Raw genomic sequence first — 72089 nt, forward strand, 5'->3', positions numbered from 1 at the left:
AGACGACATCTTGAAATTGATGGAACAACGACGACTGATCAAATCTAATGAAACAGAATATAGACACCTGCAGAGAAGAATAAAAAAGGAGATCAAATTAGCCAAAGAAAAATGGATGAGAGAAAGGTGCGACGAAATGGAGGATGTGATATCTAGGCACGACTTATTTAATGTACACAAAAAACTAAAAGAAATAAGTAACATATTTAAAAAACGAGTTCCCTCTGTGCTCGTTGACAATAATAACAAAATTATTGTAAATGAGCACGAAATAAGAAAAGAATGGCAACTGTGTATATCAGAGTTGTTTGAAGATGATAGGAATAATATTGCCGAATTCTACAAAAACTGTACTGACGGCCCAGAAATTATGAAATGCGAAGTAGAACACGCTATAAATAGTGCTAAAATTAGAAAAGCTTGTGGTCCAGATGATACGCCAACTGAGTTGCTGAAACTAATAGAGGATGATAACATAAAAGTAGTAGTAAGACTTTTTAATTCGATATATAACACCGGAGTGATTCCCACAGATTGGCTCAAATCCATCTTTGTCGCAATACCTAAAAAACACAATGCGAGAAAATGCTCAGAACATCGATTAATTAGCCTAATGAGCCACACTCTTAAGATTTTCCTAAGAATACTTCACAACAGAATTAGACGCAAATGCGAAGAAGATCTCGAAGATACCCAATTTGGCTTTAGAAATGCTATGGGTACCAGGGAGGCACTTTTTAGCACTAAAAATATCGGAATAGATGACAAAGATATTCGTGTCATTAAAAATTTGTACTGGAATCAAACTGCTACGGTCAAAATTGGAGATAACTACACTAGTGTTGCCCAAATGCAAGACCAAGACGAGACTTAGACAGTCTTGGTCTTGGTCTTGCGCCAGAACACCTGGTCTTGGTCTTGGTCTTGGTATTGCGCTCCCGGTCTTGGTCTTGGTCTTGGTCTTGCAGCAAGAGTCTTGCAAGTCTCGCAGTTGCGCATTAGTCTTTTGCATATCTTAGAACAACGTAACAGAGAGGTACATTTTAAGCTTGAATATCATAGCCATAGTCAAGACTAGCCCAATTAATAAATATCTAAATAACTGACACTGGGTGGGGTTTGAACCCACGATTTAAGTGCTACCTGCATATATTCTAACTAGCTAATAGCTAAATTTAAAACTACCTCTTAAAACCCACAAAATTTCATTTGCATATCTCAACCGGTTTTAGAGCAATAAATAAATCGTCAGTTTGTAAGAAAAATTTAAACACCCGATAAGTAAACGTTTATGAAGCAAACTGTCATTACTTTTTCGTGCAGAGTTACCCATTAAAGTTTGCCATACTTATTTAAAAACATCCTGTATTAATGAATAACTTTTTTATTATCCAATATAAGAGAATGAATAAAAAATCATAATGCTAAGAAAATATGAGGCTATAGGCTATAGTTGGGTTTTAATTTCAGTATGCTATTGCATGCTTGAATAATGCTAGAGTATTCCACAGAGTGAGAAAAACCACAGTTTGATTGGTAAACCCGGTATACAAAGCAAAGAATAAGGCAACATAATATTAAAAATAAATTACTTAAATCGGACAACAGGTTTGGGAAAATTTGAGACATTAAAAATGACCCGTTGAGGTGGCGCGTTAATTTCTTGGAGAAGTGTTATCGTTAAAATAATATCCGTCATTGTGTGTACCTGTACTTTTGTCTGGTATCATTATCTTATGATACTTTTAAATAATAGCCGCGCTCTTTCGGCAAATTTTTGTTTAGCCGAGTGACCTCATAGTAGCACAGTCAACATAACCAATACATAGTGGTCTTATTATATGTATATGTATAAATAAGTATTATACCGATACACCATTTCTGGTGTCTGGATTCCTAGAAAACTAATAATGAAAAAAATTAATTTCTTATACAGGGTGTCCCAGACTAAATTAGCCACGCTATATCTCTTAAACGAATAGAGATTTTCGAATGGGACAAAAAGTGGTCTATTCTACTTGTAATAGACTGTAATATGGCGTACAAAAAAATCATCCCCTAAATATCCATCCCTTAGTTACAACCCCTAACTTTAATTTTTTTAATAGCACCCTGTACATTTTCTTATAGTTTTGGATGTGGTCTTTTATCGTCTATTCAACACATTTTTTGAAAATAAAATCGGTTCGTAAATAACCAAGAAACTATCAGTTTATTTTTGTTAATTGTGTGTCCCAGACTAATTTATCCAGGCTATATTTCTTAAACGAATAGAGATTTTCGAATGGGACAAAAACTGATCTATTCCATTTGTAATGCACTTTCATATGGCGTAGAAAAAATTCATCCACTAAATATTCATCCCTAACTTACAGGGTGCAATTTAAAAAATAAAGTTAGGGGTTGTAACTAAGGGATGAATATTTAGGGGATAATTTTTTTTCTACGCCATATTAAGGTGTATTACAAATGTAATAGACCAAATGTAATAGATCAGTTTTTGTCCCATTCGAAACTCTCTATTCGTTTAAGAAATATAGCCTGGATAAATTAGTCTGGGACACATAATTAACAAAACTAAACTGATATTTTCTTGGTTATTTACGAACCGATTTTATTTTAAAAAAATGTGTTGAATAGACGATAGAAGACCACATCCAAAACTATAAAAAAATATACAGGGTGCTATTAAAAAAATTAAAGTTAGGGGTTGTAACTAAGGGATAAATATTTGGGGGATGATTTTTTTCTACGCCATGTTAAAGTATATTATAAGTACAATAGATCAGTTTTTGTCACATTCGAAAATCTCTATTCGTTTAAGAGATATAGCGTGGCTAAATTAGTCTGGGACACCCTGTATATTATTTATTAAGTATTATTTTCTATTAGCTAAGGTGACACATTTTTTTAAATTTTTATACGATATTCGATGTTACTGTAGGCCTCGCAACGCATGCAGGAATGTTATGTTATGATTAGAAGAAGACTATTCTCAAAACCTGGACAATTAATTTCAGAGTGAAGAAGTCGGCGCTGGGAAAGGATCTGCGTACAAAGTATTTTATTTTTACATTATAATAATGACCTCTGAGTACATGTCAAATGTGTCAAGTGTTTTTTTAGTGGATATTTTCATTCGCTATGTATGTTTATGGTATTGTTCGTAATTCGTAATGCGCATAAATCCAATTTTCAAAATTTTTTTTACAATTATTTTTTGTTTCCCATAGAGTACCTATCTAAGAATATATCCGAAATTATATACTCCCTAAAACGACCCTCAGTTCTAACTGCAAGACGCAAGGGTCTCGCAGGCTTAGTCTTGTTCTTGCTCAATCAAGTTTTGCACGGTAAGTCTTGGTCTTGATCTTGCTAAAATTAGGTGGTCTTGGTCTTGGTCTTGGTCTTGCGAAAACGCAAGAACAAGACCAAGACTGCAAGACCAAGACCGATTTTGGGCAACACTAAACTACACCGATGAAATCTTCATACAACGAGGAGTCAGACAAGGTTGCATTTTGTCACCAACATTGTTTAATGTTTATTCGGACCAGTTATTTAAAACTGCACTTGAGAGACAGCCATATGGAATAAAAATCAACGGAGAACTACTTAATTTGATAAGATATGCAGACGATACAGTAATTCTGTCAGATAATATTGAAGGTCTCCAAATTCTGCTTGATCGTATTCACGAGGTAGGAGAAGAAATGGGCATTAAAATAAACTCAAACAAAACCAAATTTTTAGTGTTTAGTCGTGACCCACATCCCGATGCAAAGCTTCAATTAAACGGAGTCCAAGTTGAGAAAGTTCGCAAAATAACATATTTGGGAACTGTGATAATGGACCAACTAGATCCAGACATAGAAATAAAACGTAGAATAGCAATGACTAAAACTACTTTTACGAAAATGAAGTCATTTCTTTGCAATAATCATCTCAGTTTAGAACTAAGACAAAGAATAGTCAAGTGCTATGTTTGGTCCGTACTTTTGTATAGTGTAGAAGTATGGACGCTAAAAGTATCGATTATGAACAGAATTGAAGCATTGGAAATGTGGATTCATAGACGGATGCTGAAGATACCCTGGACAGCAAGAGAAACTAATGAAGAAGTACTAAGGAAGGTCAACAAAGATAGAGAACTGCTAAAGACTGTTAAACATCGAAAAATGTCTGATCTGGGACATATAGTGAGGGGAAGTCGATATAAAATATTACAATTGATCCTTAAAAACAAAATAGAGGGCCGTAGAGGTGTAGGAAGAAAACAAGTTTCTTGGTTAAAAAACATTCGTGAATGGACTCAGATATCAAATGCAGGACAACTATTCCATATTGCAGAAGATCGAGAAGCCTTCGCAATGGTGATCGCCAACGTCGTATAATTCTGATATGGCACGTGAAGAAGAATATACTTGTTAGCAGGCCCTATTTCTGTTGGTTCTTCATCAGAAAATAAATTCGAATTTTCATCTTCGTCTTTCGAACTAGAAGAACACGTTACTAGCTTGCTTACTGCAGAAGGGATGAAAAATAATTCTAGGCCTAGACCTGGGTTGGTCAGGATAGAAATTAGGATCTTTATCTACATCGACAAAAAATTTAGATGAATAGTTTTCGTAATCACTAAATCACTCCCAACGGTCGTCACTCCCAACGGGAAACTATGTAATGTAATGTTAATTTATCCGTTTATATTTTATATCAATACTTTACACCTTTACTAGTTTTTATTTTTTTTACTTCACAATATATTATTATGTTTTCCATGTTTTGTGTTATTTTGCCGGTTATTAGCGCGCTCATCACTGAATGCCATTATGCTTTTAATTATAAATTATTGTACTTTCAAAATAAACATTATTAAATCCAGTACTTACTGATGTGTCACTTACTGTCACTTGCTGTTGTGTTTAGGAAATTTTAATTTCCGACTTATCATCGACTTATATCGTATGCTTTAAATGATGACGCACGGGTAAAGATTCCCGGACTCAACTGTATGTTGTGTTTATAATATGATCTGTAAGTTTCATTGATTCAAAGTGGTTATTTTTGAAAAAAATTGGTTTCAAAGTAAAACTTTTAAAAATTTTAATTTTGAAAAAATGCTTTTTTCAAAATAACTTAAAAATTGTTAGAGATACCAAAAATCTTAAACAATAAAAAAAGTCGGCTTTACTTTTCTGAATATATTAATATTATTGTATTTTTTTGTTTTTCTATAAGATAAAAATTGGCTAAGATTGGGTGTTTCTAAATTTGTATACACTCATGATAAGTGACTCGTTCAAGCCTTTTAACTACAGCTCTTTAAAAAATAAGGACTTTGAACCGATGAAACTTACATATCATATGACCAATACATATGCGAGTAAATAACTTGTGAAGTGGTAACAACTAAGTTCATTTGAAATGCTAATTAAGGGGTGATTTTCCCGATTTCTTGCCAAAAAAAGGGACCAACTTTATTTTGAGCGTAATTTTTTTATTTTTGATGCTAAAATTTTTTTTTAAAAACAAAAATAAGCATGTTTTGTACACTTTAAAAAAGTTAAAATGAGTTTTCCCCAAAAAAGTGCTTCGTTTTTTGGTTATGGCATGTTAAAATATTCGATTTGGAATTTGACGAATATGAACCTATTTTTCATTAGCTATAACTCTGCTTCTACTAGGTATAGTGACCTAATATATACACCATGTTTTTCACTTCTTTATGTGCTATACGCTGTGAGCTCGTACGTAGAGGGGATATTTTCAAATTCGCGAGCGCCAGTAGTGGCAAATCTGTAAACGTTTACCGGAAATTTGACATAAATGTCAAAGTGATTAATTTAAAATTAAAATTAAAAACATTAATTATATAAAATATTAGTTGGTCAAAGCTGTGGTATATATTTTTACCTTAAATATACTTACGTTTTAAATATTGAATATAAGTTTTTTTAATGTTCCGAAATATGTAATTATAATTTAATCTAAAAATCTTAGCGCCATCTACACGATAATTGTGAAAGTATCCGAAGTAAGAAATTCATATTTTATCAATAAAACGTCAAAATGATTAGCAAAATCTTAAAAAAATCGATTACAATTTAATTATTTTTTGGGTTGTAAATGTTAAGCGATAACAATTAAATAATAAATTTAAAAATTACCGGTGAAAGTTGAATTAGTAATCCGCTAGGAGCGCCACTAGCGAAGCTCAGAGCGTATATTTTTGATAATAATTTTTTTTACCAATACTTACTTTTTGAGTTATTTGCGAAAACCCGTTTGAAAACATGGTTATTTTGTAGAAAAATTAATATATTCAATCGAAAATAACTCGAAAAGTATTAACTTGGTGAAAAAACTTTATAGAACAAAAGTTGCTTAGAATTGGTCATTTTATCCATTTCTGGACGTATTTCGAACATATATTTTCCGGTGCCGCCCAAAATCTCGACAGCCAAAATCCCGACGGCCAAAACACCGACACGCCAGAATCCCGACAGGCCAAAATCCCGACATGCAACAATCCTCGCATAAGTAAAAATTCCGACTTTTGTTTAATAGTTTTAATACAAAATACTTTTGTTTAGTAACAAAAAATAAAAAACAGATGGCCATAAACAAAAAACAAGAAATAAATGTAATTATATGTTAAAAAGAAACTTATCAAACCTGTCGGGATTCTGGCCTGTCGGGATTTTGGCCTGTCGGGATTCTGGCGTGTCGGGATATTGGCCGTCGGGATTGTGACTGTCGGGATTTTGGCTGTCGGGATTTTGGGGTAGACCCATATTTTTCACCCCCAAAAGGGGGTGAAACTCACCCCTAGGGCAATAGCACACATCGGCACAATATCACTTTTTTTCTTTGACTTGTTAGCTATGTGTATTTGGGATACGGACGTTTCGCCCCCGCCGTTTCGTCCCCAGCCGTTTCGCCCCCGAACCGTTTCGCCCCCGACCGTTTCGCCCCCGCCGTTTCGTCCCCAGCCGTTTCGCCCCCGACCGTTTCGCCCCCGACCGTTTCGCCCCCGCCGTTTCGTCCCCAGCCGTTTCGCCCCCGAACCGTTTCGCCCCCGGGATTTTGCCTTACATTTTTAAACTAGTTGCATTGAGTTATAAATACAATGTTAGTAATACATATACCTATTGATCATTTTTTTTTGTTTGTTTTACTGTAACTACCTTTAACTTATAGTTAAATAAAACTAACGGTTCGATTTATATACGATATTTATTTGTACTTCATTTTACATGTCGGTAAAGTTAGCAGCACCATTTCAAAGACCGAATTCCGACTAAGACTATAATTTATTGCTAATTTATTGCTAATTTATTACCGAAAGAAAAAAATTTATTGCTGTAGCCGTTTCCAAGAAACAGTGGGTGCTGCTAGCTTTACGGTAAAAGCTATATCTTGGCAAGGAAAAAGGGTACAGGGCCAATCTTGGCGACATATTTTATTACTAATTATTTTTAATAATTCTGTCAAAATTCCGTCCTGTCAATTCTATAAATATTCTGGACGCTACCGGAGATGCCCCTGGAACGAAAAAATAAACAAGAACCAAAAGTGGTCTACGAAAACACCATGGTTTACACTTGAGGTTAAAAGAAATGTCACCAAAAAAAAAGAAAACTTTCCTAAAATATAGGTCAGAAAAAACGAATGAATCATATGAAGACTATAGCGTAAGAACTGAAACTCATCAATTGGTAAGAAAAACAATAACAGATTACTGGGAAAGATTCACAAAAAGACTAGATGATGGATTTCTCTGGACAACAGAAACAAGTAAGGCTCTTTATAAGACAACAAAGAAGCGAAATGAAAGAACTAGTTGAAATAGAATACATAAAAGAGGATACATGGGTGGCCTTCCTGACAGAAATGTTTAAAAAAGAAAACGAAAAATCTTTACCAGAAACGATAAATATAATCAATTACCGAATTAACTCTTAAAATATGGTGGTGTACAACAACTGCAACTTCTTATTCATAAAATAATCACCACGAACAGAATACCAGATGAATGGAGAAGAACGATCATGCTGAGGTTCTTCAAGAAAGGAAATAAGAAAGACCCCAATAATTATCGAGCAATAAATCTTTTAAATACAACACTCAAATTGACAACAAGAATTATAGCGACAAAGATAAACGAACGAATGACTCTGCAAGAGGAACAGCAAGGAATTCGGACAGGAAGATCATGATGCTAGGATGCAGTTTTTGTAATGACAAATCAAAGAAAAGTCGCTGGAATATAATAAATCAGCATATATGTGACTGATAGATTTGGAGAAAGCGTTTGATAGAGCGAGAATTCGGAACGCGACACATTTATTATATGAAAAGGGAATATCACTGGATTTAGTAAAAACCATTGAAAATAAAGTATATGAAGATAACATGGCGATCGTAAGATGTAAATGAAAACTATCGCAACCTATCAAGTATGAAACTGGCATTGGACAACGAGATTCGCTGAGCTCATTAATATTTAATCTGATAATGGATGAAATCATAAAGAAAGTTAAAAAAGAAGAGGATATAGAATGGGAGGAAAGTAAATAAAGATAATATGCTACGCCTACGACGCCATAATAACAGCCGAAAATGAAGATGACCTACAAAGATTAATTAAAGAATTCGAAGACACACGGCGCTCATATACAACATGGTGATCTCAACAGAGAAAACTAAATCGATAGTGATATTATCAGCGGAACCGAGACAATGTAAACTGGTCGTAAATATCAAAATAATAGAACAAGCGATGGAAACGGAATACATGGGAATAAAACTGTCAAGCTACGGAAAAGTGAAAGAATAAATACAAAAACAAGTGAACATGGCAAATACAGCGGCAGGATGTCCCAACAACACAATCTGGAGAAACAAATGCCAAATGCCTCACAACAGAGAAACAAAAACCAGGATATATAAATCACCAACAAGACCGATAATGACGTACACAGCGGAAACAATAGTAGATACTGCAAAAACACAAAAACTGCTGGAAACAGCAGAAATGAAAGTCTTACGAAAAATAACAAACCACACTCTAAAAGACAGAGTAAGAAGTGAAGAAATGCGGGCGAGATGTGGTATAGAAGAAATAAACATATGGATCAAAAGAAGGAAAATATAACGGGATCAACACATAGGAAGAATGACAGAAAATAGAATAGTACGAATAGCAAGAGACAAATCGCCAAATGGAACAAGATCATTGGACGGCCGAGAAAAAAATGGTCAGACAACGTTAATTGAGGCTAAAAACCGAAGTAAAACAGAGCCTATTTATAAAGTAGTAAGAAGAAGAAGAAGAAGAAGAAGAAGAAGAAGAAGAAGAAGAAGAAGAAGAAGAAGAAGAAGAAGAAGAACATTCCGTCTGTTCCTTGCGCTTTATTGTTTTTTAGTTTCTTTACTATTTGAAGTATTTCATGGCTCGGATTTTCAATTTGCTGCTCCGCCGTATTATATTGTCTCGTTTTGATCATTTTCGTTGTGTGCATTAGGTTTTACTCGAAGTATTCTTTCATTATAATTTTTTGTTTCTCTGTTAGTAGTTCTCCGTCCTTGTCTTTAAATATCGCCAATTTTTGTCTAAGTGACTGTATGTATGCTTTCTTTTATTCTTTTGAAGGATTTTCTGCTTTCGTGTCTGTTGTTAAGCTCTAGGATTTCCTGTACTTGTTTTTTCAAAGCCTCGTTATAAATTTCTCTGACATTTCTTGTCTTTCTTTGAAGTTGGTTAAGACTAGACTGCAGTTCTAAATTCATTATCATACCATTCCACGTTTCTTTGCCTTTTGGCTTTTACGACAGTTTCTTCTGAAGATTCCATTCTTATTGTTTTTATTAATTGTCTACTACAAGTCTACATTCCTCCTCTGCAGTATCTTCCCCTCTGATTCCGTTGAGTATTATTTAGAGAGCATTTTGGTATTCTTGTCTTTATTTCTTCTTTATTCTTGTTTTATAGGTCGATTATCAAAACTGAAATAAACAGCTGAGCTTAATAAATCAGTAATAAATCAAACCAATTTATTGTATAATATCTACGGAAATATTTCACAAAAGTATTATTTTGATGACAAGGCACATTCAATGTAATTTGCTTATGTAATTAAGATCCCATGAACGTGGGAGTCTAATTATTTAGTTTTAGTTAACGGCAGTCCGTGAATCATAATGTGATCATTAAAATTTTATTTTTAAAAACGCTGATTTGACGTTTGGGCATTTAGTGATTAAAAATCGATATTTACTATAAAATAGCATTGGACGAGGTAGACTATACGTATTAAAAAATACCATTTTTTTACAGTAAAGTTTTTTTTTTGAGTTCAGTACACACATGCTTCTTTCATTGTTAATTTATTGTCATCGTTCTATGCCTTTTATCAATTCCCCTCCTTCCGAGAAACAATCGGTACCTTGTAGCAAGTATGAAGCTAAATTTTTTTGTTTTTTTTGGAAAAGGGTAGAGCAATAAATTGCATTATTCACGTTTCTACTGACTGCACCAATTATTAATAGAAACCCTGTATCAACTGTTCTTAATGACTAAATACATCATTTTTGCACAATGGAACGTTGTATAATACAGTATCGGTAGTCAGCGAAACCTGAGAATACGTTAATACTACTGAGTTAGTAATCACCTTCTCTTCAAGTGCCATCTTCGTTCCGAAGGTTGGCGATCATCAGGGCTATACGTATTTTCGAAACTGCTGACCGAAACAATTCGTTGTTGCTACGCTACAGCTATACCATTCCCGTAGATTCTTTAGCCAGGAGTTTCGTCTTCTTCCTATGGACCTTTTTCCTGCTATCTTCCCCTGCATAATTATTCGACGCAGTTCGTATCTTTCGCTTCTTGTAATGTGTCCCAAATATTGCAGTTTTCGTTTTTTGATCGTAAATATGACTTCCTTTTCTTTATTCATTCTTCTCAAGACCTCGACGTTTGTGACTCTCTCCGTCCATGATATTCTCAAGATTCTGCGATATATCCACAGTTCAAATGCCTCCAATTTTTGATATCAATCTTTTTTAGCGTCCATGACTCTATTCCGTAGAACAGCACAGAAATTACGTAACATCTCATCAGGCGAAGTTTCATTTCAAGGCTCAAATCTCTTCCACAGAACACTCTCTTCATTTTAGTGAATATGGATCTGGCTTTTTCTATTCTTATTTTGATTTCTGCTGAGCTATCGTTGTCTTCATTTACAAAAGTGCCTAAATATTTGTATTTGCTAACTCGATCGATAATTTCATTGTGTAAATATAGATTTTGGACATTTCTTGTTGATTTCGATATTACCATAAATTTAGTTTTCTTTATGTTCAAAGATAGTCCATATTCTTCGCTGCAGTCTGCTATCTTATTCACCAATGTCTGTAGCTCTTCAAGTGTTTCTGCGATCAGAACGGTGTCGTCGGCAAATCTCAGATTGTTTAATCTAACACCATTTATTTTAATACCTATGGATTGCTCAGAGAGTGTTCTATTCATTACGTCTTCGGAATAGAGATTAAACAGGGTTGGTGACAGTATACACCCTTGTCTCACACCTCGCTTTATTTCAATTTCTTCAGTAGTATTATTCTCTACTCTCACTACTGCTTTCTGATTGTAGTACATATTTGCTATTAGTCGGATGTCTCGTTTATCTAAATTCTTTTCTGCCAGGAGTCTGATTAGATGATCATGCCGCACTTTATCAAAGGCCTTGTTATAATCTATGAAACACATGAATACATCTTGATTTATGTCAAGACATCTTTGAGACATAACGTTCAGTGCAAACAACGCCTCTCTTGTTCCGAGTCCATTTCGGAATCCAAACTGGGTATCATTGATGTCCATTTCCAGTTTTCTGTGTACTCTAGTGTGTATAATTTTAAGGATTATTTTCAGTACACGGCTCATCAAACTGATTATACGGTAATCACTACATTGTTTGGCATTAATCTTTTTTGGTATAATAACAAAGGTGGATAAAAGCCATTCTTGTGGTATTTTTCCTGATGTATCACCAATAGTAATCACCAATCATCTATAATAAAAGCACTGAGTATATAGCGGGGCTCAATGAAGAATCTAAACCCCTACTTAAAAGATATGAAGAGCTATATGAAGAAGACCCTTTCTCGGAAGAAACAATAGAGGCTGGGGAGGAAATGTTACATGCGATATCCGCCAACAGAACGGAAAGGTGGTGCAAGCTGGTCACGAGTCTGGACATGAAACAAAACAGTAGACGTATCTGGAAGCTGATTCGGAATCTTGGCAACGATCCCGCTGCTCCGGCAGTCAACATGACAGCAGTCACACCCGATCAGAAAGCCCATCGTCTTCTAATGAACGGTAAGACGACATCCAGAAAGAACAAGGTGAGAGCTCAACGGAATATCGACGAAGAAAGAGATGTTCTAGGTGCTTCTTTTTGTCTAGGGGAGATAAGAGACGCGATCTACCAAATGAAAGATAATAAAGCGGCTGGCCTGGACGATATCCGAACGGAACAAATAAAGAACTTTGGACTAAAAACCGTAGAGTGGCTCGTAAAAATGATGAATTGCTGCATCCGTACATTACAAATCCCCAAAATCTGGAGGAAAGCTAGAGTGGTAGCCCTCTTAAAACCAGGGAAGGATCCGGCGGATACAAAGAGTTTTAGACCTGTCTCTCTTTTGTGTCACCTTTTCAAGGCATTTGACAGAATGATACTGAACCGGATCGCTGAATATGTGGAGACTAAAATTATTCCAGAACAAGCAGGATTCAGACCCGAAAAGTGCTGCTGCAGTCAAATTCTTAATCTCACCCAACATATTGAAGATGGTTTTGAACGGAAAGAAATAACACACGTAGCGTTCATAGACCTAACTGCCGCCTATGACACAGTTAACCATCAACGGCTACTCGCAAAACTCTATGAAACTACAAAGGATTTCCAACTAACAAGGTTACTGAAATGTCTCCTCCAGAATAGACGCTTCTACGTAACGCTCCAGTCCAAGAACAGTCGGTGGAGGGACCAAAAAAATGGGCTACCACAGGGAAGTGTCCTTCTTTCCTTGTATTCTTTACAACATATACACCAACGACCAACCCATACACCAACAAACAAGGCAATTTATTTACGCTGATGATACAGCTGTGGCAGCTCAGGGAAGAACCTTCAATGAAGTCGAAGTGAAACTGACAGATGCCCTGGGAGACTTAGCTCTATACTACGATGAAAACCATCTGAAACCCAATCCTACAAAAAACCAGGTATGTGCTTTCCACCTTAGAAACAAGCATGCCCGAAGGCCGCTGGAGGTGGAATGGCGTGGTCAGATGCTGGAAGACAACGAGACGCCAAAATACCTTGGCGTACGTCTGGATAGAACTCTGTCTTACCGATACCACTGTCAAGATGTCAATAAGAAAGTAAGCGCCAGAATAATATCATCCGCAAGCTAACTAATACAAAATGGGGAGCACAACCACACTTTCTTCGCACTTCTGCCTTAGCATTATGTTTTTCGGCCGCGGAGTTTGGAGCACCAGTATGGGCAAACTCTGCTCACGCAAATAACGTCGACGTGGTTCTAAATGAAACGGTTCGTATAATATCAGGTTGCCTGAAACCGACACATATCGAAGAGGTATACCCCATAGCTGGGATTGCTCCACCACCTATCAGGAGGAAGGTCACGTCAGAGGTAGAACGAAAAAAGCAGGAGACGGACCGAAGACACCCCTTATATGACCACCAAACTCAGCCAAGTAGACTAAGATCTCGGAAAAGCTTCCTGAAAACATCAAGATCCATCCAAGAAAAGCCAGAAACGCACCGAATACACCTATGGCAAGCGTCAGCTACCGCGACACATTTTCCTCCCTCAGAGGAAATGGCTGCTGGACACAATTTACTGTATCCGACTTGGAAAGCGCTAAACAGATTAAGAACCGGCGTTTCACGATGTGCTAGTAACCTGAAAAAATGGGGATACCAGGAGGACGATACCTGCGACTGTGGCTTCAGACCAGCTGGCATCTACTATCATGCACAGAGATGAGAGAGACCTGCACATAAGAAGACTTAATTTTAGCAAATGACAGGGCCATCTATGTGGCCAACCATTGGAAATACAGAATTTAAAGTTGTTGGTGTTTCGGACACGGAAAGTAAGTAAGTATCTATAATGAAAATATTTGTCATTATTTTTATTAGTTGTCATTAGTATTAACTTACATATACAGTGAGCACGTAACGGTTGGAATAAATTCATTTTTTCATGAATGGGCAATTTCGAAAATATATCCCGAAACAACTCAATTTTTATTTTTAATTTAAAACTTTTTGGCATATACATCATACTAGTGACGTCACCCATCTGGGTGTGATGACGCCATCGATGATTTTTTTAAATAAGAGTAGGGGTAGTGTTTATGCCCTCTTTCATTTTTGCCTTTTTTATGACGTGGCAACGTGGTGGTTTTATACCAATATATGCACATATCATCATACGAAAGGGGAGAGTCGCCTAGAGACAGTCGGCAAAGGCACATTCGCAAAGGTTTTTATCAAAACTTTTGGACAGTTCAAGTATAACGGACTTATCTTATATTTTAACTGTTTAATGTTAGTGTCTTAGGGCAAATAAAGTCAAATATCTTTTCACACGTTTTGATCACTTAACCAGCATATTTTACGAGTTATTTATCGCGTTATCTCAGTCAAATTCAAACGGGTATTCGATCCGTTCCCAGGTAGTGTGGTAGCTCATTTGAAAGGTAATTCAATTCTCTATTCAGTAATGTAAACATTTACATAATTATTTATACAGGGTGTCCAAAAAATTTTTTTAAATTCAACTTATTGACATAAGAAGAATGTGTGTAATTTATTTAATTCAAAATACATTTTACTGCTATCAGAAAACAGGAAAAACTGTTTATTTGACAAATACATATTGTTTTTTTTGCCTAAATTCAATATTAAAGCAGCCACCCACCTGCCTCTTGACAGTTTGAACATTTAATTTAAGCAAAAACCAACGATTATTTTTCAAATTAACATTTTTTCTGTTTTATGAGAGCAGTAAAATGTATTTTGAATTAAATAAATTGCATACATTCTTCTTTTTATGTCAATAAATTTAATTTAATTTTTTTTGGTCAACCTGTGTAAATCGTTATGTTAACGTTTATATTACTGAATAGATAATTGAATTACCTTTTAAATGAGCTATCACACGACTCCTATTCTCGTTTAAAAAATCATCGATGACGTCATCACGCCTAGATGGGTGACGTCACTAGTATGATGTATATGCCAAAAAGTCGTAATTTAAAAATAAAAATTGACCTGTTTCGGGATTTTTTTCAAAAGTCGTCCATTCTCGAGAAAATGAATGTATTCCAACCTTTGCGTGCTCACTGTATAATATACTATACTATATAGGGTGAGGCAGATAACTGGCCTATTAGAAATATCTCGAGAACTAAAGGCAACAGAATCATGAAAATTGGAATAAAGGGGTTTTGAAGGATGATCTATTAAATGAAAATATTTTCATCTCTTTGCAAGTTCCGGTTATACCGGAAGTTGCTTATAACTTCTTTTTTTAAAATGGGACACCCTGTATATTTATACATTTTTGGATTCTCTTCGATGTCTTCTTTCTTAAAATATAAGGTTTTGTAATATTATACAGGGTATTTTAAAAGATAATTACGTTTTTTTATTAATTTCGTAGCAACATTCACACCCTGTAGAATTGTAGTAGTTTGACATCTAAAACTCTACTTACGTTCAAATGATTTTTAATATACTCTACTATTGTTAAGAATCATTAGTATAGCTAAATTTTTAATTTTAGTATACAGGGTTGGTCGAAACTCGGAATGAGTATTTTCTGATTTTTCTTAAATGGAACACCCTGTATTTTAGTATTGTAATGAAATGATATTTTATGGTACTTTTTTATTTCTTAAGCATTCCCTATACCTTACTGCTTTAATTTGTGAGTTATTGGTGATTCAAGCTAAACATTAATTGCAACAAAAAATACGTAAAATTTTATTAGGTTGGCCGTGAAAGTACTCAATCCCAAATAATTTTTCAGAAATAAATACATATTAATCCAGACTGGTCCTTAAAATTACCAATAATGGTTTAGCTATCGAAATACCTACTTAGTTAAGATTGTTGGTGCGATTAACAATTAAGCACAAATTAAAGCAGTTAGGTATAGGGAATGCTTAAGAAATAAAAAAGTACCATAAAATATCATTTCATTACAATACTAAAATACAGGGTGTTCCATTTAAGAAAAATCAGAAAATACTCATTCCGAGTTTCGACCAACCCTGTATACTAAAATTAAAAATTTAGCTATACTAATGATTCTTAACAATAGTAGAGTATATTAGAAATCATTTGAACGTAAGTAGAGTTTTAGATGTCAAACTACTACAATTCTACAGGGTGTGAATATTGCTACGAAATTAATAAAAAAACGTAATTATCTTTTAAAATACCCTGTATAATATTACAAAACTTTATATTTTAAGAAAGAAGACATCGAAGAGAATCCAAAAATGTAAAAATATACAGGGTGTCCCATTTAAAAAAACGAAGTTATAAGCAACTTCCGGTATAACCGGAAGTTGCAAAGAGATGAAAATATTTTCATTTAAAAGATCATCCTTCAAAACCCCCTTATTCCAATTTTCATGATTCTGTTGCCTTTAGTTCTCGAGATATTTCTAATAGGCCAGTTATCTGCCTCACCCTGTATAATACTATTATGTAAACAGTAAACACTTGCAACAATAAATTGTTTCTTGGCATAAAACTTCAGAAATAAATTAATAATTGATTCCTCGCATTTCACTTTTCAAGCTTTGTAGTTTTTGACCGATATCTCGACTTTTGAGTGAGTTTTTCGCTAGGGTGAGGATTAATAGGGTACTTTTACCAATAATATATGCCACTAAGACGGGCCCTATAATATTAGATATGCCTATGATTGTTAAATTTACCATAAAGTTAGCATCTATTGATTCTTGGAAACGGATACAGCAATAAATTTTTTCTTTCCGTAATAAATTAGCAATTAATTCCTTGTGGTTGAATTTTCTAGTTTCATCATTTTTTCGGGGGTAATTTTTGCCCTAGGGGATGATGGGGTAGTTTTTCGGGATTGCTTAATATACCAATCAAGAGCAATTAATTAGCAATAAAATATGCCGTTAAAATGGGCCCCGTACTATTTTTGATTGCTGAGATACGAGTATAGGTTGGGTGCTGCTAGCTTTACGACTGTTTCTCGGAAATGGCTACAGCAATAAATTTTTCTTTCGGTAATAAATTAGCAATAAATTATAGTTTTAGTCGGAATTCGGTACAAAATGGTGCTGCTGACTTTACCGACATTTTATTTACACGAGTTTATAGAACCGAATTCAAGTTTTTAACTGGTCCCAAAATAACACCGCAGGCTGTTAAATAGTTAATACAAGTTACTCTGGAACTTTCGATCGCATCTCTAGTACTCTATAGTAGCTTCGATGGTAGAATACTGCTGTCAGCATATTTCATGTAGTCGGATGCGTCATTCGTTCTCGACTTTCGAAAACTAATTTTGCCTTACTTACAATATGCGGATAAAGCAAGGATTAAGGCCGGCCGTTGTATGAAAGAGAGGTCCCCAACTGGCGGTACAACAGAGAGAAAAGATTCTTTCCCGAGAGATGCTGCCTCTATCGGAGAAATAACGCAATAGATATCTAAGCGAGGCCGCAAACGGCAGACTTTTTAGTGAGTCGATAGTTTAGTTAAGTACAGAGAGTATGCAGGTGCGGCCTCGCTAAGACGACTCGAAATCGTTTTATATATCAGGTGCGAACTTTTAATTTTCTAGGCGGTTTAAGGACGGGGTCTCGCTGAAAATTTTACTTGGATAAATACTGTGCTCGTATCTCGTGGTAAAATCTAAACCAAAAGTATTGGAGAAATCTATTTTAGTATATGTGGTGAGACCGCTCCCGTCTGGAAAAATTTCTGATTCGGTTTCTTTGTGGATTACTATTCAAAAATGTCCCCTCTAAACAAATCTGAAGGGTGCCGGGCAGAATTTTTGGGCAGAAATTGTTTAAACAATTTTTATAAACAAATAGAAAATATCACCTTTTTTGCCCGGGAACATATATTTTTAAGTTTATTGGGTCATTCTAAACAAGAAACGTATCTTGTAATTTTTTTCAAAAATTGATAGTTTTCGAGTTATAGGCGATTTAAAATCTGAAAAGTGCGAAAATGCTCATTTTCGAGGCCTAAAAACTCATATTTAAATTAGAACTTTTGAGGTTGCCAGATTCTTAAATTGAAGTTTAAACATTCAGCTTCAAGATTCTGAAGAGTGATTGCGTCTAACCCTAATTTAAACCGTCGTGTTTTAATTGTTAAATATGCATGTCCATCCGATTTTTTTGTCGATGCGGTGCGCTCTATTTCAAAAATCTCCAATTTTCCTCCAAAAAATATTTTTTCTAGATTTTTTGGGACATTTTAAATAAAATAAGTTTCTTGACATTTTTCTCAAAAGTTAACAGTTTTAAAGTTATAAGCGATTTAAAATCCAAAAATGCGTCGTTTTGGCATTTTTCGGATTTTAAATCGCTTATAACTTTAAAACCATTAACTTTGGAGAAAAATGTCAAGAAACTTATTTTGTTTAGAATACTTAGAATTATTTGAAAGAAACTAGAAGATTTTTGAAATAGAGCTCGCCGCACCGGCAAAAGAAATGCGAACAAGTAAAAAAACGGTATAAATTAAGGTTAGACGCGATCACTCTTGAGAATCTTGAAGGTTAATGTTTAGTCTTCAAATTAAATATCTGGTAACCTCAAGAATACTAATTTAAATATGAGTTTTAGCCTCGAAAATGCGTATTTTCGCATTTTTCAGATTTTAAATCGCCTACAACTCGAAAACTATCAATTTTTAAGAAAAATTGCAGGATACCTTTCTTGTTTAGAATGACCTTGAAAACCTAAAAATATATGTTCCAGAACAAAAAAAAATGTAATCTTTTGTATTTGTTTAAAAAAATTGTTTAAACAAATTCTGCCCCAAAATTTTGCCCGGCACCCTTCAGATTTGTTTAAAGGGGACATTTTTGAATAGGAATCTACAAAGAAACCGAATCATAATTTTTTTCGGGCGGGAGCGGTTTCACCACATGAACTATTTCGCATATTGGTTCATCATAGTTTGTTACCTACTTTTCATGTCCAAATATTATAAAATTATACCAGGGAAGAACAATTATATCACTCAAATTTGTCTAAATTTCTAGTTTTATTAAAATGTTGTAATATATTAAAAATTGATTTATTTATGAATTGGGTAATATCTTGTGTAATAAAAGTTGTAAATTATCATTTATTTTACTATTTCTTTAAATTGCCCCAAAAGCGGCTTACATGAAAGCAAGCGGCACGTGCCATGCGAACGCCTAATTGGCAGGAGGTGGTACCGGCGGTACTACAATCGATTCCTACTGTAAACAACTGGGAACAAGGATCGAGCAGTAAAATCAATGATAATCCTTTAAAGATTTTTGGCGGTGTTTTTTAAACAGCAGCCGTTTGCGGTAGGGCGGCGGCAATTAATATTTTAATTTGTCAACAATTAATCAACAATTATAATTTATTCATTCTCAATTACAGGACAATACCTACAAAAACTTTTACTTGAACTTGACTGACATTCCATTTTTATATTTTTCTTGACATTACATCAAAACTGCCTATATTGTCAATACGTAAATCAGAATACCATCTACTTTTATTTTTGTATATTCTAACAAATTTTAATAGTTTTTTTTCTAAAAACGTGTTAAAAATGCAATAATACAGTTTAAATTAAATTTTAAAAAAACTTTTAAACCACCTTTTTCAAATTGAGCAAGTTTTATTATTAATATTAATGTTAATAAATGAAATATAAATATTTTGACGTTTCACAATTTGACAATTCACTTTTTTTGGCAATGCTAAAGTAGCATTTTTAACACGTTTGTAGAAAAATATATTTAAAAACACTAATATATTCTTTCCACACTTTTCTGGACTGATACATACATAAATTAAAACATTTAGTAACGAACTCCATACTGTCTTTGTGCGCATGCGTGCAGATTAATAAAATTTCACCCTCAATGAAATCGCGCTTAAAGCAGTATAACTTCAAAAAATTATTTTCATTGGTATTTTTAATACGTTTGTATTAAAATTCATTTAATACTTCCCTGTATTGTTTAAAAATTAGGTACTTTGCAAAGAAAGAAAAATCCTCGGAAATTTGTGATGGCAATTTAATACCTGATCATAACATACCATAACATTAACTTAAAAGTGATGAGTCAATTCCCGATTACGACACTCTCCTCAACTCAAGTGTCAAGAGGAGTGTAAAAAATTACATAATTCAAAACTAATGGTTCCGCGGCTTTCTTTGACTGTGAATTTAAAAATTTAGCCCAACTCAGAGAATCACGTTTGTCATATCTATTTCAATGTCAGATGAAATGAACTTTTAATAAATATGATCTTCATTTCCTATTACCGATTCCCACTATTCCCTAAAATAAAATGTTTCATCATAATGGCTGACCTGAGTAAAAATCACTTATTTATAAATTAAATTTGAATTATAGGCCTGGATCTCGCGTACAAAAAAAAAGTTGATTAATAGCAAGCTGAAAATTTGTAACTTAACTGTGTCTAGTCGGACAAACTTTGATGTACGGGAACACTGAAATAGGCGAAGCTTTAATTGTGGAACAGGTTAAAAATTTGGAAGGTCAGATTACGAAAACATTCCATGTATTTTGTCGGACAGAACCTAAAAATTTATTTGTTATCATTTCATTAAACACTGCAAAAATCAGAAAGCAAAAATCAGACTGGTATTATCACCAACTGAGCATTTTAATAAGTCTAACACGAAGAACATGTCAACATTTCTTCTTGCGAAGTAGCGTCGAATAATATATCACGTGTACTATTCTGGTGACTTTAAAACAGTACTTCTGGTCGCATTTCTAAAACCGGAAGTCCTAGGTCAAATTTGGCACATTTAGTACCATCCTTGGATTATAAGCTTCCATTCGACACCTCATTTATCATTCTACCTAGTATAATGGTGGAGAAGTTATATTCGCAGTCGGACGGACAGACGGACAGCCAGCCTAGGTCAAATTTCTCACATTTAGTACCATCCTTGCATTATAAGCTTTCATTTGACACCTCATTTGTCATTCTACCTGGTATAATGACGGAGGAGCTATATTGGCAATCAGACGGACAGACAGCCTAGGTCAAATTTCTCCCATTTAGTACCATCCTTGAATTATAAGCTTTCATTTGACACCTCATTTGTCATTCTACCTGGTATAATGACGGAGGAGTTACATTCGCGGTCGGACGGGACGGACAGACAGCCTAGATCAAAGTTATCACCTTTAGTACCATACTTGGATTACATGCTTTCATTTGACACTTCATTTGTCATTCTACTTGGTATAATGACAAAGGAGTTATATTCGCGGTCGGACGGACCGACCGACGTATAGACAGCCTAGGTCAAATATCTGAGCTTTAGTACCATCCTTGGATTATAAGCTTTCATTTGACACCTCATTTGTCATTCTACCTGGTATAATGACGGAGAAGTTATATTCGCGGTCGGACAGACCGACGGACAGACAGCCTAGATCAAAGTTATCACCTTTAGTACCATTCTTGGATTATAAGCTTTCATTTGACGCCTCATTTGTCAATGACAGATTAGTTACATTCGCGGTCGGATGGACAGACGGACAGACAGCCTAGGTCAAATTTCTCACCTTTAGTACCATCCTTGGATTATAAGCTTTCATTTGACACCTCATTTGTCATTCCACCTGGTATAATGACGGAGGAGTTATATTCGCGGTCGGACAGACCGACGGACAAACAGCCTAGATCAAAGTTATCACCTTTAGTACCATCCTTGGATTATAAGCTTTCATTTGACGCCTCATTTTTCAATGACAGATGAGTTATATTCGCGGTCGGATGGACAGACGGACAGACAGCCTAGGTCAAATTTCTCACCTTTAGTACCATCCTTGGATTATAAGCTTTCATTTGACACCTCATTTGTCATTCTACCTGGTATAATGACGGAGGAGTTATATTCGTGGTCGGACAGACCGACGGACAGACAGCCTAGGTTAAATATCTCACCTTTAGTACCATCCTTGGATTATAAGCTTTCATTTGACAGCTCAGTTGTCATTCTACCTGGTATAATGACGGATGAGTTATATTCGCGGTCGGACAGACAGCCTAGGGCAAATATCTCACCTTTAGTACCATCCTTGGATCATAAGCTTTCATTTGACACCTCATTTGTCATTATAGCTGGTATATTGACGGAGGAGTTGTGATTACATACAGACGGACGGACAGACGGACGTGGATAATTCAAAGTTTTCACATTTTTTCAAAATTGGGTGAAAACAATATATTATTCCAAGTACGCCCTGCTAATAATGAACCACCCGCATTCCTCAAAACGTTAGTACTCTGTACAGTACCGAAATTTCCAAAGGAAAGTTTCAAACGGGCCATTACGCTCCTGAATTTTGCATATATATATAATATTTTTCGTAGCGCCATCTTATACATAATGGCTACATTAACAGAGCTTAGATTCTTACAGATTCCTATACTTTATTCGTATTATATGTCCAATATTTACGTTTCACGTGCCAATTTCTATTAATTGCAGAAATTTATTTTAAAAGTACACCACGCAAAAAGTACTTTATTAATTCACATTTTTTTAACGTTATATCCTTCAATTACATATATTGTAGTGCTAGACGAAATTTTATCATGAAATTCATTTAAATATTTGAGTAATTTAGATATAAACGCTCTTATATTTATTGAGAAAAAAGCAAAATTTTCACATTTTTTTATAAACAATACACAACAGGTAGGATAGCAAAAATATGGCTGTAATTAGCGACATATATTGTTAGTAGGTTAAGCATTTTTCGGTATACATATATGCTCTAGGTTATGAGTGGTGTACTTTATAAAGGTGATGGGATCGCCTATACTTATAACATTACCAATGGCCGGCCTTAAGATAAAAAATTTATTTCTAATGATTCCAGAAAATTTAGTTTTACGGTATTAGCCTATATGGTAGGGGAGCAAAGTATGCTAAATGTGCAGTCACTCGAGCGCTTTGGAGACCTATTGGGTTGTGAAGAGTAGGTCCTAAAACCAAAAAAATTTAAGTAACATTTTCCATTTTAGTGGGCGCTTGCCATTTTTTAATTTAATTTTCCATTTCCAACAATCGTTTTTTCCGATTATAACGCCATCTATGCATAATTTGAAAAAATGTTTCGAATAAAATTACTTATTTTTTCGTAAGGATTCCAAATCTGCAATAAAAAATGGGGGCTCCTATTTAAGATCTTAAAGTATCCCCCCACCCCACCTCCGTGGGGATCTTGTTTGGTGTCATTCGATAGATTTTTTAAAAATATTAAATAAGTGTATTTTACAGTTTTTCGATCTGATGTTCATTTCGCGAAATATCGCGGGATTCGTATTTAAAATATTTAATTTACCCCCCACCCCTCTCTGTGGGAAGTCGTGTTTGGTATCATTCGATAGATTTTTAAAAAATATTGAGCACATATTTTTTAGTTTTTCGATCTGTTATTCATTTCGCGAAATATTCACTTTTTTCTTGTGAAATTTTGGGACTCGCCCATTTCGTTACGCCTGGCTCAAATCGTCAGATTTTTGAAATATACACTCTTTTGCATGTACTTAACTTACCTTATCTTAATCTGACAATTTCGAGTTTTTTTAAGGATAGATTTTTTTTTCGGGCCCCCCTTAACGAACTCCCCTGTGTTAAGAGCCAATATGTGGTAGAGGTACATCTGCAGGGTACCAGGTTTCTCTCCATATGATAATCTGACGCGCTCGAGTAACTGCAATAATCCCCGCTTGGGCTCCCCTACTAATACTATTAAAAACGGAATATCAGCTGTATAAAGTCAGCGTTGAGTATTCTTAAACATTTCTAGTTTGAGTTTAGTTACGACTCGTCCAGTTCAGTTCGATATTTCTGTTAATGGCGGACTACGTTTTGTCAAAGCGAAACAAGCGAAAACTTGTTCACGAAAGCCACATTTACGTTTTTTCCAAAAAAACAAAAAATGAAGATCATGAAATATGGGTGTGCGAACATCGATCAAGCTGCAAGGGACGAGTATGGACCGACGGAGATGGTCAAGTTGTGAAAATCGTTACGCATCATAATCATGCAGCACAAGCTGCTAGGCCAGCAGCTGCTCGTTTGGTTGCGACGGCAAAGGAGCGTTGCACGACGACACAGGAGACACCACAACAGATTATTGGAAACGTCATCTCAGCAGCTCACGCCGATGTTGCTGCAATTCTGCCAAAAAAAGAGTCATTGAAGAAAATTATCCGTAGAGCCAGAGGAGATGAAGGAGTACCTGCACTTCCAAGAAATATCCAAGAATTGGTGATTCCTCAAGCGTTTAGTGAAATTGTGATTGATGGCGAAGGGCAGCAGTTTCTCATGTATGATTCGATGGATCAACTTGTGTCAGGAAGAATGCTAATCTTCTCAACTAGAAACAACCTTCATCTTTTAGCGCAAAGTCACGAATGGTTTGCAGATGGAACATTCAGTACTGCACCAGCTATGTTTCAACAAGTTTATACAATCCACGCCACCAAAAGCAATGCCGTGGTACCGCTAGTATACGCTCTCTTACCAAATAAAACAAGAGCTACGTATGTAAAATTTTTGCATGAATTGAAACAGCTGCAACCTGGATTACAGCCAACTCTGCTTATGACGGATTTCGAACTTGCTAGCATTCAAGCATTTGAATTGGAATTTCCAGGTATTTTGAAGACTGGATGCTTTTTTCATTTATCGCAATCCGTCTGGAGGAAAGTTCAAACTGAAGGGCTCAAAGCTCGATACGAAAATGATCATGAGTTCGCTCGTTGGATCAGAATGATTCCCGCTGTGGCATTTATTCCTGAAGATAACGTAAGTGATGCATTCGCCGAACTAGTTGAAAGCGAAGAATTTCCTGAAGAGGCTGTACCCATAGCCAATTATTTCGAAGATACATATATTGGTAGGAGACTGCGTCATGGACGTCAAATTCCAACGTTTCCACCTCAACTTTGGAATGTTTATCAACGCACTCTTAACGACCAACATCGCACAAATAACGCCGTGGAAGGATGGCACCGCGCTTTTCAAGAAACATGTGGATCGCAATTTCCAAATATTTTTCATTTTATTAAATGTTTACGGAAACAACAAGGTATTCATAATTACGAAATAATACAATTGATTGCTGGCAATCAAGGAAATCGAACAAATAAAAAGTATGTCGCAATATCAGCTCGTGTCAAAAATATAGCTGAAGATTTTGGAAATCGTGAAGTTATTGATTATTTGCGTGGGATTGCGTACAACTTTGAGTTTTGAAATTAAAAAAAATATTCTGGTTGCAAATATTCTGAAATATGTATATATTTATTGACTGACTTGATGCTGTTTCTTCTTTTTATGTATCTTTGTTACTATTATATGTATTTTGCCATTTTTTTAATAAAAAAAAAAGAATCCTCTCAGTATCTTTTGAATGAAAAAAATGATAAATAGGTAAATGTATTACTAACATTGTATTCAGGGCCGTCTTAAGCATACACGGCGCCGGGGTGCGAGACTCATCTTTGCGCCCCCTTTTGTCAGAACATTATAATATACGTTCATCATCATCATTCTCTTTGCCTTATCCCTATGCGGGGTCGGCTTCTCTAATTGCATTTCTCCACACAATTCTATCTTGGGTCATATCAATGTTAATCCCCTTTACCAACATGTCCTGCCTTATTGTTTCCCCCCAGATCTTCTTTGGTCTTCCTCTCCTACTCCTTTCAGTAATCTGCACTTCAGCTATTCTTCGTATTGGAAGATTAACGTCTCGACGTTAAACATGACCAAGCCATCTTAACCTATGCTCTCTCATTTTGGCATCAATTGGTGCCACACCTAGACTTTCCCTAATATACTCATTTCTAATTTTATCCTTTGTCACTCCACTCATCCATCTAAGCATTCTCATTTCCGCCACATGCATTCGTTGTTCCTCTTTCTTTTTCACTGCCCAACATTCAGTTCCGTACATCATAGCCGGTCTTATGGCTGTTTTATAGAATTTTCTCTTCAGCTTCATTGGAATTTTTCTGTCACACAACACATCACTCGCTTCTTTCCACTTCATCCGCCCAGCCCTAATTCTACTGCATGCATCTCCATCTGTTTCTCCATTACTCTGTAATGTCGATCATAGGTACTTAAAAAACTATTGCTTTTCACAATCATTTCACCATCCAAAAATACCATTTTATTTGTAGTAACTCCATCTTTAAATGAACATTCAAAATACTCTGTTTTTGCCCTACTAAATTTTAAACCTTTTTCCTCCAGAGCTGTTCTCCACTGTTCCAATTTTTTAAGTCTCTTTCACTATTTCCTACTAACACTACATCATCAGCATACATTAGGCACCATGGAATACTACCGTGTAGTTTCGCTGTTATCTGGTTCAAAACTAATGAGAATAAATAAGGACTAAGCACCGAGCCTTGGTGCAATCCTACTTTCACCTGAAATTTATCAGTCTCTCCTACACCTGTCCTAACACTAGTCGTTACTCCCTCATACATATCTCTCACAATCTTTACATATTCGCCAAGGACTACTTTCTTATTGAGTGCCCACCACAGAATCTCTCGAGGAACTCTATATATGCTTTCTCAAGATCAATGAATACCATATGGTCGTTGGTCTCTTTATTCCTGTGCTGCCCTGCATAAAGCCAAATTGATTATCGGATATTTCGGTTTTTTCACGTACCTATCCGTCTATCAATTACTCTCTCCCATATTTTCATGGTGTATCTAAGTAGTTTTATAGCCCTGTAGTTTGTACGTTGTTGTATGTCTCACTTGTTTTTGTAGACAGGTACTAATATACTGCTTCTCCATTCGTCTGGCATTTGTCCAACTTCCATAATTCTATTAAATAGACCTGCTATCCAACTTATTCTTGTCTCTCCCAATGCTCTCCATACTTACCCAGGAATATCATCTGGTCCGACTGCTTTTCCTTTCTTTATTTTTTGAAGCGCTTGAGCCACTTCCTCGTTTATTATTCTGGTAACCATTGCTGTTACTGTCTCCGTTAACTCCACAGGCTGTCTGTCAAATTCTTCATTTAATAAACTGTCAAAATACTTTCTCCATATCTTTTTGACATCCTTTTCTTGAATTGGTATTTTGGTAGTGGGTAGCGGATAGGAACTCCTTTTGGACAGTCCTACCAGGGAAAGTGATTCAATCCCTGCCCTCCGCAGATTCCAGGAGTTTTCTGACCCGGGAAACTAGTACCTGCTTAGGGTCCCTTGTCCAGGGTTACGGATGAAGACCACAACGGTATCCACGGCGGAGAAGAATATCTTCGGTACGGTGTGTATGGCGGAAGTGGTGACCCCTGATTTTAGGGTTCGTATAAAATTAAACATGCAGCGACTGACCCAGAGTGGGCGGCTGCAAACAGCGACGGACCCAGAATGGGCGGCTGAACAAGAGGCCCTCCAAATGGGGGTTATGGCGTTCAGGATTAAACAACCAAACACATGTAAAAACCAAAGAAAATATGAAGAAAAAATGGCAAAATGAAAAGTCGCGGAATATATCCCCGGGTGGTAACCCACACCTCTCTAAGAGGGAGCCCCATACGGGGGGGGGGGGGCAATTTTGCTATAGATCTTCAGAGTCCAGTTGAAAACGTCAGCAAGGCAAAACAAAAGAAGAAACAGAGAAGAATCAAGATGGGAACATGGAATATTCAAGGATGGAACACAAAATACAGGGAACTCTTAATAGAAATCAGAAAGATGAATGTCGACATATTAACTATAAGTGAAACTAAGAAAAACGGAAATGGCATAGAGGAAATCGGAGATATAATACACATATGGAGTGGAGTTGATAAAGATAGAAGAGCGAAAGCAGGAGTAGGAATTCTTATTAAGAAAAAGTATAAAAGGAACATCAAATCGTGGGAGCCCATAAATGAAAGAATAATAAAAGTCCATATGACCTTATAGGTATGGATCCCGCGTATGAAAAAAAAGTTAATTAATAGCAAGCTGAAAATTTGTTAATAGTTTTAGGGTGTCTAGTCGGACAAACTTTGATATATGGGAACACTGAAACAGGGGCAGTTTTAATTTTGGAACAGGTTAAAAATTTGGAACGGTCACACCACGAAAACGGCACATTTATTTTGTCCGACAGAACAGACTTAAACTCTTCGAACAGAGATTAAACTCTCATGCAAAAATCAGACTGCTATTTATCACCAAATGGGCGTTTTAATGAGTGGAACATTTAGAATATGTCAAATAACAGGAACTATGACAGGTGATAAATAGCAGTCTGATTTTTGCATGAGAGTTTAATCTCTGTTCGGAGAGTATAAGTCTGTTCTGTCGGACAAAATAAATGTACCGTTTTCGTGGTGTGACCGTTCCAAATTTTTAACCTGTTCCACAATTAAAACTGCCCCTGTTCCAGTGTTCCCATATATCAAAGTTTATCCGACTAGACACCCTTAAGCTATTAACAAATTTTCAGCTTGCTATTAATCAACTTTTTTTTCATACGCGGGATCCAGACCTATTATTCGGTAGAGATATAGTGGTATTAGGAGTATATGGTCCAACAGATGACAGTAACATCAAGGAAAAGGAAAACTTCATGGATACGCTACAATGTGAAATCATAAAGGTCAAAAAAAGGGAAGAAATAATCATCGCAGGAGATCTGAATGGCAGAGTTGGGAAAAAAGAAAATGACCAAACAATTGGAAGATTTGGAGAAGACGTTGGAAACGACAATGGAGAAAGACTTACAGAACTATGTGAGATGAACGGCCTCAGAATCACCAACGGCTTTTTTGAACATAAAGACATTCACAAGTACACATGGACTCAAGAAACAAGAAACCTTAAGTCGATAATAGATTACGTCATACTGAAGAAAGAAACCACAATGCGAATAAGAGACGTAAGAGTACAAAGAGGAGCAGAATGCGGCAGCGACCATAGACTACTGATAGCAAGATTAGAACTACCATGGGTACACCAAAGTGCACAGAGTAACCAAGAACCACATAAAGAATTACCAACAGAAAAAAGACTGAAGATACACTTACTTCAGGACGACTCCATAAGAAACTTGTACCAAAGAAGATTAGATCAGAAGCTAGTGAAATTTCGTTTTGAGGAGAATATCAACAGTACATACGAACACATAAGAGAAAGCATAATACAAGCAGGTCTGGAAGCGCTAGGAGAAATAGAAAATACAAGAGATAAAAATTACAAATGGGAATTCCACGAAGACACCTTAGAGAAAATAAAAGAAAAAAAAGAACTATACCATAAATACCTAAGCACAAAAGATCCACAAGACCTCCGTAAATATAGAGATAAGAACAGAGAAGTTAGGGCTATTACAACGAAAGAAAAAAAAATGAACAATGGGAAAGGTCATGTAGAAGTATAGAAGAGAATATGGGAGGAACAAGAAGTTCAGAAGCCTGGAAAATTGTGAAATCATTACGAACTAACAGGAAAGAGAAAACTTTTATACAATACATACCAGACGACGAGTGGGAGAACCACTATAAAAATCTACTGATAGAGCAAAGACCAGAATTCAGCATCGATGGAGACGAACAAAAAATAATGATCACAGAGGAAGAAAAAATAGTCATAACAGACAAAGAGATGAAAGAAGCAATAAATTCCATGAAGAACAATAAAGCTGGAGGACCAGGAGGAATTGTGGCGGAACTAATCAAATACGGAACACAGAAATTAAGAAGAATGATATGCCGAATCATGGAAAGAGCAATAAATGGAGAGGACATCCCTAAACAATGGCAGGAAGCCTACATAACATCGATATACAAAAAAGGTAACAGAAAAGATGGCGAAAATTACAGGGGGATAAGCGTCATCGCTACAATGGGAAGACTGTATGGCAGGATCCTCAGGAACAAAATAGAGAAAAATATAGAAGGTAAAATCGGAGAAGAACAAGCAGGTTTTACAGCAGGGAAATCATGTCTAGATCATATCCATACAATACAACAGACAATAGAGAAAAAAGAGCTAAGAACAAAGATGTACACATGGCGTTTATAGACCTTAGGAAGGCATACGACACCGTGCCAAGGAAAGAACTGTACAAAGCAATGACTAAAATAGGGATACCACCTAACCTAACACAAGCAATCAAAAACATGTACAGTGGAAATGAAGTAAATATAAAAATCGGAAACAAGGTAGTTGCTAACTTCAAAACAACAAAAGGATTACTACAGGGATGCCCAACGTCACCGACTCCATTTAAAATATTTTTACAACACGCACTAACAACTTGGAAGACAAAGTGTAGGGGTATGGGAATACCGATAAGGGACGATTATCTCTACACATTGTGTTTCGCAGACGATCAGGTGGTGATGGCTCAAGATGAAGAGGATATCAGTTACATGGTAAGAAAACTAAAAGAGGAATACAAAAAGGTGGGCCTGGAAATAAATATGAAGAAAACGGAATACTTAGTAATATCGGAAGAAGACGTAAAAAACTTAGAAGTAGAAGAACAAGTTGAAATAAAAGGAATGAAGAATTTTAAATATTTGGGCTTTATAATGTCGAAAAGCGGAACAACAGAAGCAGAAATAAAAAGTAGATTGGGACAAACAAGATCTTGCATCAGACAACTCCATAATGTAATCTGGAATAAAAACATCAAGGGAAAAACAAAAAGAATGATATACCAAACAATAGTAAGAAGCATCATGACATATGCCGCAGAAATTTGGGTCATAAACAAAAAAACCCAAAAAAGCATTCTGGCAACCGAAATGGAATACTGGAGAAGATGCTGTGGTCTCACCAGAAGAGACAGAATAACAAATGAGGAGATAAGGAGAAGAATGCAAGTGGGAAAAGATGCCCTGCAATATATAGACGAGAGAAGACTGAAATGGTACGGCCACGTACGCAGAGCAGAAAACACTTGGATAAATAAGGTTGCAGAATGGAGCCCAAGAGGAACGAGAAGAAGAGGACGACCTAGAAGATCTTGGAAAAATGAAGTCGACGAAGCCATGTCTAAGAAAGGATTGGAAGACGGAGACTGGGAAGATCGAAAAAAATGGAAGTCCTGGCTGACGGAAGGGAAACGGCATTAGCTGTAGACAACCCTTTATATATATAGTATTTTGGTATTTTCATCTCGGATACATCTAATCTAATTAAAATCTCTTGCTTTCTTTGCTCTCTGTTTGGCTATTTTATATATCTTTGCTTCGCCTTCCCTGGTATCAAGTTGATCGTATAGGTTTGAATACGTTCTGCTTTAGCTTTTGCTACTGCTACTTCCGCTTCCTTTTTGGCGACCATATAGTTTTGAAGATCTATGTCCGATCTGGTTTATTGCCACTTTTTATATAATTTTCCCTTCTATTTTATTTTTCCTTGTACTTCATTTGACCACCACCAAGTCTCTTTATCCTCAAACTTCTTTCCTGGCATTTTCCCAAGTATTTCAATAGCCGACTCTCTAATAAGATTGGCCATTTTTCTCCAAATTGTGTTAGGACTTCCTTTCATGTTCCAACATATTTTTTTTACTATTCTTTCCCTGAAATAGACCTTCTTTCTCATCTTTTAGCATCCTCCACTTGATTTTTTGTGGTCCTCTCCGATATTTTTGTTTAGTTTTGCTTTTTTACTTCGATATCCAGAACTAGCAGCTTATGTTGTTGGCTTACTGTCTCACTTACTATTACCTTGCAGTCCTTGCATTCACGTAGGTCTTCTTTCCTTATCATGAAGTAGTCTATTTGGGATTGATGTTGTCCACTTTTGTAGGTAATAATTTGAGTTTCTCTCTTTTTAAAGAATGTGTTAACAATCGCCATATCCAATGCTGTTGCTAATTCAAGTATCTCATCTCCAGCTTCATTTCTAGTCAAAAAGCCTAATCCCCCATGTATTGTTTCATATCCTGTCTTGGCTTGGCCCACATGTGCATTGAAATGACCTCTTATTATAACTTTCTCCTCTGCTGGGAAATCACTCAGTACGTCTCCTAATTGGTCATAGAAAGCTCTTCTTTCATTCTTACCCAGACCTGTTTGAGGAGCATACACACACACAACATTCAACACCTCTTTATCAATTACTAATTTCACTGACATCATTCTATCTATAGGTTATAGGTACGCAAAAATTAAAAATAATTATGTTTGCTTTCTTTATTTATGTTTTGTTCATCCGTCTGTTTGTCTTGTTGAGCGCAGATAATTTTTTATTAATTTAAGTTTAGAAAAAGACCTTTCTCCTTCAGCTGCTGTTACTGGAAGTGTTAAATATATCCTTCAAAATATTTGGGAAAACGGAGAGTACATTATTAGATTATATAACTTAAAATATCGAGTGGAGTTGTGTCTTTATTTATAAAAAATATTGGTAAAAATTCGATTCCATGCGCTAATTTTTTTGAAGTTATACTTCTTTAGGCGCGATTGACAGTAGAATTTTTCATAAATCTGCGCGCATGCGCACACGGACAGTATGACGTTTAGTTGCTAATTTTTTCAAATTATGTATCAGCGCAAATAAGCCATTATAATAATATATTAGTTTTTTTTTTAGTAAATGTATTATTTATTATAATTTTGTGTCTTTGGATTTGTTTTCCTTAGGCGTAAAATAATAAAACATCTATTTTTATATTTCACTTGTCACCGTGATGTGTAATTATGTATATTTGAAACATCAGTAACATGCGCCTTGATGGCCTGGTTGGTAGAGCATTGGACCAGAGATCAATAAATTGCGAGATTGCGGGTTCAAATCCCGGACGATTCATACTTTTTTCTTTTTTTTTTAATATTTGGCATTGGTTTTGGTTAATTTTTGGTAATTATGTATTGTTAATTTTTTGTATTGTAACTGTTAAGTATATTTATTTCGTTGAAATTATATAATAGAAGTATAACTTCTTACGTGCTTACAAAGTACACAAACATTCTTTTTTTTTTGTAAATTAAACATTGCGTCTTTTTTAAATTTTCTTCGGAGTTTCTCCAACTCAATATATTTTCCAAGAACGATAATTATGATTATGTTCCCGCAACATTTCAAATTTTTCAGTTAATTTTGCAATTGCAATGTCCAATAAATAATAATAGAAGTTAACTTTAAAATTTTCTTTTGGATCTAACAGAGGCTTACTGCAGCCTCGTTTGTAATTCAAATGTCTTTTTCGGGGAAGTGGACGAACAGTTTCAGAAAATTTAGTTTAGCAATCGAGTTCTTTAGCAATTGGTACTGAGTCCATTCATATCTGCTCAAACGCAGTGTCGGTGCGGTTGTTGGTTAAATATTTACTAACTTGATCAAGCATCTTAACAGCTGCCAAAATAATAATATCCCGTAAAAGTAATTTGCAAAGTTTTACTGACAATATTGCCCTTTGCTAAAATATTTTACCAGTCACGACAGAGCAGATAAACTTAGTTCTTTAATTTTGTCATCAATGAGCTTGCGAAGTTTCTTGTGTCATTGTCGTACTTGTCAAAAATTCAGTATAATGCATCGTAAATTTTCCCCATATTAAAACGAAGTATATTTTTAATGAGTCAATTCTACTCTCCCATCGCATATTTGAAAGCGGTTTTAATGTAAAGGCGGGTATCTCATTCATTATGACATTTCACCGTAATGTTGATGCGAAAAAAAAAACATAAATTTCTTGAACAATTGAAAAAAAATTGTTATTTCCAATTAGCATTTAGCAGCATCATTTAGCACTAAATTAAGACTATGAGCCGCACAAGGAACATAAAACGCACGAGGATTCATATCTAAAAAATTTTTTGAATGCCAATATTTTTGCCTCTCATACTTGCCCCATTATCATACCCTTGGCCTCGTAAATCATCAACATCAATATTCATTTTTCAAAAATTCTAATAAATAATTAGATAATCCTTGTCCGGTAGTATCAGTAACCGGTAAAAAACCAGTTAGAGAGAAAATTCTCTCTAACTTCGGCAAGCTTGGTTGACGAATTGAGATAAACGAACGTAACAGCAATAGTAAGTTGTTCCTGTTGTGTGAAATTCGACATTAACCCTTAAATGCCCGTGATATGAAAATAACCATAAATGCCCATGTGGGGTCTCCTAGGGACCCCACTAAAATTTTCAATTTAGTAACGTCATTTAGCACTGACTAAAAGGAAAACACGGTTAAAAATAATTTTAAGCATATTTGAATAATTTTTATTTATTTTTCATACAAAATTAACGGCTTTTCTAGAAACAAATTATTTTCAATTCGAACAAAATTAAAATTAAATAATAATATAAGCATATAACTTTTAGTTGCAATTTTTACATACAATAGTTTTTTCTTCTTTTCTGTGCACCTGGCATATAAATTTTTTGCAAAAAGAGCAAACGGTATTCACTTTTCTGTCACAGTTTCGCGGACACTGGTAACAACGAGCACGTTTCTTAGCTGAATGGACGGATTGAGTTGCAACTTCGGTAGTTGGGTTTACCATTGGTATGCCACAATCTTTTAGAGCAGATTTTACATAGGCTTTATGTTTTATATATTTCGCTCTTTTTTCCATGTTGTTTCGAGCAAGCTCAGCCCCTAATTGTAACAGGAAAATACGTCTTCGTGAAAAATTATTTTTCTTCCAATCAGGATTTTTTTCAATGTATAAAATATAGGCATTTAGTGCACATATGTCTATAATATTCATAAAGAGCCTGAATGGCCAACGAGCAGTTCTTCTTTTACAGGAATATTCCCTAATCAGTTTGTCGGCATTATCAACACCACCCTTGGTATTATTATAGTCTAAAATCATCAAGGGTTTGTTTTGAGAGTCTTGACAAATTATATCACTATCGTGTTGACTTGAAAGAAGATGTACCATCCTGTATATTTTAGGTATGTACGAAACCATAGCTAATTCTTTAGTAAAAGCAAATATTGACGACTCCGCAGGTCTTTTTGTCAAACTTAGTTGTGGTGGTGTATCAGGTTTATTTTTGCGGACGGTCCCAAGTAAAGTAAGGTTTTTAGATATAAGATATTGAGCAAGAGGAACACTGGTAAAAAAGTTGTCAGTTGTAATTCCTCTCCAACTGCCATGATATGGTTCCACCAGATCTTTCACAACACGAAATCCCTGATTTTTCTCTATTGTACCACCTGGTAGTTTTCCAAGGTACACCTGAAGTTTTGATAAATAAGATGTTTTAACATCCGCGGCAGCCCAAATTTTTATCCCATAGCGGCAAGGTTTTGATTTTATATATTGTCTAAAAGGACACTTTCCTCTAAAACTCACTAACTGTTCGTCAACGGTTATATGTTCGTATGGTTCAAAGGCTTTGTCACAGTTAGAGACGAACATGTCCCAAATTACTCGTATCGCCGCTAACTTATCCTGTTCCTTCCGCTCCACCCTGGTCACTTTGTCATCAAACCTCAAGAAACTCGATAATTCTTCAAATCGGTTCCTAGCTAATGCGGCTGTAAAAAATGACCGGCGTATTGAGGTGTCTGTAGACCATATCTCTCGTGTCGATTCTTTCCCACACCTTAAAGCACCAGCTTTGATAAGTGCTCCTAAAAAGCTATCCAGTTCATTGTTGGTAAGTACCGTCCACTCTTTTTTGTTATTCGGAAGTTTTTCGTTCCACTCTTGATAACGCCTAACAGCTTCTTCATTAGTATGAAGGCATATGACATTCTTCATCTCTTCGGTCAAAAATAAATTGAAATAGTCTAAAAACGTGTTGGAATTTTTACTATAGTTTGTTAAGCCTGGATGTACATTTATAATATTTTTTTGTTGCCTCTTGGATCTCACGAAAGGTAGGCTATTCCACTGCATTCCAGATTTGGATGTATATGTTGGACCACTAACCTCACTGATATTATCGTCCACTTCGGTAGGTTCTGCATCTGATTCCTCGTCACTGTTGACTTCTAAATTGTCCTCAGTTTCCGAAACATTTTCCTCAAAAACATCTTGCTCTTCGCTATCTGATTCGTCGGTAATCTCATAGTCGAAATCGGAGTCTGATATCCCTTCTTCTATATTTCGGATAATTTTTTCATGTTCTTGGTCGCTTATTGTCATTTTCATTCTCTTACGGTCCATTTTTCAATGTAAACTGACGAAAAATGTTAAAAATAATAAAAATATTCTGGTGCCTCTAAATGCCCAATCGGGGTCACAGCGAGACCCCACTTATCTAAATCTCTCTTACAGACCACTGCACCTCACGAATGTTCGTGGTATACTAACAGAAAACGTAGGAGACACGTCCACACAAATACCTGATTGCGCGGTTGCCAAATGTTTCAAATAAAGATATTATAGCCAAAAATGTATGTCTGGGGTCCCATAGTGACCCCGATTGGGCATTTAAGGGTTAAATATTGGTCAAAATTACGAGTCACCTTTTTGAAATTATTTTTGGAATAATCCAAATGATTATCTTATTTCATTTGCATATCGTAGGTGTAGTAAGCATTAATAGCCTTTGTAAAAAATACCGAAAACCCACTTGTATATTTTTGTTATTTGTAGTTTTTTTTAAACAATTTTGAAAATTTTAAAAGGACAAAAAGCGTAAGTTTGAGCTTAGCAAAAGTTCGGCTTGCGTCCCTTGAACTTTTTCGCCCGGGTTCCTCGCACCTCTTGCACCCCCGGGTTGAGACGGCCCTGATTGTATTTATAATTCAATGCAACTAGTTAAAAATGTTAGGTAAAATTCCGGGGGCGAAACGGTCGGGGGCGAAACGGTTCGGGGGCGAAACAGCTGGGGGCGAAACGGCGGGGGCGAAACGGCGGGGGCGAAACGGCGGGGGCAAAACGGCGGGGGCGAAACGGTCGGGGGCGAAACGGTTCGGGGGCGAAACGGCTGGGGACGAAACGGCTGGGGACGAAACGGCTGGGGACGAAACGGCAGGGGCGAAACGGTCGAGGGCGAAACGGCGGGGGCGAAACGTCCGTAAACCGTGTATTTATGCCAAATTTCATGTCAATCCAAGCGGTTCTTTAAAATTTAGAAGTTTTGCAATATTTTACCTTTAACTAAGACTGTACTAAGATCCTGGACGAGCGACATGCCCTATACAAAGCTCGATCACCACTAAATCGACTAAATCCAGGAAAAGCTTCCTTGGAACAGTGCAGGATGAACCACCTATGAGTGAGTATTTTTCTCTTCCCCAGCTTCAATGGACCGGCCAATCTCTGGACTTTAACACGTGGAAAACTATGAAGAGGATAAGAACGAAAATTTTTAAGGCACTGCAGTTAAAAGTGAATTGTCAAATTGTGAAACGTCAAAATATTTATATTTCATTTATTAACATTAATATTAATAATACAACTTGCGCAATTTGAAAAAGGTGGTTTAAAAGGTTTTTTATTATAATTTTCTGTCTTTGGAATTGTCTTCCTTGGGCGTAAAATAATAAAACATCTATTTTTATATTTCACTTGTCACCGTGATGTATAATTATGTATATCTAAAAGGTAACTAGCATGCGGCTTGATGGCCTTGTTGGTAGAGCATTGGACCAGAGATCAAAAAATCGCGAGATTGCGGGTTCAAATCCCGGACGATTCATATTTTTTTCTTTTTTTTTAATATTTGGCATTGTTAAGTTTTGGTTCATTTTTGGTAATTATTGTTAATTTTTTATATTGTAACTGTTAAGTAGGTATATTTATTTCGTTGAAATTATATTATAATAGAAGTATAACTTCTTACGTGCGTACAACGTACACACACATTCTTTTTTTGGTGATCTCTCCTTGTCCCATTAAAATACGGGCCCGAGGCAGGTGCCTCACTGGTCTAGTGGTAAATAGGCCCTGATGATGTGAATTGTGACTGTGGAGAAAAACAGAGTATAAAACATCTTGCATGCAAAAACTATCCTCATCGGTGTACCCTCGAAGATTTGTGGCTCACCAACGAAGATGGAACCGACGTAGCCTGATACTGGGCTAAAATTTTATGAATAGCATGGCCGGACACGATAAAGTAAAGTAAGCAAAAGGTTTTGAAAAATAGACATATGGTATATTATTCAACGAGCATATAATGATGGCTATTATTCAAGTATGAATAATAGTATGAAGACAAGTATCGTAATTCATCAGAGTGAGTTATAGCCATTACATGCGAGTAGAATACTATACTTTTTCTACGACCTTTTTTACTTTAATTAGTAAAAAAATAAAATTATCAACTACGAGATTAAAATTATAATTTACAAAAATAAATGTTGTTTACCAATAGTACGCGGCTTAATAATTGGTTGTCTACTATTAGAATTAGAATTAGAAACATGCTTTATTGTCATGAAAAATTGTAGAATTTTATCGACAAAGCTTATGAAAAGTCACGAAAACAAAACAATAACAATACAATTATTTACTAAAGTTGCATAAATGGTCAATTAAATAAAAAATATATTAGTAATAAAGTAAACAGAAACAATCAATTATTGCCAAATTAAAAAATTTAATAAAATTGCAAATTGCATAGTCTAGCTTAGTAACTAATAAGTTTAAAAGTTCTCTCTCAACTCTATTAGCAAATGCTGTCTTATGTATTGCTAAAATACAATAGACCAGGGCGCATCTGTAAAAATATTAGTACATTTGGACGTTGAGAGGTGACTCAAAATTTTTTGCAGAAATTGCTTGAAAATAAATTAAATAATAATATTTGAGTTATCCTCCCTCTTAAAAAGGTCCGGAACATTGTTTAAATAATCAAAATGTCAAAAAATTAAGGAAAAATTCGATTTTTTTCTTGGTTTTTTAATTATAACTTTAAAAGTATTCATTTCCGAGAAAAGTTGTGCTAACATAAAAGTTGCGTAATTAAATTTCCTACAACATAGAATTGGCTATAAATTTAAAAAATAGTCACCCTTGTTGCAAAATAGCAATTATTGTGAAAAAAACATACAAAAACAAGTATTCGTATTTTACGTTTTTCAATCATTTATGCTACACTTAGGACCTTTATATTTCACCCTGAAAAACTTTATGATACAATAAAACAATACTGTAAATTTCATTAAGATCGGTTCAACAGATTTTGCAAAATAAATTTTGCAATCCAGCTTTCGTAAAAAAAATTCATTTTTCAAAATGTTACAGGACTGAAAATAAAGCAGATAGCAAGTTGAAAAATTTTCTGCGTATAGAAATGTACTGTATCTTTCATTCGCAATTTTACAAAATTAAAACCGATTAATACCACGGCGTCAGGATTTTTTTTAAATAAACATTAACTATTGGTGCTACGCGCAGGACAGCGGATAGTTTGCTCTGATTAGGCATTCCAATGACCTTTGATAACGATTGATACATTTTAATTTTTATTACATTTCGATATAAATAAATAAATTTGTTTATTGCAAAATAAAAACACATACTCTATCCTTTGATATAACAATTTTATTAGCAAAAACTTTCTTTGTTCATATATTTTAACTTAAATAATAAAAGTTTATTATTTTTAAACATATGCAATTGTTTAAACAATATTTCACAAACAATAATAAAATTAGTTTGATTTTTGTGGAATTAAAATATTAAAACACAACAAAATATAGAGTAAGAAAATAATATATTAGATAAAGATTGGAAGACATTTTGGTGGAAATCAACTTGTGTGAATCGAACACCGCTGTCCTGCGCGTAGCATCAAAAATTATTGTTTATTTCAAAAATTTTCTGACGCCGTGGTAATTAATCGATTTTAATTTTGAAAATTGCAACTGAAAGGTACAGTACACTTCTATAAGCAAAAAAATTTTTAACTTGCTATCTGCTTTATTTTCAGTCCTGTAACATTTTGAAAAAATTAATTTTTTTTGCGAAAGCTGGATTGCAAAATTTATTTTGCAAAATCTATTAAACCGATCTTAAAGAAATTTACAGTATTGTTTTAGTGTATCATAAAGTTTTTCTGGGTGAAATATGAAGGTCCTAAATGTATCATAAATGGTTGCAAAACGTAAAATGCGAATACTTGTTTTCGTATGGTTTTTTCGCAATTATTGCTATTTTGCAACTAGGGTGACTATTTTTTAAATTTTTAACTAATTTTATATTATAGGAAATTTAATTACACAACTTTTATGTCATTTCAACTTTTCTCGGAAATGAATACTTTCAAAGTTATAATCAAAAAACGAAGAAAAAAATCGAATTTTTCCTTAAATTTTTGACATTTTGATTATTTAAATAATGTTCCGTACCTTTTTGAGAGGGAGGATAACTCAAATATTATTATTTGATTTATTTTCAAGCAATTTCTGCAAAAAAATTTGAGTCACCTCTCAACGTCCATCTCAAAAGAGATCCGCCCTGGACTACAACAAGAAATAGTCAGTTCAAGTTCTATTCGTTTCTGAAAATTATAAGCACAAATTTGTACCTAATGTCGATGTAATAAAAATAGGAAATGGGTATTTATTGGTGGACGTATTTTATAAAGTTATAATATAACTACATTTTTATATTTAACCATATAATATAATATGTATAATATAGTATAATATAATATAATATAATATAATATAATATAATATAATATAATATAATATAATATAATATAATATAATATAATATAATATAATATAATATAATATAATATAATATAATATAATATAATATAATATAATATAATATAATATAATATAATATAATATAATACAATAACTATATACCTATAATAGGTTATCATATATTTAACAAAATATAACTTATAAAATAAACACAATATACGATATTTATATAAATGCCAATAAACACAGCAAAATCGCTAATGTCTCGGTCACCAAAAATGATAAAAGTCAAAATTGATAGTAAACAAGGCATAAACCTAAAAAAATATACTGACCTATCATTGCAGTTAAAAATGCTTTCAAATTTTTCGAAGTTAATTTATTGATATAATTGCCATAATTATTGTATTAAATAAACAAGTTTACGTATAGTATATTGTGCAACAAGTGCAGAAAGGTACTAATTTCTCACGAGTTTGAAAAGTTGCGGTACGAGCGCAAGCGAGTGCCGCAATTCAAACGAGTGAGAAATTACCTTTCTGTACGTGTTTCACACTATACTTTTTCTACAAGCACAGTTTTTCCTAAAAATAAAAATCACAATTTCCAAACGACGATTAATTATAATAGGTACCTATGTGATAAATTTTCAACTGTATTTAATTAATACCTACTAATCAATTTAAATTCCTTATACCTAAATAAATTGCACAGAAATCAGTTAAAAAATTAATGCACTGCCTTAATTTGTTTAAATTTAAACAATTATTACACATTATTGACATTATATTTATGCAGTCACGGATTTACACAAAACCTACTTCATTCGACGTCTGTTGCACAGGTTGCTAAATCCTTATTTGTTATTTGATAATTATAAAATGTTTAATAAGAATAAAATTGTAAAATAAAACAGTTGTAACATCCATAATTTAGTTTCTATGCTATAGTTAAATATAATAATTGTCGTATAGATTATATACCTATTTGTCTAAAGTTTAACCACGGATGTAAACAGAATATAACGTTACTCAGAATGAGGTAGTCAACTGTGCAGAAAAGAACTTTGCGGCACAAAAACGTCACTTTGCGGCACAGAAACGTCACTTTTCTGCACACTAATGTCAAATATCTTATACTGTGAGAAAATATCAAGTTTGCTAACATAAAACCGTGCAGAAAAGTGCACTTTGAATAGTGGTTGTAGAAAAATTTTATTTGCAGGTTATATTATAATATTAATATATTAAAAGTGGCATACACCACTTGAACCTAACTTCAGCCCGTGAGTAATGAATTATTACTCACGGGTAAAGTAATGGGTGTTATTATCTATTAAAAATAGTGAATAATAAGCATAATTTTATTAAACGGTCGTAGAAAAATTAATTTTTTTAATTTCATGCCTTATGCCGCTTTCATTTTTACCGGCTCATATACAGTGATGAGCGCGCTAATAACCGGCAAAATAGCACAAAAGATGGAAAACGTATTAAGTTGTGAGATAAAATGAAATAAAACTAGTCGAGCTGGGAAATTTAACGATAGTAACCTTTTTATTTACATTATATTGATTGTTTCCCAGCTTTACACGTATCAGAGGAGTAAGTCAACTAAAACTGTCACTGTGACAGTGGTATTTGCCAAACTCGTCCTATACGCGGAAAAAGTGGGAAACAATCAATATGGTGTATTAATAGGTTAATATCGCTAAATTTCCCAGCTCGACTAGTTTTATTTCTTTTTATCTCAAATTCATACGTTTTCCATCTTTTATGCTATTTTGCCGGTTATTAGCGCGCTCATCACTGTATTCTAACTTGTTCACCAGAAGCCCTTGTTATGAGAATTTTTATTTCCAAATGGGCTAAAACATTCTCGGTATCTAATAATTACACGTCAATCCTATAAACGTTTAATTACCTTTTTTAAGGTCGTAAAAACGCAAAACCTCATAAACTCAAGTTTAATGAATGAAATATAACGTTGTTATGTGTTTTTATTAATAATCCCACTGACTTCCGGTGAATATAGTTCTAAAAACTTATAATGATTGGTCAGCGAACCCGATCTACCTCGAAGGTGTTTCAGTTCTCCTTCTTCTTTTCTTAATCAGAACTTGGAAGTCTCATACGCATCAACGTCAGAGGCGGACTAAACTAGAATACACTATTTAGTTGGTTTAGAGATATAGGGGCCATCCATTAATCACGTGATGTTTTTTTGGCATTTTTTAACCCTCCTCCCCATTGGTGATACATGGTGAGGTTTAAGATTTACCTCCCCCCCCCCCCCACCCCTCATACCACGTGTATTATTTAGTATCTACAAAAAATCTATTTTTTTAATATCTATAAAATACACGTATAATAGGTAGATAAGTATCATTCATTTTTTTATAAAAAATTAAAGACTGCAGTAATAACGTTTAGAGGTAGACAGGAGGGTTGCAGGTTGTTTTTGTCTGACATAAAAATAATGAAAAAAAAAACGCGAAAAACATTTTTGTACTAAATTAGTACCTTAATAAATACTAAATGTATTATACATAATCATGATTTAATGTACGGTATCCTGGGATCAGTAATGAGCAAGACTTTCTTCAACACAAATAACTGGATAAGCATCTAGCAAGTCAGTTGTTGGCACAGTGCTTTGTCGAAGATCAATATCAGTTTCATCAAGCCACCCAGCGTCATTATTTTCGCGCACTACGCAGAGAATCTCTCTCGATCTACCATTCGCTCGCCGCGTGAGGATGCAGGAAGGATGAACATTGTGCATCTCTCCATCTCTAGAGTGTTATTGCTCAGAATCAGTTGCTTGTGACAAGTATTCACATGCGCTTTAGCTTTTTCCTTTGTACAAAAGTCCAGTGCACACCGCTGAAATGTCCTTTCCAAAAGTATCTGATGATCCTTCTGCAGGCTAGGGCAATACAGGTCATAAATCAATTTGCCGAAGCCTTATACGTTGGAGTAATTTCGAGAGACTGACGCAGAAGAAATGGAGCATGATGGATCTTGCCATCATGCTCTTGAGGCTTTGCAAAATGGGGTAAGGATGTATAACGAAGCGTTCCGAAAGAATCACAGCGCAGCGAATCGTAGCACAGCAGGCACTATCATCACACTTCACCACCTAAAGCAAATATTGACTTTCTTACACATGCTCGCTATACCACTGCTGGGAAGACAGATCTGGAATAAAACTTTCAACAATGTTATCTGGCTTGACATACCCTGTTACGACGGCATGGCCGTGTGCCATATTACTCCATACTTCTGAGAGAGCTCCATTGTTCATCCAAACGGGTTCCATAAGAATCATGCGGAAGTATAAGTCCAAATAATTCCCGGCTGAAAGGCACCATTCTTCTCTCAACGCTATTGAACGCGCTTCCACCAGGTGCATTTTTAAAGATAAATATTGCTCTAGATCATGCTTGACAAAGTTGTGTAGGGCATTGGCAATACTTTTGAAGTATTGATACATGAGCTAAAATATTGAGTTTATTAATAGAATAGTATAATATTTTGATCACCCTGTACAACATTTTGTAACAATAAACATATATTTGAATATGTCAAATACTCTATTGTTAAATAGAGAGAAAAACACAGAAAAAATGTGTCTCCGATTCTTACATAGATTCGTAGATATTCAGTGCCAAATCAACAGAATAACTTGCACCACTTTACCAATTTATGAGATAGTAGGTATAATACATGTTAAGACTAAAAACCCATATCGAAGACGATAGAGTCCTGACCAGTATCTATTCCTAAGTGAAACCATCTGATGATGCATTCAAAACAAAAGATTTCGCAAGAGTCCTTTCTTATCGTAGACACTTAAAATATTTGCCATATGCAAAGTATCCCGTGTCGCTACAGAAATTTGGGTGGAACCAAAGAAAATTAATGTGTTGTTGGGTTATATCGGTTATATAATATTAGAATGAGAAATGATTTTTTTTATCAGTCACACCAATGCCACTTTTGATTTTTGTATGCATTTGACGAAAAAATAAATACATGTAACGCCACTTTTCAGTTTAGTTTCGGGTATTTTCCGAAAAAATAAATACACGTGATATTATTCCTACACCCCCGTCCCCCTTTGTGATGTTTCGTGATTTTTTATGGAACCCTCCCCCCCTTTCGAGCCTCACGTGATTAATGGACAGCCAATACGTAAAAGTAATTTTTGTGGCGAACTTGTTTTGAGAAATGATATTAACATACTACAGTGAACTCTCCCTTGAACGGACAGTAGTTGTTCAGCATAAAGTGTCCGTTTAAAGGAGGTGTCCGTTGAAGAGAAAAAAATAATATGTTAACTTAAATTTTTTAAAAATAAGTGCATGTATGTACGTTGTATATACATATAAATAGAAACATTATTTTAATATTACATAACAAAAGTTGTGGATGATACGCAGCATAGTCCAGAAACAAAAGATTTTTGATTTTTTCTCTGCATTCTTCCATGAAATTTATTTAGCCAGTCTGTCATGATTTCTTTTGTCATTTGTCATCCACGACTTCTTATTGCTGTACCATTCGATAGGTAATTGTTCTGCGTTTAAACCCTTGAACCAACGAGGACTTTTACTTTTCCCGGTTACCAGTGGTTTTTCTTTGTCCCCCATAATATTGATGCAAAATATAATTGTGATCCAATTTTTAGAAGCCTTACCTCCAGTGCATCTTTCTCCTTTCAGAGTATTTTTTCTTGAGTAGTGCTCTAAACTCTATAAAAGTATACTTTCATTAAAGTGGGCAGTTTTTCCTTACAGTTAGAAACCACTAATAAATTTACAGCAGCTGCTTAGCCACATACCTACAGATTTGCAGGAAATATTGTGTTGCTTACAGAATTTCTCGAGCCATACACCAGAAGCTTTCATATCAAAGCTTAGTTCCCTTGCAACTCCTAATGCATTTTCTTGAATAGTTTTATTAGAAACAGGAATATTTTTATACCGCACTTTACAAAATCAATCAAAAATAATTAGGTATTTCTAGGTCTAATCCAGCACCCTCGGTTTTCAAAAATTTTCTTCTCGCTTTCAGTTTTTCGCTCTCAGAAACTGATTAATTAAATCACTTTAATATTTTCCAATTACAAATTTTTCTGTTAACTGTCTAATACTTAACTTAAGCGTCTCCCCATAATGAACCACATTGACTTTTTCTTTCAAACTTAAAACTTCCTTTTATCGACCCCATATTATTCACGTTGCTAAAACACTCATAATACAACTATGTCTATTGAATAGGCTTAGTCAGACATTTCGGATAAAATTCTTAAATAGTCGTTCCACTCAAAACAATAATTTACCAAGTTCCTGGTTATTTCATCGACGTACACACACATTCAATTTTTATTACATAAGACTTGTTTTGTAGTAGCGGATAGATACACTTATACGATCCCGGTATAAGTCAGATCTATTTCAGGGACGCGACCCTGCTCACGCAAGCCATGGCTATCCCCCAAACCCAAATAGGGGAGGTCATGTCCCGATCCAAGTTTCCTACCAAATATCCAAAAATCCTTTCCGATTATCCAACCCACAGGAGTAAACCTAATGCGCCAGAAAAATCATTGCGGAAGGCAACGGGAAACCACTCCAATTATTTCTCCCGAGTAAAGTTAACATGGCGCAATCCAAACATAAACAGAGTATTACTGATCATGGATCTCGGAAACCAAGATCCGGCAGGGAAGGGTGCGCACCAGACTGTAGAGCCTTCCCGGTCGTCACCACACGAAACCCCTACAATTTAAAAAGTACGACAACTTTAAAAATGTCTAGCAGTACAATCAGATTAGGCACATGGAATGTTAAAAGCCTCTATGAAGCAGGCAAGCTCAGTAACTTATACGAAGTCTTCCTTCCCTATCGTCTTTACTGCAGCATCCATATGACTTGCAAATTGTAGAAGTCTTGGAGGTGTATACATGGGGATGTACCAGTAAGTTTTCAATTTAAAAATCTTTTAGTAATTTTTGATATTTTTCAATATTAATTATTTGCTATTAGGATTGAAAACTTGCTTCGTATTTTTACGGCCAGATGGCGCTAGCCACCCAATACCATCATTTTGGCTGCAATATTTGGAAAAACATTTCGATGCGATTTGATTGGATTAAGGAGAACAGTGCCTACGTTCCTTCTGATGAAGCTCCAATAAGAGCAGAAAATTGCAGTTAAAGGGACTGGCTGCACTCCTTATTCTAATTAAAAAGTAAGATTGTTTTTCCTTCGTATTGCAACCGAATATATAAAAATGGTACACACATTTTTATTTTATTTTCTTATTACTCAGTAGAGTAACTATGGTGCATCTTTCAGTTCCTAGCCGGCTGCAGACGGGGGATTTGAATTGCAAAGTTTAGAATTCCTTCCCTATCGTCTTTACTGCAGCATCCATATGACTTGCAAATTGTAGAAGTCTTGGAGGTGTATACATGGGGATGTACCAGTAAGTTTTCAATTTAAAAATCTTTTAGTAATTTTTGATATTTTTCAATATTAATTATTTGCTATTAGGATTGAAAACTTGCTTCGTATTTTTACGGCCAGATGGCGCTAGCCACCCAATACCATCATTTTGGCTGCAATATTTGGAAAAACATTTCGATGCGATTTGATTGGATTAAGGAGAACAGTGCCTACGTTCCTTCTGATGAAGCTCCAATAAGAGCAGAAAATTGCAGTTAAAGGGACTGGCTGCACTCCTTATTCTAATTAAAAAGTAAGATTGTTTTTCCTTCGTATTGCAACCGAATATATAAAAATGGTACACACATTTTTATCTCAGTAACTTAGTTCAAGAGGTTAAACGCTTAAAAATTGATATAATGGGCATCAGTGAGCTCCGCTGGCCTGGAGCGGGAACATGTGAACAAAATGAAGGCACACTATACTATTCTGGAAGTGTAGAAGATGACGTACATCATAGGAATGGAGTTGGCATATTTATAACATCTAAATTCAAGAAATATGTAAAAAAATTTGTACCTGTAAATGACAGACTAGCGATACTCCAATTATGGATGGATGGATTCTTATGTAGTTTTTTGTTCTGAATCCAAATCTGAAAACGGCATTTCGATATTTCTAACCTTTTTCGAGATAATCGACCTTAAAATCTAAAATGTGACGTCACAATCGTTTTATTTTCTGCTGACACACTACACGTCCAGCTGAAATCGTTGCTATTAAGTAGGCTAGTTTTTTAATTTCGATTTGTTAAGCAAAGCACATTTGAGATTGACACTTCGTGAATGTCAAAATAAATTTTGAATTGAGTATATATTAATAAAACATCACTGACATTTGAAAGTGAATTTAATTATTATATAAAATAAATAAGGTGTTCAAAAATACAATTTAAGTATATTTTAAAAGCAATAATTTATTAACAGCTTTAAAAAGGTTTATACGAGTATACGGCCTCCCCTTTATGATAAATGGACTGTTCCATTTGCTATGAAATTAAAATATAGTCGGTTCGCTAAACTCGACACAACTGGCTAGTGATTTTAGTAGGTATTTTTTTTGTTTTTTGCGAATTTTGCCAAAATTGGCAAAATTACTAATTACTTAGTAATTATTAACTAATTATTAATCAGTTTTTTTTGCCAAATTGGCAAAATTATTGACTAAAATCACTAGCCAGTTGTGTCTGAGTTTAGCGAACCGACAGTATATGAAATAATATTGTTTGGTATAAAAAATTATGGTCTGATATGTGCAATTACATCCTTCTAACGGAAAAAAAATTTGAAGACTTCTCAAATTATGGATACCAACAACATTTTCATTTATAATTCGTTTATTTTTAATTTAACCAAGGAAAGTTATTCTTCATAAAAAGCTCTTTATGTTCTAAGATTTATGATGCAACCATCATATATAAAATTTTATTAATTTTATACGAGGTATATAAAATATAAAAAAAATATGAATTTCGATCAAGAGTAAACTACCTTTATTATAGTTCATAACATTTAAATTAGAATGATATAATTGCACATTAAAGCATAATTATTCATTCTAAACTACTTTTCATAATAGCAATTTTCCATATTATGAATTAAAACACGTAAATAAACAAAGTTTTCGTTATGATAATGCTCGCATTTTCAGCTTGTTTGTTATTAGGTCTGCATTAAACCACGTTTAGTCTGTCAATGTGATTATTAATGCATTAGTTAGATGGCTCTACTCCAGTTACTTGAGAACAAAAAAAATGGAGAAAATTCCTCCATGGGAAGCCGAGAAAATGCATTTTTAACGTATACAGATTTTGAACTTTGAGATTCCATTTTCTCCAAATTGATGTTTTATTGTAATTTTGGTATTTTTGGCATTTTTTAATTTGGCACTTTTCATTTGGCACTTTCAGTTTTGACATTTTTTCATTATTATAATATAATATTATGTTGTGAGTCCTTTAAAGATATGAAAACTTGTGTGGAGAAAGAGTACCGAAATAAAAAGGTGATGTTTCGAAAATTACCATCCTATTGTTTATATCTTCACCGTACATGCCGGTCGACTTTGACCTGTTGTACCTCAGGAACCACTCATTGCAATTAAAGGTTTTTCTTTAAAAAAAAAAGCGATTTGCTGCGTTCTTTCCAATACCGTTTTTATAATTTAATTTAATAGAGGCCAAGATATTCTATTTGTATATAATTAAAAAATAAATAAATAAAAAGATTAAAGCCAAAAAATTGTTTATAATTTTAAAATATTCCTGAGACCGCTTAAATAAAATCCCTCATGCTTTTCAAATTTAAATTCTGTAAAGTACATTAGATAGGTTTAATGCCCTTTTATGTATCCTAATTATTATGGTTATTATAGCGACCGTAAATTTTTAATTAACAATTTAGTACATTATTTGACGGTTTTTGCTATAAATTTTAAAGAACCGTTTTAATTGATATAAAATTTGGCATACGCATAGCCAACATGTCATAGAAAAAAAGTGATATTGTGCCGATGTGTGCTTTTGCCCTGGGGTGAGTTTCACCCCTTCTCGGGGGTGAAAAACATAAGTTCAAAATAAGTCCGAAATTCAATAAAATGCCTAATTCTAAGCAACTTTTATTCTATACAGTTTTTTCACTAAGTCAATACTTTTGCGTTATTTCCGAGTGAATATGTTCATTTTTCAGCAAAACAAACACGTTTTTAGGCAATTTTTCGCAAATAATTCAAAAAGTAAGTATTTTATCGAAAAAACCATTATTAGCAAAAGTATAGCTAGTAAAAAGGTAAAAAAATGGTGTATACATGAAGTCTCCAGACCTAGTAGAAGCAGAGTTATAGCTAAAAAAAATAGGTTCATATTCGCCAAACTTAAAATAAATATATTTCAACATGAAATAACCAAAAAATTAAGCACTTTTTGGAAAAAACTCATTACAACTTTTTAAAGAGTTTAAAAAGCTGTCTATTTTTATTCTAGCATCAAATGTGAGCAAGTTACGCTCAAAATACAGTTGGTCCGTTTTAATTTGGTATAAAAAAATCGGGAAAATCACCCCCTAATTAAAAACTTAAATAGAATTAATCCTTACCGCTTCACATGTTGCATTATTTATGTTGTGTCTATATGGTCTGTAAGTTTCATCGATTCAACGTGCTTATTTTGAAAAAAAGGGTTTTAAAATAAAAATTTAAAAAATTTTAATTTTGAAAAAAATGCTCTTTTTCAAAATAACTTAAAAATTAATAGTAATACCAAAAATCTCAAGAAGTAATAAAATATACGTTTTGCTTTTCTGAATATTTTGGACTTTTTGTTTTCCTGTTAGACAAAAATCGGTTATGCTCTGGCTGTTCAAAATTTGCATACACTCGAGATTAGTGACTCGTTCAAGCCATTTGAACTACAGCCTTTTCAAAAATGAGTACTTTGAACCGCTGAGACTTACAAATCGTATAAAGAATAAATAAGCAAAGTAACCTGTGAAGCGGTTACGATTAATTTTATTTGATATGCTAATTAAGGGGTGCTTTTCGGGATTATTTTTACCAAAAAATAAAGGGTACCAACAATATTTTCAGCATAACTCACTTACTTTTAAGGTTAGAAGCTTTTTTAAAAAACAAAAATAAACCTTTTTTTAAACACTTTAAAAAGGTTGAAATGAGTGTTCCCCGAAAAGTGTTCCGCTTTTGGTTATTTCTCGATGAAATATTCTATTTGGAATTTGACGAATAAGAACCTCCTTTTCATTAGCTACAACTTTTCTGCTACTGGGTCTACAGACTTAGTATATGCACCATTTTTTTTCATTTTTTTATAAGCTATATTTTTATTAAAAATATTTTTTTCGACAAAATACTTACTTTTTGAGTTATTTGCGAAAAACCGCCTAAACACGTGGTTATTTTGTTTAAAAATGAACAAATTCACTCGCAAATAACCCGAAAAGTATTGACTTGGTGAAAAAACTCTATAGAACAAAAGTTGCTTATAATTAGTCAGTTTATCGAATGCCGAACTTATTTTGGACATATATTTTTTCACCCCCGAGAAGGGGTGAAACTCACCCCCAGGGCAAAATCACACATCGGCACAATATCACTTTTTTTCTTTGACTTATTAGCTATGTGTATGCCAAATTTCATGTCAATCCAAGTGGTTCTTTAAAATTTAGAGGTTTTGCAATATTTTGCCGTTAAAGAAAGTACTAATTTAATGGTTGCTAAACCGTTGATTCAATTTCCGTTGGCTTCTGGAAATATAATCTATGCCAAAAGGGTTTTTGTGTCACCAAGTTATTTAATCATTGATAAATAATTACTTACCTAACTATTTAGATGAAGATTAAAGATTTTGTTTGAAAAACCGGCATTTTCCGAGGAAAAGTTTCGTCAAAGTAAATCGGGAAAAACATGTTTCTATGCAGAATTAAATTACGGTGAATTTTTATTTGGGTGCTTTTGGTGTAAAGTTAAAATCTTTGGAGTCATAGAGCAATAATCTACGGACACAACACTATCTGCGGAACTTGCGTACCTATATTATTAATATATAGAATCATAAGATTCGATTCCAGCAATAAAATTGCTGGTAAATAACTTTTTCTTGTATGTATTTTGCTAATTAGCCCAGAGTAGGTACATGTAATGTAAGTACATATTCCTTCTGTTGTCAGCTAATTTCAGTGAGGTTCTTTCGGGTTAAGAAAGTTACAAATAAAACAAGAGACTAAATAGTTACTTCGTAGAGATCAATGCTTAAAATATCTTATTGAAAGAGTGCATATTTCATTGTTTTTTATTATTAAAAATATTTTTTAATGCTACTAAATATTTATTGTTACATCCAGGACACTAGAGCTTACAGGGGTAAGGAATGTAGATCTGATCATTATTTGGTTGCGGCTAAGACTCTGATTCCATTTAACCGGCATGTTAAAAACGTCATAGTCAAGTCGAAAATGGCGGGTCCGTTGGGAAAAATATTCCCATGAGATTTTTTTGCATAATCAAATTCTTGAGACATCCCAGAATAAGGTTCAAGAAGTCGCCCCCGTGAAAAGTAGTTCAATTTTTTTTAACATTTTTTTTTTTAATCAAATTGCAAAAATCAATATTTTTGGGCCGGAAAATTTTTTTAGGTTTTTTGGACCATTCTGGAAAAAAAGCTCTCTTATAACTTTTTTCTATAAAGTTGATATTTTTCGAGTTATAAGCAATTTATAATTTGAAAAACGCGAAAATGACCCTTTTTAAGACTTAATAACTCGGTTAAAAATTATTATTATGAAAGTTAGAAAGTGACTAAATCAAAATTTAAAGCCTCCGCTACATGATCCTGAAGAAATCTGTGTTATAAATTTATTACTAAGCTGTTATTTTTAATTAATAACAATGGGCGGTTGGATCGTATTGACGCGGCTGTAAATGTGAGTGCAAGTAAGATGCACAATTGGACTGCCGGAATGGCATCTCTCTCGCACTCAGCATTTACGGCCGCCTAACACGTGCATGGGGCTCATTATTATTACTTAAAAATAACAGCTTTGTAATACAATAATGACAAAAATTTCTTCAGCCTCTTGTAGGGGGCATTAAACTTTGATTTAGTCACTTTCTGACTTTCATAATAATAACTTTTAACCGAGTTATTAAGCCTTGAAAATCGCCATTTTTCGTTTTTTTCAATTTTAAATTGCTTATAATAACTCTAAAAAGATCAACTTTAGAGAAAAATTATAAGAGACTTTTTTTATCCAGAATGGTAAAAAAATCCTAAAACAAAATTATCTGGCCCAAAAATATGGATTTTTGCAATTTAATTTAAAAAAAAATGTTAAAAAAATTTGGACCACTTTTCACATGGGCGACTTCTTGAACCTTATTCTGGGATGTCTCACGAATGTGATTATGCAAAAAAATCTCATGGGAATATTTTTCCCAACGAACTTATCTTATTTATATAATATTTTTTCGCTTTGTCTATCAACACTCCAAATGAAAATGATATAAATAATTCCAAATGAAAAATTTATTTGCCAAAATTTTAATTTTTGGACAAGTGTTTTTTTTTTAAATAAACTCTTCGATTCTTCAACGTTTATAATGGGACTAAAGGGCATCATCGATATGGTTAGACTAGTTGAACTTGACCTTATCCCCACAAGATCTAAAATAGGAATGATCTTAAAAACAATCTTTTAAAAAAATATTTCTCAAATACTTATGATTGTGCTAGCGTTATTTTCTAGGGTAAATAAATAACTGGATTTTGTTTATTCTACTCAGCAATTTCCAAAGTATTTCTGTTTCGAATATGTGTAAAATACAAATCAAACCTCATTCAGGGTGAAAAAAGCTATAAGATATTCTAAATTCAATATTGTGATCCACAAATTCATCCATTTCAAGAAAACCACCTATTCTTTATCTCAATTTTTAAAAATGTTGCACTGTATGGATGTAAAGTGCATCTAGTGTAGTATAGTGCAGTGTAGTAGCATGCTAGCTTAACAAAAGTACATTATTGTTTTAATATTGGTAATTAGTTTTATTTTCCCTACTTGTTTTTTACTCTCTCTATGGTATAATCGCCTTAAGCTAAGGTAAAGTGTGAGTTAATGAGTTCCATCACCCTTAAATTATAAGGTAGTCTTAAAACGTAGAACGCTTCTGGGGAAAACTACCTCTTGAAATAAATCCTCAATGATTTCCTACAATCAAATATAATTTCTATTCTTTACGGAGTAAAATACTTATTGTTTTAGTTTGCTCCATTCTCTCCTATTAAAATCTAACGGGCAATCTTCTTTTTGACTCTAATTAAGGTATTATTATTCTCATAAATGAAATAAATGGAATAATTCTTCAACGTTTATAATGGGACCCGACGTCTTTAAAATACACGGTTTCTCCTACGGCGATTATTAATTGAAAGCTTAATTAAATTATTTTAATTTGGGCCGGCACGAAAGGTAGTAATATCGTAGCATTAGGTAAATCTTTTGTAGATTATGAGTAAGAAACCCCTTTTTGGTATTTATTCTTAAAGGTGTAATTGAGGCAGGCACTGCCGATGCCGCTTGTTTTTCTTTGCAGTTTTCCTTTTACAATTAGCGATAAAAAACAGCTCGAGAAGAGAACGATTATTTGAGCTTACTTGAAGTTTGCTATTGAGCTTGAGGGTTGCTACTTGAAATATCAGGGTCACAAGAAAAAACTAAGGTTTCATAAAAAATTCATACTCTTTTGCGTGTTGTTTAACCCAAATAAGGCCACCGTCCTTTTAAATGGACACTTTAAAAATTCATATAATTTAGCTTCTACTTTTGAGGAGACGGCGCTTACTTTTTTATGTAGTGAAAAGCCATTCGAAAAAAATATACTAGTTGTATAAATCCTGTGTTTGCTCTAGAATTTTTGAGATTACCAGAAAGATTGGTTGTAGTTTCCAAACATATGAGAAAAAATAATTTTTAAATCAATTAATTTCACAAATATTTTCATGTAGGTATATATGTATTTAATATACCTTTTTCTACAATCACTTGATAAAGAAGACTTTTTTGCTTGCCAATGGCAACGAAAAGTTGACTTTACTGACTACCGTCACTTTGTCGCTCTAGCGCGTTAAAATTTGATAAACGCGCGTCGTCCGTAGCAACCAAACAACCATACCATACAAACAAATTGAACATTCAAACTCATAAAGTTAATGATTTAAAAATAGTTTCATTTCATTAAGTGTTTGTAGAAAAAATGTTGTTTGTATTACAAGCACAAAGTGACATTATTGCTTTCGAGTAATTACCGTTCCGCTTCGAGTAGCGTGGTAACTATTGCTCTCAAGGAATAATGTATTACTTTTCGCTCTTGATCAATGGCGGTTTTTGGGGGTAGGCAGGATAGGCCGGGCCTAACCCAATAATTTTAAGAGCTTTAAAATTGAAAAAGATATATTCAAAAATTATGTTAAAGCATGTAAATAACTTTTAAATGTACTAAATCACTCAATACATCAGCGTCCGTTAAGACAACTTTGTTATTATATTATCACAGAAAGCATCGAATCGTATTCAGGCATTTTAAATATCATTAATAGGCCCGCTCGCACCAGGCCGACCTAGCTCACATAAGATCTCTGTACAAAAAGCGTTTAAAGTTAAGCAGCTTGTCGGACAATGATTTTATTTGTCGTGTTATGCTTGGTGTATAGGCCCAAATCGAACTGGTCTTCGCCCAGCCTTTTATACCACTTTAAACATAATTATCGAATTCTAATAGAAACTTTCTTTTAAATTTTGATAAAAAAATATGTAAGATAATCTATAATGTAACATATTTTTAGACAAACAACACAATTGTAAACAAGTGCACGTTTGCGCAAATGAGTACGATGTTCGATTTTCACTGTTTTTACTAGTGTTTTGGCCGATCTCGGTTGATTGTTTAAAATTTTTCTTGGAATAGTGCGATAGTTTTATAATTGATACATAAAATGAGTTCTTATGAGGCTTTACTAAATCTGTTAAAGTTACCTTCTAAGGATTTTTATACATAAAAATAAATTTATATTTTCATATTATGTATTACACATACTTATATGTAATTTGTTGGCTTGGCCTACCCAAAATTTTACCCCACCAGCCGCCACTGCTCTTGATACATAAATAACTATTAATATTATATGTTTGTAAACATATAACATTGGACATATATAGAACTATATAATATAGAACTATAAATAATTAGACAAACTATTATTATTTCGGCGTATTGGTTATCAAAGTTTAGATTATGAGTAAGAAACCCCTTTTTGGTATATATTCTATAAGGTGTGATTGAGGCAAGTGTGCTGCTTTATAGCCACTCTGGAGAAGTGAACCGTGGCAAAAAATGGTAAATTCCCATATTAAACCAAATATTGGATGTAGCAGAACATAACGCCTGGTAATTGCATACAGTGCGGCAAAACCAATTGGAATAAATTCATTATTTCGTAAAACGACAACTTAAAAAAATCCCGGAACAGGTCGATTTTGTTTGTAAATTATAATTTTTTGGCATATATATCACACTAGTGACGTCATCCATCTCGGCGCGATGACTTAATCGATGATTTTTTTAAATGAAAATAGGGGTCGTGTTCTAGCTCATTTGAAATGATATTCAATTAGGTACCTATTCAGTAATATAAACATTAACACAATTATTTATACTGGGTGCCCAAAATCATTTTTTTAATTAAATTAAGTTACACAAAAAGAAGAATGTATGTAATTTATTTAATTCATAATGTATTTTACTACTATCAGAAATCAGAAAAAATGACAATTTCAAAAATAAACATGGCTTTAAACATGTTTGAACATAAAAATTTTTAAATTGCCAAGAGGCAGGTGGGTGGCAGCTTGAATATTGAATTTAAGCGAAAAGTAATGTTTTTCATTTGTTTTTTTTTGTTTCTGACAGCAGTAAAATGTATTTATAAGTAAATAAATTACATACATTCTTCTTTTTGTGCAAATTAATGTAATTAAAAAAAGAGTGTGTGTACTTTGTACGCACGTAAGAAGTTATACTTATATTTTTATTATTTCAACGAAACAAATATATGTATTTTAAACATTTTAATTGTATTTTTATTTAAATAGTAAACTAATTTTAATACTTAAAATAGTACCAAAAATTAAAAATAACTTTAATACGTCATTTTTATGAACTGGAGAAATTTATACTATAACATTTTCATGGGCTTTTGAGCTTCTGCTGTATTTTCGTCAAATTTTAAAATCATTAACAATGGTAAATTCTCGAAAAATAATGTTAATCCGTCATTTTCCGACGAAGAGCAATTGCATTTCACTTGAGCAATCGTGGAAAATCTTAAAAAACGTCGGATTTTCTACACAATTTTAATAGAAGTATAACTTCTAACTTGTGTGTTACAAAGTACACACACTTTCTTTTTTATTTTTTATATTAATAAGTCCAAAAATATAAAAACTATTTAAAAAGCCAGTACAACTATAAACTCACTTTGGTCTATGTTCTCAAAACTTTTAAAACACAACTTAACAACCATAAACATAATAATAAAAATACCAACAACAAATTCTTTAACCACAGCCGCCATATTGGATAATTTTTGACATGTCATTGAGATACAAAATTAGAGCAAACATATAACGTATCTGCGCGTAGCTACCAACAATTTTTAATGAATTCGCACACTTTTACATTCACTTCCAATCGTGCCTAAAGAAGAATAACTTCAAAAATGTTTTGACACCCTATACAAATAATTATGTTATTGTTTATATTACTGCATAGACACTTAAATAACTTTTCAAATAAGCTAGCACACGACCCCTATTCTTATTTAAAAAAAATTGTCGATTACGTCATGACTAGTATGGATGACGTCACTAGTATGATATATATGCCAAAAAATCATAATTTAAAAATGAAAATCGACCTTTTTTTGAATTTTTCCTGAAAGTCGCCGGTTTTCGAAATAATGAATTTATTCCATTTGGCTTTCTCACACTGTAGAATTAGTGGTGGTAAAATAGATCATTGACAGTTGCGCAGTTGCGTTGTGTTGAGTTTTCAAGCTTGAAAAATGTGTATTTTCGCATTTTTCAGATTTTAAATTGCTTATACTAACTCAAAAACTATCAACTTTTGACAAAACTGACACGATACCTTTTTTGTTTCAAATGACCCAAAAAGCTAAAAAACATATTTTCCGGGTCAAAAAAGTGATCTTATGAAGTGGTTTAAAAAATGGTTTAAAAAATGTCTGTCAAAAAATTTCGGCCCGCGCCCTTCTAAGGCTGCACCTACATTGGATCCGTTTTTCTCCGATCCCATATGGGCCGACGACGTCGAACTGCTTCTCTGCTGTAGCTTCTCCTATCAATCGCCCGATATCGGGCGATTTATGGATACAATGTAGGTGCAGCCATTTAATACCATGAGTTTGTTTTTTAATCCGACGTCGGATCGGATCGGAAAAATACGGATCCAATGTAGCCTAATTTGTTTAAGGGGACATTTTTGAACACGAATCCGCAAAGAAACTCTATCAGAAAATTTTTCATACGGTAGCGTGAAAACGTGATTTAAAATAGGAAATAGAAAAATAGAAACATTACACGTGTTTTTTAAAAATCAATTAACACAAAATTCATTACGAAACATCGCTTCTTTGTCTTTGTCTGTTCCAATTACTACCATCACGACAAATGTCAATTTATTTCGTAAGAGAACCAATTTCAACAACGACTCTCGCTTTGATTTCTTCGACACTGTTTCTAATCATATCCTCACTTTTTCTTGTTAAAACGAAGAACCTGCGGAAATTACACCTATTAAGTAATCAAAATAAACAAAAAAGTGGTTTCCGGCGTTTATACAAGAAGTTTGATCCTGTTTTCTACTCTAGTGAATTGTGTATGTACATACGATTGCTCGAGACTACTACAAGTTGTTTGCGCTTTGTAGATGCTTAATTGTGTAATAAAAGTTGACGTCGATTCGATTTTTAATCTGAAAGAGAAAATATAAAGGCTATTATTAAAAGTCTGTGTGCCCCCGTTTGTCCCGAAATAAAGTGGCCAATTTCGATTTCTAATGTGATTTTAATTTTTCTAATCTTCAGTTTGCATTTTTTCACCTTTTGCAGCTTGCCACGGAGTTTCTTGGAAGAGTGTTTATATTGAGTACTGCTTCATCGATATCCAATTCAAAATGTCGTGGTATTCCAGATTTTCAGGTTTGTCTAGCAGTTAACAACTGGAAACTTAATAACCGTGTCTTCGAACATAAATATACAGACAACCAAATTTATATGGAATCACCGTGTATTTAAAATTAGTCTATTATATTTACATATTGTTTTATTTACTGTACGTAACTTTCTCATTTTTGCATTTTCTCAATATTCCACTGTGCCACTGCTTCTTTCGTTTTAAGTTTTGTAATCATATTTCCAACCTTTTACTCTAGGTAATGGCCTGTATCTCCATCTACTCCCTTGAGTCATCTTATATCCACAACATTTCTTCCATGTTTACAATTTCGACAATACCGTGAACAATTCGGTTCCGTGTTGAGTTGTTAATAGAGACAAAAGTCTATATTTATTAAAGCTTTTATGCTGGAGCATAGTAGACTTTACAAGCATAAAAGGGCAGGTCATTTGCCTTCCAATATATCTATCAAATATAATTTTTGAGCACTGTCCTAAAATATCTTTTGTTATTTAGTCTAGAACACCAATCTTCTCAGCATCTTGTGTTGCCAGGTCTATCCACCTAAGCTTTGGTCTACTCCGTCTTCTCATTCCCACCGGTTGCGCTATTAGTATTTTATTTATTTATTTATTAATATATTTATTTATTTATTTATTTATAGTACTATACAATTGACCTGGCCTCTTGTGACTAATCCAGGTCGTTTCCTGATGGGATTACAGTAGTTTATTACAATATTATTATTTTAAGAATTTTTTCTATTTGATTAATTAACAATAGCCCTAATCTACTACTAATTATGAAAACTACAAAACTACTACTCGCTATTAGTATCTTTTTTATTATGTTTAGCTGTTAGTATGTTGCTATAAAGAAAGCAAAGCAACAATTTAGAATACCTCGAGACAAAGATAGTTTCGCCATGTTAATCGCCAACGTCAAGGGGACTTGATAGCGCACGTTAAGAAGAAGGCTGTTAGTATCTTTTTTTATCATGTTCGGTTCCGGTGTCCGGGATACATGTACTGCCCACTGCAGACGGTTTCGCTTGATTATAGTGTAATATCTTTTCCACCAAGCAGAATAGCGCAGAAAACTTGAGAAGATGAGTCATTTTAAGAGCTGTATCATGTAGGATTATGATGATGATCTTTATTTAGCTTATATTGGTATGCAACTGTATGTATCAGGATTATCAGCATCCGAAGGTAAGAGCAACACATAGTCATTTAATTTTTAAATGTCCTAGAAAAACAAACACCACGTTTTGTTTTCAATTAAGTAGGTGACACAGATTTCTCAACACAAGTACACTAATCGGCAATAACGCTTGGTCAGCTAGTCAATATTATTGTAATTCACTGTCACGCTGTATTAGCATGCAAAACACCTTACACTTTACTTATACATCCAGCTAACGAAGAGTGATTCATTCTAATTCGATCTGTTATCAATTATCATTCGTTCAGATGGTTAAAGCGTAAGCACACCAACTCTTTACTGTTATACTTAGAGTTGGTAAATAAATACGTATACAGCGCGTAGTTTTTACTTCATCAACCCCCATAGGGGGTAACTACCCCCAACTAACCTAGGATGTTCCTCAGAGTGTAGTACCACCATATGTATTTTTTTCTTCTAGTCCTTTGATGATAATTAATTTTAATACTAAAATTCAAAAAACATGAAAATTGATTAGAGTCATAATAACACCAAACTATATTTAACTACGAGTATACCCATAGAAAAACTTAAGATCGTCGGTATATGTAACACTATTTACAAATTTAATTGCAGAAGTTGTTTCTGAATGATTTCAACAATTTCTTATGCTTTTTATATTACTTTTTAGATCTAGTGATGTTAGTCTGTTTCTTTTATGCAAATAGGTAATACTTTTTTCTCAGCGATTAAAACACCCATTGTTGCTGTTAATTATATACCAGACAAAAGACAATTAAGTTAGAACAATGACCTGTCGACATATAGTCACAGTAGTTTCACCTACCGGATGTTTTACTTTTTACTTTTAATCAACGTTTCAGACTAAATCAACCATTTTTTAATCGTATCAATATTGTCGTATCAATTCTGTAAGAGCGTTAAAAATCTTTTGTATAATTGATAGACTAAGAGCCAATATAGGTGAAATTTGCTAATCATTTTAGGCACGATAAGACCCTATAACAGCGATTCTCAACCTTTGCGGCGCGCCCCCCTATGGGGGCGCGCTTTTAGTAATGGGGGGGGGGCGTTAGCATATAAAAAATACACCAACATCATTAACTAATTTACTTAAATCAAAGCAAAACAAAATTCTGACAAAATAAAAAATAAAATACACATGAACACTGAATAGGAGTTATAATCATAAACAGCACTCAATACTAAAAAGTAAGATTTTACTGTTTTTTGTCAAAATTTTGAAAATTTTGTCAAAAAGGGTAAAAGGTTGAGAAACGCTGCCCTATAACTTAAATAGTAGAACCTAAAAGAAAACGTATGAACACTGTGCCGTCACTTTTTAGTGGCACATGCGTCGACAGTGGCGCATCAAACTTTAAACTGATGGACGGGATAAATGAATTAGAAGCTACCCTCCCTCACTCCCATAATTCATTTTTTTTTTTCATTTTTTTAAGTTATATGTGACTAAATAATAAGACTGTAATTTTAAACAACGACCCCCTTACCCCTTCACCTACCTTCAAAAATTTCATTTTTCGTTTTTATTTTTTTAGGAGGGATGCAATCAATTTTAAAATTTCAAAAAATGCACACGCATAATAGCTAAATAACAAAAAATAGCTAAATAACTGTGCCGTTACATGTTTAACTTCAAATATCTCGAAGACTTATGACTTTATCGTTACGAGTGAAGAGGATATTATTTACATTCAGAGTATTGGAGAATCTAAAAATTGTGCTAAAATGGCAATTTCACCAGTGACGTAGAGTTTGGGAAGGGTCAACCATTTACTGTCCCCTGTCGTACGCCTCTGGTAATAGTCGGAAACTTGTATTTAACATAGTTTCATAGGGTGTATAATACTTACACTTTCTACCAAGTATGGAAAGGATACCTCGAATTAAAATACTGAGCAAATATATATTTTTTTAAATTTGTAAACAAACACCGTGTAACTCAATAAGGAGCCATATTTTATTTAAGTGATTTCGTTTAAATCTAAATATTTTGAGGTCTAGAATCTACAACTCAGAGATTGGATATTTTTAATGAAATCCCCTCTATAAGCAAAACTATATCTTTTACTATAAGAAAAATAAAGAAGAAGAAAAAACGACAAAAAAATTTGTTAATTGGTGAAAAATCATCGGAACATTTCAAAATGTTTAATCCCCGCGACGTTATAAAAAAAAACAAATTATAAAAAAATTGGAACAATTTTCAAATGCCATTTCAGAGGGGAGTTGAATTGAAATTTGAATTTATCAATACATTTATCGAAAACATACATAAGCTGAAAATGCGAGCATTATCATAACGAAAACTTTGTTTATTTACGTATTATTAGAATACCGGTTAAAGGAATATCCCGGTTTAAGGACTAGAAATTTGAGGTCCCAAAACGTTTTTACTAGGCATAAGCGATCGGTTATTAGAATATCCCTGTTATAGGAATACTTTTTCTTGGCACGACGGCTATTCTAATAAGCGGGTTCGACTGTATATCATTCTAATTTAAATGTTATGAACTATAAAGGTAGTTTACTTTTGATTGAAGTCCATATTTTTTATATACCTCGTATAAAATTAATAAAATTTTACATATGATGGTTGCATCTTATATCTTAGAACATGAAGAGGTTTTTATGAAGAATAACTTTTCTTCGTCAAATTAAAAATAAAATAGTTATAAATGAAAATGTTGTTGGTATCCATAATTTGAGGAAAACCTTCAAATATTTTTTTCCATTAGAAGCATGTAATTGCACATATCAGACCATAATTTTTTATACCAAATAATATTATTTCATATACCTACTGTCGGTTCGCTAAACTCAGACACAATTGGTTCGTGATTTTAGTCAATAATTCTGCCAATTTGACAAAAAAAATAATTACTAATTAGTTAATAATTACTAGATAATTAGTAATTTTGTCAATTTTGGCAAAATTCGCAAAAACAAAAAAATTACCTACTAAAATTACTAGCCAGTTGTGTCGAGTTTAGCGAACCGACTATATTTTAATTTCATAGCAAATGGAACAGTCCATTTATCATAAAGGGGATGCCGTATACCCGTATAAACCTTTTTAATGCTGTTAATAAATAATTATTGACTAAAAGGGACGTTCCCTAGGTTGGCTGTATACCATATTGTTAAAAAACTCTAACAAGAAGTAAAACCACTTCTATGTAAATTGGTATATTTATTAAAACTTAAAAAATCCCAATGGATTGAATAAAATATGTCCTATTCAGAACGTTTTCAGACCTATCGGTCCATCATCAGTGAATGTGCATACTTGCTAAATAGCCCCAGAACCAAACAATGGTTGAATTTAAAATTCAATTTACATTATTTAAAAATAATATTAAATAGGCTAAACGCCGATGTTAAAGGATATCGCCTATGGGAACATGGTGAAACCCTACCAAAACCTCAATCAACCATCTTAGGCCAACTTTCCTAGTGGCCTAAGATGGTTGATTGAGGTTTTGGTAGGGTTTCACCATGTTCCCATAGGCGATATCCTTTAACATCGGCGTTTGGCCTGTTTAATATTATTTTTAAATAATGTAAATTGAATTTTAAATTCAACCATTGTTTGGTTCTGGGGCTATTTAGCAAGTATGCACATTCACTGATGATGGACCGATAGGTCTGAAAACGTTCTGAATAGGACATATTTTATTCAATCCATTGGGATTTTTTAAGTTTTAATAAATATACCAATTTACATAGAAGTGGTTTTACTTCTTGTTAGAGTTTTTTTAAATAATTATTGCTTTTAAAATATACTTAAATTGTATTTTTGAACATCTTATTTATTTTATATAATAATTAAATTCACTATCAAATGTCATTGATGTTTTATTAATACTTAATTTAAAATTTAGTTTGACATTCACGAAGTGTCAAACTCAAATGTAAATAACCTATGCTTTGCTTAACAAATTGAGATTAAAAAACTAGCCTACGATTTAAAAATTACTAGCCTACGAGATCTGGATCTACTAGCTGGACGTGTAGTGTGTCGGTAGAAAATAAAACGATTGTGAAGTCACATTTTTGACTTTGAAGTCGATTATCTCGAAGAAGGTTAGCCGTTCGAAATGCCGTTTTCAGATTTGGATTCAGAAGAAAAAACTACATAAGAATCTGTAGATAAATCTGATCTGAGTATTGCAGGAGCGGCAACGCAATAACACACACACTTTCGCGAATTTATAAACGAAATGTTTTCGTTGAAAATAAAAGTAATGAGATTTTACCCAGATTTATATTCTTTTGATAACCGAATTTTTGCAATTGAAAATATAGCAACATTTATTAAACAAATTAAAAAGCTCATAAATTATAAAATATTTTTTAACCAATTTTTTTTGCTTAATACTGGTACCATAGCACAACTTCTCCTATTAAATAAAATAATTTATAGTGCTTATTTAAAACGCAAATAATATTTGTTTGCAAATTTGATTTTTAAAATTTGTATATAATTATTTAAATAAATAGCAGGTAAAATTTAATTTAGTAAGGCTTAGGTAAAAGAGTTATCCTTCAGCTTTGCAGAAAAAAATCCCAAAAACCTTCATTAAAATGTAAATTACCTCAGCAGTTAAAAAAGTAAATAGTGTGCAAAAATGACACCTTTTTAATTATTTAAACAACGATCCCCTCATATGATTTGGATACTGTTTTTAAAATATTTTTTGTATTCACCTAAACTTTGATATAAAATTTGTTCCAACCTGGAATTGCATTTTGAATTTTTTTTTTATTTTATTAGGCTAGTATTGATTTTAAACTACTCCTTTTTTATTTCAAATATTTTTCATAAACCTTGTTTGACATACACGTGTAACAAAATAAATAATAAATATTATCTACGGTTGATCTTTCCACGTAGAGCTGCGTAGGAGACAATATTATAGGAATATTCTAAGTATTAGAATATAATATGGAATGTCCCTTTGACACATGTCGCCTTTATAAAATAAGATATGCTGTTCATACTTTGTTGTATTTAAAGTTTAAAAGTGTCCATTATAATTAGGTATGCTTTATTGTCAAAAAATTTTACCAATTTGTGGACAAAGCTTATACAAAATAAAAAATACAATAAAAAACAAAAAATAATAAAAAACTACAAACAAAACAAAAACAGACACAGACACCAAGTAAGTGGCGTGAGTTATACTAGTTAATATAATTTTATAGTTATTAAGTACACATTAAAAAATTTAAAATTTTACAAACAATATGTATACAACGTCAGAGCAAAAAGAAGGCGAACGAGGAAAAGGAAAAGGGAAAGTAAATCAAAAGTTCTATGCCGCTGCAAATATGTATAAAAGTACTCGAAAGTAATAATCCTGCAAGTAAATTTGCTGAATTCAAATCGTTTATCAAAAAGTCATTCACTTTATAAAAAGCTCTCTCCAGCAAATAAGCTTTCAAGGCCTTGCGAAAAGCGGGAAATGCTGCAATAGATTTGATGTTAGATGGCAGGTGATTGTACATTTTTCTCGAATTGTATAGTATAGAGCACTTAACCAGCTCAGACCGTGGGGTTGGCAGATAAAGATTATGCTCCACGTTTCTAAGGGGATAGTTGTGAGTGGGTCTCTCTGGACCTTCTGATGCATGTTTGCGGATTAAACAAACGGATTCAAAAACAAACAAGGAAGGAAGAGTTAATATTTTAAATTTTTTAAAGAATTCTTGGCAATTAACTCTGCTATTGAGTCTCAGGGAGTAACGAAGAGCTCTCTTTTGTAGTTTAAAAATACGCTCAAATTGAGTCGCACAACACGTACCCCAGAATGGAAGGGCGTACCGAAGATGAAACTCAAAAAGGGCATAATAAACGGTCCTAGATGTTGACAAATTCATTTCCGTAGCAACTGATCTTAGCGCAAAACAAGCAGAACTTAATTTTTTGTGTAAGGCATCAATGTGCAAGTTCCATTTTAGAGACTTATCCACAATAAGCCCTAAGAACTTCACCCATTCAACTACCTCTAGACTGTTGTTATTAAGTACTAAAGGTTGCATCATACTGTTGTAAGGTAGGACTTTGGTTTTAGAAACGTTAAATAACAGGAGATTCGAATCGCACCACGATTTAATGGTGACTAGGTCTGTAGCTATGGTATTGCGAAGATCCATAATATCCGTGTTACTCCAAGTAATACTAGTATCATCTGCAAAGAGACATATTTTACCTTTAATGTTCAGACTAGAGATGTCATTTATGTATATCAGAAACAATATAGGGCCTAGAACTGAACCCTGAGGTACCCCACATTCTAATGGCATGCAAGAAGACGTCTTCGTGTCAACCCTTACAAACTGACTTTTTTATTAAGATATGATTTAAGCCATTTAAGAGCCTTTCCCCTAAATCCATAGTGCTGTAATTTGTCAGTCAAGATGTTATGGTTTACACAATTCCGAAAATAGTCTAAAGAGTTAATACTTACGATAATATTGCTTGATAATTTTATATTTTTTTATTCAACTTGAGAAGAAGCAGTTAGAATGATAGTATTGAAAGTGAACGATTATAAACTGTTTACTAAAAAGTTAAAAAAGTTAAATATTGAAGAAAACGTGGATATACCTATTTCTAATTCAGCAGGCAGATCATGAAAATGACATGAAACAGGACGTCCCATAACGATTCCCTGGGACTAGAGCGGGGTCTACTTTGAAATTTTAATTATACTCTGGGCTAATTAGCAAAATACAAGGAAAAGTTATTTACCAGCAATTTTATTGCTGGAATCGAATCTTATTATTGTATGTATTAATAATATAGATATGCAAAGTCCGCAGATAGTGTGCTACTTTTTTTATAAACAAAATGGCGCCCGAAAATCGTGTTTTTTTCAATTTTTGCTCTATAACTCCCAAGATTTTAACTTTAGACCAAAAATACTCAAATAAAAATTCACCGCAATTAAATTCTGCATAGAGACTTGTTTTTTCCGATTTACTTCGACGAAAACTTTCCCCGGAAAAAGCGGGTTTATCCAACAAAATCTTTAATTTTCAACTAAACTTTAAGATATATATTTGTTAATCAATAATTAAATAACTTAGTAAAGTAAAAGCCCTTTCCGTATATATTATAATTCCAGAAGTCTATGGAAATTGAATGAACAGTTTAGCAACAATTAAAATGTTAATTAAAAATTTACGGTCGCTATAATAACGACAATAATTAAGATGCATAAGAATAACTATGATTTTTTCATAAAACGACACTATACCTATCTAATGTACTTTACAGAATTGAAATTGGACTATTTAAGCGGCCTCAGGAATATTTTAAAATTATAAACAATTTTTTGGCTTATAAACAAATAGAATATCTCGGGAAATATTAAACTAAGTTAAATTGTGAAAACGGTGTTTAAAAGACAGCGGCAGAACGCTTCTTTTAAAAGAAAAAACGTTTAATTATGACGAGTGGTTCCTGAGATACAACCGGTAAAAGTTGACAAACCATCACCTTTTTACTTTTGTCCTCTTTCTCCACACCAATTTTTATATCTTTAAAATGCTCATAACATATATTATTATAATAAAAACTATCGATAATACGTGTGAAAATTGCCAAAAATAGCAAAATTCCAATCAAAAATTAGGTTGGAGAAAATGTAACCCTTAAAGTTCAAAATCGGTATACTTTAGCAAAATGCATTTTCTCGGCTTCCCGTGGAGCAATTTCCTTCATTCTTTTTTTTGTTCCCTAATAACTCGAGTAGAGCCATCGAACTAACGCATTATTAAATGTCAGACTTGCTTTTGTTTTGTTATAATAGATTAATTTATTTATAAGAACAGAAAATTACATATTTTTTCCAGTTGTAGGCTTTTTTTAGATAAATTTACTACAAGTGTACCTTTTAAAGTTAAAAACATAAATATTCTCATTTGAAAGCTGTATAGGTATGTAAACAATTTTTATTTAAACAAATTAAAATATTGTGTTATAATAAATAAATTAATTTATTATAACAAAACAAAAGCAAGTTTGACATTTAATAATGCGTTAGTTCGATGGCTCTACTCGAGTTATTAGGGAACAAAAAAAGAATGAAGGAAATTTAGGGAATTTAGAAAATTAGGGAATGAGAAAATGCATTTTGTTAACGTATACCGATTTTGAACTTTGAGGGTTACATTTTCTCCAACCTGATTTTTGATTGGAATTTTGCTATTTTTGGCAATTTTCACACGTATTATCGATAGTTTTTATTATAATAATATATGTTATGAGGATTTTAAAGATATGAAAATAGGTGTGGAGAAAGAGGACAAAAATAAAAAGGTGATGGTTTGAAAATTATGATCCTATTGTCTATATCTTTGCCGTAAATTTCGGTCAACTTTGACCGGCTGTATCTCAGGAACCACTCGTCATAATTAAACGTTTTTTCTTTTAAAAGAAGCATCCAGCCGCTGACTTTCGAATACCGTTTTCACAATTTAATTTAGTTTAATATTTCCCGAGATATTCTATTTGTTTATAAGCCAAAAAATTGTTTATAATTTTAAAATATTCCTGAGGCCGCTTAAATAGTCCAATTTCAATTCTATAAAGTACATTAGATAGGTATGTTGTCTTGTTATGAAAAAATCATAGTTATTCTTATACTTCATAATTATTCTCGTTATTATAGCGACCGTAAATTTTTAATTAACATTTGAATTGTTGCTAAACTGTTCATTTAATTTCCATCGGCTTCTGAAATTATAATATATACAGAAAGGGCTTTTACGTTACCAAGTTATTTAATTATTGATTAACAACTACTTATCTAAAAGTTTAGTTGAAAATTAAAGATTTTGTTGGAAGAACCCGCTTTTTCCGGGGAAAGTTTTCGTCGAAGTAAATTGGAAAAAACACGTCTCTATGCAGAATTTAATTGTGGTGAATTTATATTTGGGTATTTTTGGTCTAAATTTAAAATCTTTGGAGTTATGGAGCAAAAATTGAAAAAAACACGATTTTCGGGCGCCATTTTGTTTATAAAAAAAGTAGCACACTATCTGCGGACTTTGCATATCTATATTATTAATACATACAATCATAAGATTCGATTCCAGCAATAAATTTGCTGGTAAATAACTTTTCCCAAAAATGGCCTATTCTCCGATAATTAGCCCAGACTATTATACAACCTTATTTTTCTTACACATCCAAATTTTGGTTCAAAAAGTTTGATCTTCATGATGTTTGATTCGCTGTAGATGGCACTGTAATCACGGAAAACGAATTACAGATCATAACTCTACAAAGTGTCATATTTATTGGGACATACGCCCATAGACATACGCCCATAGGCCAATTTCTCTACTCAACCATTTATACAAACTGTACACCAGAATAATAACCAATCGATTGGAAGCAAAATTTGAGCTGTACCAACCAAAAGAACAGGCTGGTTTTCGCCCCAACTACGGTACAAATGACCACCTACAGTGCATCAAAGTCTTGATTGAAAAATCAATTGAATACAATAGACCTCTAGTTCTAACGTTTATAGACTTCCATAAAGCGTTTGATACTATCGAATTACCCGCACTACTTAAGGCATTGGAAGAGTGTCGAATTGATCATAGTTACACCAATATTATAGAAAATATATACAGAAATGCTACAACAACTATAAATCTGCACGGTCCTACCAATAAGATATATATCAGGAGAGGTATTCGACAGGGAGATACTATGTCGCCTAAGTTGTTCATTATTTTACTTGAACATGCTTTGAAATCACTGGAATGGGAAAATAAAGGAATAAATATCGATGGTGAGATGCTCAGTCATCTACGATTCGCAGATGATATTGTTCTGATTTCAGATGACCTAAAAACTGCCAATGATATGTTGAATGAACTCCGCGATGCAGCACGTAAAGTAGGTCTAAATATTAATTAACAAAAGACCAAAATGATGAATTTAGTTCCGAGCCATCCTTTAAAGGTAGAAGACGTTGAAATTGAAGTTGTTGACAGCTACATATACCTTGGACATACGGTAAAAATTAGCAGAGACAATCAAACTGCTGAGCTGCTAAGAAGAATAACTCTGGGATGGGCAGCATATGGAAGACTACGTGATATTTTTAAAGGTGATATACCTATCAGCTTAAAAAGAAGAGCCTTTAATCAATGTGTCCTGCCTGTTCTTACATATGGAGCAGAGACACTTACCCTAACAAGGACATCTGCACGAAAACTACAAGTGACGCAACGTAGAATGGAAAGATCATTGTTGGGCATAACGTTAAGAGATAGGGTAAGAAACGAAGAAATTCGTAGAAGAAGTGGTGTAGAAGACATAATAAAACACATAGCCAAAATTAAATGAAAGTGGGTAGGACACGTCGCTAGAATGAGAGATGATATGTGGACCAAAAAAATCTTGGAATGGAGACCGAGAGCGGATAGACGAAACCCGGGAAGACCACCCACAAGATGGACTGACGACATAAAGAGGATTTGTACCAACTGGATTGCAGCAGCGCAGGATAGATCTGAATGGAAGTTTTTCAAGGAGGCCTGTGTTCAGCAGTGGACGACTATGGGCTGATGATGATGACGATGACGCCCATAGACATAATAAAGGGTAGACCAGGCTAAGTATGGGCCGCTCTGTGCATCGAGGTGTGACGCCAATACCAATGGACAATATTCACTATAAGTGGTCTAGCCATCTTTGTATGTGACATGCGCGGGATCGCTTTGTAAAAAGAGATAGACAGACCACCGAGTGACTGCCCGCGCGTTACTCTTTTTTGCTCAGTATGCATATGTCCTGAAGAGGTATTCGACAGGGAGGTACTTTGTCGCCTAAGATGTTCATCACTGTACTTGAACATGCTTTAAAGTCACTGGAATGGGAAAATTAAGGAATAAATATGGATGGTGAGATGCTTAGTCATCTACGAATCGCAGATGATATTGCTCTGATTTCAGATGACCTAAAAACTGCCAATGATATGTTGAATGAACTCAGCGATGCAGCACGTAAAGTAGGTCTAAATATTAATTACGAAAAGACAAAAATGTTGAAGAATTTAGTTCCGAGCCATCCGTTAAAGGCAAAAGACGTCGAAATTGAAGTTGTTGACAGCTACATATTTATACCTTGGACATATGGAAAAAATTAGCACAGACAATCAAATTACTGAGCTGCTAAGAAAAATAACTCTGGGATGGGCAGCATCTGGAAGACTGCATGATATTTTTAAAGGTGAAATACCTATTAGCTTAAAAAGAAGAACCTTTAATCAATGTGTCCTGCCTGTTCTCACATATGGCGCAGAGACACTTACTTTAACAACGACATCTGCACGAAAACTACAAGTGTGGTTGGAAGAATTAGAATGGAAAGATCATTGTTGGGCATAACGTCCTTGGCCAATAAAAGTTCCTCAGCTACAACCTAGACATGTTTGCACCGCCTACAGTTAGCTCAAGAATACATTCAGCTCTTTCAACAGTTTTGGAATTTTGTCATTTTTTCATACGAGACCAGAATCTGTTTAAATAGTGATAGTCGCGGAATTCCTATTTAGTGACATGACCCTCTCATACTTCCTTTTGCTGACGGTTATGTTTTGGGAGGGTATTATGGCAGGTGAACGCACAGA

At 33.8% G+C, this 72089-nt stretch overlaps 1 protein-coding gene across 1 annotated transcript; it reads left to right on the top strand.

Annotated features, from left to right (window-relative positions):
• Positions 1 to 24239: 24239 nt before the first annotated feature.
• LOC126890938 (uncharacterized) lies at positions 24240 to 55833 on the top strand. The gene is made up of 2 exons (XM_050660107.1): positions 24240 to 24931; positions 55815 to 55833. The coding sequence occupies exons 1-2, from the start codon at positions 24240 to 24242 to the stop codon at positions 55831 to 55833; spliced, it is 711 nt and encodes a 236-aa protein (XP_050516064.1).
• Positions 55834 to 72089: the final 16256 nt, after the last annotated feature.

This window comes from Diabrotica virgifera, chromosome 9 (genome assembly GCF_917563875.1).
Source record: "Diabrotica virgifera virgifera chromosome 9, PGI_DIABVI_V3a".
Lineage (NCBI taxonomy): Eukaryota > Metazoa > Arthropoda > Insecta > Coleoptera > Chrysomelidae > Diabrotica > Diabrotica virgifera.

Excerpts from the sequence above, each read along its gene's own strand:
- LOC126890938 (XM_050660107.1), top strand. The coding sequence starts at position 24,240 with ATGGCGGACTACGTTTTGTCAAAGCGAAACAAGCGAAAACTTGTTCAC.